The sequence below is a fragment of the Elephas maximus genome, chromosome 3, assembly GCF_024166365.1.
Source record: "Elephas maximus indicus isolate mEleMax1 chromosome 3, mEleMax1 primary haplotype, whole genome shotgun sequence".
Lineage (NCBI taxonomy): Eukaryota > Metazoa > Chordata > Mammalia > Proboscidea > Elephantidae > Elephas > Elephas maximus.
The window spans coordinates 70,615,769-70,687,857 of NC_064821.1; the positions used below are offsets into that span (position 1 = coordinate 70,615,769).

At 44.8% G+C, this 72,089-nt stretch overlaps 2 pseudogenes; both read right to left on the bottom strand.

Annotated features, from left to right (window-relative positions):
* Positions 1-47,756: 47,756 nt before the first annotated feature.
* On the bottom strand, positions 47,757-49,193 carry LOC126071291 (60S acidic ribosomal protein P0-like; annotated as a pseudogene).
* A 2,588-nt stretch (positions 49,194-51,781) lies between these two features.
* LOC126071292 (N-alpha-acetyltransferase 20-like) lies at positions 51,782-52,406 on the bottom strand (annotated as a pseudogene).
* Between the last annotated feature and the right edge of the window lie 19,683 nt (positions 52,407-72,089).

The window sequence follows — 72,089 nt, forward strand, 5'->3', positions numbered from 1 at the left end:
TTATTCCCGTCTTACAGATGAGGAAACTGGGCTCTTCAGGCTGAATAACGTAAGTCTCACATGGAGTAAGCGGCGGAGCAGGATGCAAAGCCAAGCAGAGTGTCTTCCTGGGCCTGCACCACTGCAAAGTACTGTCTGGGTCTCAGCACCCATGGCGACAGGAAGGTGAGCGATGTTTGGTGGCGGTTCAGCCCCAACAGAGGTTAATGGTGTGTTACTGCAGGGGCTGCTGTGGGCCTCTATTTGCATCTGAGGGAGGCACCAATACATTCAATTATTAGAAACATTTGTGTGTGTGTGTGTGTGTGTGTGTGTTTACCTCCTGCATTGAGTCTCTCCTTGAAGGTGATTATTAAAGCCAGAGCATAACAACCTCGGGGCCACCCAGGAGGGAGAGAGGGTAGAGTATGGTGTAGACCTAGGAGGAGGGGCCTCTGGGGCTGGGGATGCCATAAATAGGAGCTTCTCTGTGACCCTAAGAGGCTGCCCCTTGTAGGGAATAGGGGCCCCCAGTCCGTTCTTCCCTCTGAGGGATTTTGTTGTAGGGCAGGGGGTGGGGGGAGCAAGGGAGGGAGCACTAGAGGAGGAGTCAGACACACAGGACTTCCCGTCCTGATTCTACCACTTCTCTGTTGTGTGACGTTGGGCAAATTGCTTCCCTTTTCTGGGCTTCAGTTTTCTTGTCTGTAAGTGGGGGATAGTGATTCGATCTGCCCCAAACTCACAGGATCGTTTTAGAGATGAACTCTAAAAGCTGTACAAACGGACACCCAGGAGTGGAGGGCAGTGAGAGGCAGTGGTTGGGGTATGGCGTCTGGAGTCAGTCACAGGTCCTAGATTCAGACCCAAGCTCTGACCTTGGACAAGTTCCTGAACTTAGACCTAGCAGTCTTGTCACTGAGGTCTTCATCTGTGGCTTTTTAATCTCCATAAATAATTTTTAATAATGTACCACCTTGTGATTACTGCAAAGCCTCAAGGGGACTAGGACGCCCTTCAGACATAATGTATTCATTACTGTTAGGTAAATAAGTCATAATTAGGAGCAGGGCTGGATTGCACAGAGAGTTTCTGTTCAGGACCAGCCTTGGGCACTGGGAATCGATCTCTGACATTTATGCAGAGGGTGCTCCGGGCTCATTCCCTGTCAACAATGGCCAGGAAGGGTTTATAAAGGGGATGGTAGTGTGGGGTGGTACCTGGAGGTTACTGAGAACTGCATTTCTACAGAAAGGGGCAGTGGGAGGGAGGGGATGTGTGTCATCTGGCTCCTCCCACAGGGGCCCCCTCAGGGTCCTTAGGGTTATGTGGGTAATTTGGGGTGCTTATTTAACTTCTCAGAACCTCAATTTCCCCACCTGGAAAGACGAGATGAAGAACCCTCCCTTACAGGGCGATGTGAGGGTCACAGGGAAGGATCTAAACTTTCAGCTTGGTGCCTGGTACACAGTAGGTGCTCAACTACGTGGCACTGGCTTGAGTTATGTGTACACAGGTGGTTTTGTTTAGCTGGGGGTGGGGTGGTGATCAATTCTTGTGTTTCCTACTAATGATCATCTGAGGATGCTCCAGGTACCATGTGACAGCAGGAAGCTGGGCAGACAATGAGGTGGACCAGATATGGAGCAGTGAGGGTCTGGACAACACATTCTTTCTTCTAAGCAGGCAGAAAGGTGATAAGATATGGGAGAAGGAATCTGGCATTCAGAGAGAATGGAGACAGGTGAGAGATGGCTGGATATGGCAGGTCAGGTGGAGCTTAATTACCTATGTCTTGAGTGTGGGCTGCACTTAGTGATTTGCTTGTGAAGAGTAGAATGTAGGAAGGGCAGGGGTGGGGTGTGGAGGTAACATTACTGTGTAGGAACTTGGCAAACACCATCTTAAAGAAGTAATGGAGGTTAACATCACCAGTGATAAGTCGGGTGGGTAACGCATGCCCCCTGATGTGACGTGATGAGAAGGCCACTTTACCTCTGTGTCATTCTTCCCCAAAATCCATGAACCCAATCTAACCATGGAAACCCTGGTGGCATAGTGGTTAAGTGCTACAGCTGCTAACCAAAAGGTCGGCAGTTCAAATTTACTGGATGCTCCTTGGAAACCCTATGGGACAGTTCTACTCAGTCCTATAAGGTTGCTATGAGTCAGAATTGACTCGACGGCAATGGGTTTTTTTTTTTAATCTAACCATAAAAAAAAGAAAGAAAAAAGTCAGACAAACTCAAATTGAGGAATATTCTACAAAATACCTGACCAGAAGAATGAACAAATCAGTCTTAGAAGAATTACAACCAGAATGCTCCTTAGAAACAAGAATAGTAAGACTTCTTCATCAGGAAAGACCAATCACTAGCAAAAGACATCATGTTGGGTAAAGTAGAGGGTCAACAAAAATGAGGAAATCCTCCATGAGATGGATTCATACAATACTCTCAACAATGGGCTCAAACACATCAAAGATCATAGAGACCATGTAAGACCGGTCAATGTTATACAAAAGGTCTCCGTGAGTCCACCATGGCAACTAACAGCAACTCTTCAAGACTATCAAGGTCATGAAAAACAAGGAAAAACTGAAACACGGTCATAGACCACGGGGAGGTAAAGAAACATCACCAGTGGTAAGAAACATGACGACTAAATGTAACATGGTGTCCTGGATGGGATTCTGGAAAAGAAAAGGGACATTAGGAAACAAAACAAAACTACTGAAAACTGAATTAGGGTTTTGGCTAATAGTAATGTTATCAACATGAATTCCTTACCTTTAGCAAATGAACCATAATTACGTAAGATGTTACAATAAGGGAAACTGGGGGAGGAATATAAGGGAACTGTCTATGTTCTTTTGCAATTTTTCTGTAAATCTAAACTACTCTAAAATAAGATTTAAAAAAAAAAGCTTATATATATAAAAAAAATCCTCTGGTCCAACCCTGTCACTTTCACAGATGAAGGAAGAGTGACCCAAAGAAGTTACATACCGGGCCAACGGTCTCAAGGCCCATTACTGGAATATCCAGGAATGCATTCCACTAAGTAACAGAAACCTGACCAAGAGAGGTATGAACAAATTAGGTTTATTTTTATCATCAATTGAGGTGTCTGGAGATAGCAACCTGTGAGGGTCCAGCAGCTCCAAGATGCAATTTGTGACCACCCTTCTGTTTGTTTCCGCTTGGTGTCCATGTCCTGTGCGCATGGCTCTGAACTCACAGAGGGGCTACTCCACTGCAGGGCCTGTGTCCAGTCTCAGGAAGCTGGATGGTCAGTCTGAGGCTAGTCCAGCAGGGGACCCGGACCCTCCAGGGAGCTTTCCCAGATGGCCCCCACCTCCTGAGCAGGGACCTTCGCTCCCAGCTCATTGGCTGGAGGTGGGTCACATGACTGCCTGCAGCCCAGTGAGAAGATGCCATTTTTTTAAGCAGGAGAAATTCTCCCTGACAAAATAGGTGTTCTGTGGTGCATTGGTTAAAAGCTCATGCTGCTGACCAAAAGATCAACAGTTCAAATCCACCAGCTGCTTCTTGGAAACTATATGGGGCAGTTCTACTCTGCCTTTTAGGATCACAAGAGTCGAAATCAACTGAGCAGCAATAGGTTTGGTTTGGATTTTTGGTCCATAAGAGGAGGAAAATAAATATTCGTGGGCAACCTGCAGTCTCTGTCCCAACATTTATCATCTCATGTACGTATTAGTTACCTCACAGATCTTCACATGATGTATTTGTGGTTGTGAACAGGCAGTGAGAGGCTGAGCCATTTGCCAGGACCACAGAGTGAGTTGTTTGTGGAGCCCGGCTAGAACCCTGAGTCCTACTCCTGGGTCTCCTCACCAGATTACCCAAAAAAAAAAAAAAAAAGGCTCCTCCAAATCTGTACCCCTGCCCCCCACCTTATCTGCCTTTCTGCTCTCTGTCCTAATTCTCTTCCTCTCCAGCTCGCCGGACCAGTGGTTTATCAAGGGTGTTTCTGATACCACTTTAAAGCTGAACCTTACTTTAAACAAACCTGCTCTTGTATGTGTCACATGCCCACACTGCTGGTAGGGATGTGCTTTGAAGTAGTCTCTGTGGAGGACGTGGAACAGCATCGATCACCATTCAAAATACACCTATCTTTGGGGCCAACAATTTTACTTCTAGGAGTTGATCATCCTGAAAATCTCAAGGGTATATATTTACACAAGGAAGTTCTCTACAGCATTATTTGTAATAGCAAAAAAACTTTGGAGACAAACTAAATGTCCATCAATAGGAGATTGGTAAAATAAATAATGATATATCCATGCTATTGAATACTCAGCAGCCATTAAAAAGATTGAGTTTGGTCTCAGTGCACTAACATGGGAGGGTCTCCATGACATATTTTTGAATAAAGAAGAGAAGCTGCTGAAAAATATGAACAGTGTGATGTAAAACAAACGAGCAAACAAACAAAAAACCTCTCTATCTTGGTTTGTGCACAGATAAACGTCTAGAAGGGTGATACCAGTGCTGGAAGACCCTTGGGAAGATCCATCATGGGTCTGAAACTCACTGACATGTCTTCATTCACGGTCACTTGTGTAGGAGATCTCATCCTTTCTTGCCTGCTTAGGAATATCACCCCCGCAACTCCCCCTTCCCTCTCCTACATTACCAAAATTCCCCTCTCCACTGGATCACTCCCATCAGAGTGCAAGTATGCCAGTATTTATTTCTCCAATCACAGAGAATAAAACATACAATAAAAAGAAAAACCCTCTCCTGTCTCAAACACATTTCTTTGCTTACCCTTATAGTCACACCCCCTGAAAACATTGTCAGTACTCACCATCTGGTATTTCTTTCTTCTGATTTTCTCTTAACCCATTCAGATCAGGACTTCACCCCCAGTCCTTCACCTAAAACTGCCTCTGCACTGTCACATTCAGTGATCGGTTTTCAACTGTCATCTTACTCAACCCATCACTCCTTGAGACACTCTCTCCTTCCCTGACTCCCAGAACCGCACTCTCTCCTGGTTTCCTCCTACCTCTTTGGCTGCTCTTCCCCAGCCTCCTTTGCTTGTTCCTTTCTTACTTGGTCTTTGTCTCCTCATCCTCACTCACCCGCTTGGGGACATAAGCAGATTCCTGGCCTTTACATGACATTCGTATTGATAGCCAGCGTAGCCAGGAGCTGCTTAGCCATTATGAAACAAAAAAGTTAAGTTGATAGCGATGGGGGTAGCTCAATTGGGAGCCACTCACACCAGGTGGAACCTGCCAACTCCTGTCCATTGTCCTCAAAGCACTGCACGTAGCTCAAGCCTGTCAAACATAGTTTACCAGCCTACATGCCAAAGAAAAAAAAAATGAAATTTGTCTTACTGTGCCTGTGTGCCATGATAACGTATGTAGTCCATAATGTTTGTATGTACTTCCTTGTGAGAGACGGTATAAAAGATTCTGTCTCCCTTTGTTCCGGGAGCTTGATTTGAGGTATATACCTCCTTGCTCTTTGCCTGTGTGCTTGCAATAAATGCTCTTCCTCCCTCCTTACCTCAGTGTATATCTTAGTCATCTAGTGCTGCTGTAACAGAAATACCACAAGTGGATGGCTTTAACAAAGGGAAATCTATTTTCTCACAGTCTAGTAGGCTGGAAGTCCAAATTTGGGGTGCCAGCTCCAGGGGAAAGCTCTCTCTGTCTCTCAGCTCTGGAGAAAGATCCTTGTCATCAATCTTTCCCTGGACTAGGAGATTCTCTGAGCAGGAACCCTGGGTCCGAAGGACACGCTCTGCTCCTGGCGCTGCTTTCTTGGTGGTATGAGGACCTATCTCTGCTAGCTTCCCTTTCCTTTTATCTGTTGAGAGATAAAAGGTGGTACAGGCCACACCCCAGGGAAACTCCCTTTGCATTAGATCAGGGATGTGACCTGGTAACGGTGTTACAATCCCACTCTAATCCTCTTTCACATAAAATTACAATCACAAAATGGAGAAAAACTACAGAATACTGGGAATCATGGCCTAGTCAAGTTAATACACACATTTTGGGGGGGACACAATTCAGTCCATGACAGTGTGTCTTTATTGACGAGAAGCCACACCAAGCAGGACCTGCTTTCATAAAAATATGCTAAAGATCCCAACTTTACAGCTCAGCCGAGCCTTCTCTCTCAACTCTATATTTGTGTACCCAATCTCCTATTCAATGTATCCACCTAAATGTCCAACAGGTGTCTCAAACTTAACACATGCCAAACTGAAATTCTGCTCTCCATTCCCCTCACTTCCCAGCCTGCTGCTCCTTCAGTCTCTCTCGCTTCCGTTTAGACAATTCCATCCTGCTGGTTGTCCAGGCCAGAAACCTGGAGACATGCTTGACACCTCTCCTCCTTTCTTATTCCACCCCATGTCAGACCTATCAGCAAACTTACTGGCTCTTCTCTGAAACATTTTCAGAACTTGACAGCATCTCATCACCTTCACCAGCTACCTCCTCTTTCTTCTGGATTATTGCCGGAGCCTCCTAACTGCTCTCCCTGCTTCCTGGCTTTCCACTGACTGTACACTCTTCAGAGCAGCTTAAGTGATCTCATTCGATATCCTTATATTGGTCAGATCATGTCTGTCATCTGTTCAGAATCTTTTAATGCTCCCATCTCAGTCAGAGACGTGGTAGAGAAAAACTTGAATGCTATTTCAAATTAAAACAGAGGGGTTTATTAAGGGCTTAAAACAATTGAAATTGGGGAGCTAGGTAGCCCATTGAAAATGGAGCCAAGTAGTCCTTGGGCAGTTCCATTATACAAGTATTCTTATGGGGTAAAAAAAAAGGAGCTAAACCATAAAGAGGGCAATTACAGGAAAATTAATGACTACTGTAATAATCACACTCTTATTGGTTACTGATTGTTAATAGTATAGTTAGTGATCACAGATAGTTCCACAGGATGCTTACATCATGGTTACTAGATGCTTACATGTATTTCCTTTGTTTATCTTGCAAGAATATCTTGTTGGGAATAGCACACAGACAGCCCTCTTCCGGAGTATGGGTATTTTGAGAGGTGTAGACAGTCACTTGGTTAAGATCCCTCGGGACATATGATTTCACATCCTGGTTTTGACGACTGAGGAAAAACACGTTTTTCTCAAAAAACATAGCTGTTAGTCTAGAAGCCAAATTAAAATTGGATATCATGGTCAGCATATTATGCCTCTTTCTCACTGACTGCACTGAAAGTTGTCTTTTCCTGAGATAGAGAAAAAGCCAGAATCCTTACAATGACCAGGCAGCCCTCCACGAACCCAGTCCCCACATCAACCACCTCACTGACCTTGTTTCCTCCTACTCTTCCCCTTACCCCTCTGCTCCAGGCATACTGGCTTCTTGCTTTTCCTTGAACATGCTGGATTGGCTCCTGCTCAAGGGCTTTTGAGTTTGCTGCATCCTCTGCTGGGGATCCTTTTTCCCCAGACATCCTCATGAATCACTACCTAGGGTGGAAAAAGATACACCATGCAAACATTAATTAAAAAAAAGGCAGGAGTGGCTATATTAATTTAAAGTAGACATAAGGGCAAATAAAATCATTAGCAACAAAGAGGAGCGTTCCCTAATGAGAACAAGATCAATCCACCAAATGCACCAAACAGCAGAGGCTCAAAATACATGGAGTAAAAACCGACAGAGCTAAAAGAACAAATAAACAAATCCATAATTATAGACGGAGATCTCAACACTCAATTCTCAGTGACTGATACAACTGCTGTTATTGTTGTTGGGTGCCATCCAGTCAATTCTGACTCAGAGAGAACCCATGTGACAGAGTAGGACTGCTCCATAGGGTTTTCTAGGCTGTAATCTTTACAGGAGGAGATTGCCAGGTCTTTCTCCTGCAGAGACACTGGGCGGGTTTGAACAGCCAGCCTTTCTGTTAATAGACACCAGGGTGCTTATTGATACAACTACTAAACAGAAAAGCAGAAAAGATATAGAAGAAATCAACACCATCAGCAAACAGGATCTAACTGACACATATAGAACACTTCACACAACAACAGCAGAATACATGCTTTTTTTTTTTTTCAAATAGTGATGGAACATTCACCAATACAGACCACATCCTGGGCCATAAGCTAAACCTCAACATATTTTAAAATCACAGAAATCATAGAGTTTGTTCTCTGAATTTAATGGAATTAGAACTAGAAATCAGTAACAGAAAGACAACAGGAACATCTCAAAACACTTGGAACTTGAACAGCACACATCTAAATAATTCATGAATTGAGGAGTATGTCCCAAAGAAAATTAAAAAATATGTAACTGGAGGGAGGCGGAGCCAAGATGGCGGACTAGGCAGACGCTACCTCGGATCCCTCTTACAACAAAGACACGGAAAAACAAGTGAATCGATCACATACATAACAATCTACGAACCCTGAACAACAAACACAGATTTAGAGACGGAGAACGAACTAATACGGGGAAGCAGCGATTGTTTCCAGAGCCTGGAGCCAGCATACCAGTCAGGTACGGCACAAGCACAGAGACCTGCTCCACCCCCCTGAACTAACCCCGGGAGGGGGACTAGCCGGTTCCACGGGCGGCGTGGGACGCAGCCGTTAGGAGAAGTCCCCGGGAGGCAGTGACTGATCTTGGAGCAGAAAGAGCAGCACCCGAGCCGGGGAACCGTCCCACAGGGATTTGGACTGCACGCAGGTACGCCATAAACACGGAGAGTTGCTCCACCCCCTGAACTAACCCCCGGAAGGTGACCATCCGGGTCGCGCGGGCGGCGTGGGACGCAGCCGGTAGGAGAAGTCCCCGGGAGGCAGCGACTGGTATTGGAGCGGGGAGAACAGCGTTCCAGCCGGGACACTCGGTCGCGGCACAAGCACGGGGAGCTACTCCACCCATCTGAACTAACCCCGGGAGGGGGCCCACCTGGTTCACGGGGACGGCACGGCCACGCGGCTGGAGGGACGAGAAGTCCCCGGGAGGCAGCGACTGATTTTGGAGTCGAGAGTGCACCGTCCCAGTAGGGGAGCCTTGACGCTGGGCGTGGGGCTGGAAGCGGAGGATCTGACCGTGACTCCAGCGGGCCAGACCCCCCGGGGGCAATCTCCACACAGACAGCACACATAGGCGACGCGCCCGCGGGAATCTCAGATATAATAGTCTTTCCAAGCAAGACAAGCAACTCTGGCTATATTCTGAAGTGCTACTCTCCTATCTCTCTGTTCCCTCCCCCACCCTCCCCAGGCGGCTTCATTAACATCTGAATAGCCTGAGCCAGAGGGAGAACTCTGATAGGGATCTGACTGCAGTTTTTTTTTTAGCGGATTTTCTGGAAAAACTAGTTTCCCAGTGATGGCTCGGAGACAACAATCCATATCAAACCACTTAAAGAAGCAGACCGTGACAGCTTCTCCAACTCCCCAAACAAAAGAATCAAAATCTTTCCCAAATGAAGATACAATTTTGGAATTATCAGATACAGAATATAAAAAACTAATTTACAGAATGCTTAATGATATCACAAATGAAATTAGGATATCTGCAGAAAAAGCCAAGGAACACACTGATAAAACTGTTGAAGAACTCAAAAAGATTATTCAAGAACATACTGGAAAAATTAATAAGTTGCAAGAATCCATAGAGAGACAACATGTAGAAATCCAAAAGATTAACAATAAAATAACAGAATTAGACAACACACTAGGAAGTCAGAGGAGCAGACTCGAGCAATTAGAATGCAGACTGGGACATCTGGAGGACCAGGGAATCAACACCAACATAGCTGAAAAAAAATCAGATAAAAGAATTAAAAAAAATGAAGAAACCCTAAGAATTATGTGGGACTCTATCAAGAAGGATAACCTGCGGGTGATTGGAGTCCCAGAACAGGGAGGGGGGACAGAAAACACAGAGAAAATAGTTGAAGAACTTCTGACAGAAAACTTCCCTGACATCATGAAAGACGAAAGGATATCTATCCAAGATGCTCATCGAACCCCATTTAAGATTGATCCAAAAAGAAAAACACCAAGACATATTATCATCAAACTCACCAAAACCAAAGATAAACAGAAAATTTTAAAAGCAGCCAGGGAGAAAAGAAAGGTTTCCTTCAAGGGAGAATCAATAAGAATATGTTCTGACTACTCAGCAGAAACCATGCAGGCAAGAAGGGAATGGGACGACATATACAGAACACTGAAGGAGAAGAACTGCCAACCAAGGATCATATATCCAGCAAAACTCTCTCTGAAATATGAAGGCGAAATTAAGATATTTACAGACAAACACAAGTTTAGAGAATTTGCAAAAACCAAACCAAAGCTACAAGAAATACTAAAGGATATTGTTTGGTCAGGGAACCAATAATATCAGATATCAGCACAACACAAGGTCACAAAACAGAACGTCCTGATATCAACTCAAATAGGGAAATCACAAAAACAAACAAATTAAGATTAATTAAAAAAAAATACACATAACAGGGAATCATGGAAGTCAATAGGTAAAAGATCACAATAATCAAAAAGAGGGACTAAATACAGGAGGCATTGAACTGCCATATGGAGAGTGATACAAGGCGATATAGAACAATACAAGTTAGGTTTTTACTTAGAAAAATAGGGGTATATAATGAGGTAACCACAAAAAGGTATAACAACTCTATAACTCAAGACAAAAACCAAGAAAAACGTAACGACTCAACTAACATAAAGTCAAACACTATGAAAGTGAGGATCTCACAATTTACTAAGAAAAACGCCTCAGCACAAAAAAGTATGTGGAAAAATGAAATTGTCAACAACACACATAAAAAGGCATCAAAATGACAGCACTAAAAACTTATTTATCTATAATTACCCTGAATGTAAATGGACTAAATGCACCAATAAAGAGACAGAGAGTCACAGACTGGATAAAGAAACACGATCCATCTATATGCTGCCTACAAGAGACACATCTTAGACTTAGAGACACAAACAAACTAAAACTCAAAGGATGGAAAAAAGTATATCAAGCAAACAATAAGCAAAAAAGAAGAGGAGTAGCAATATTAATTTCTGACAAAATAGACTTTAGACTTAAATCCACCACAAAGGATAAAGAAGGACACTATATAATGATAAAAGGGACAATTGATCAGGAAGACATAACCATATTAAATATTTACGCACCCAATGACAGGGCTGCAAGATATATAAATCAAATTTTAACAGAACTGAAAAGCGAGATAGATACCTCCACAATTATAGTAGGAGACTTCAACACACCCCTTTCGGAGAAGGACAGGACATCCAGTAAGAAGCTCAACAGAGACACGGAAGATCTAATTACAACAATCAACCAACTTGACCTCATTGACTTATACAGAACTCTCCACCCAACTGCTGCAAAATATACTTTTTTTTCTAGCGCACATGGAACATTCTCTAGAATAGACCACATATTAGGTCATAAAACAAACCTTTGCAGAGTCCAAAACATCGAAATATTACAAAGCATCTTCTCAGACCACAAGGCAATAAAACTAGAGATCAATAACAGAAGAACGAGGGAAAAGAAATCAAATACTTGGAAAATGAACAATACCCTCCTGAAAAAAGACTGGGTTATAGAAGACATCAAGGAGGGAATAAGGAAATTCATAGACAGCAACGAGAATGAAAATACTTCCTATCAAAACCTCTGGGACACAGCAAAAGCAGTGCTCAGAGGTCAATTTATATCAATAAATGCACACATACAAAAAGAAGAAAGAGCCAAAATCAGAGAACTGTCCCTACAACTTGAACAAATAGAAAGTGAGCAACAAAAGAATCCATCAGGCACCAGAAGAAAACAAATAATAAAAATTAGAGCTGAACTAAATGAATTAGAGAACAGAAAAACAATTGAAAGAATTAACAAAGCCAAAAGCTGGTTCTTTGAAAAAATTAACAAAATTGATAAACCATTGGCTAGACTGACTAAAGAAATACAGGAAAGGAAACAAATAACCCGAATAAGAAATGAGAAGGACCACATCACAACAGAACCAAATGAAATTAAAAGAATCATTTCAGATTATTATGAAAAATTGTACTCTAACAAATTTGAAAACCTAGAAGAAATGGATGAATTCCTTGAAAAACACTACCTACCTAAACTAACACATTCAGAAGCAGAACAACTAAATAGACCCATAACAAAAAAAGAGATTGACACGGTAATCAAAAAACTCCCAACAAAAAAAAGTCCTGGCCCGGACGGCTTCACTGCAGAGTTCTACCAAATTTTCAGAGAAGAGTTAACACCACTACTACTAAAGGTATTCCAAAGCATAGAAAATGACGGAATACTACCCAACTCATTCTATGAAGCCACCATCTCCCTGATACCAAAACCAGGTAAAGACATTACAAAAAAAGAAAATTATAGACCTATATCCCTCATGAACATTGATGCAAAAATCCTCAACAAAATTCTAGCCAATAGAATCCAACAACAGATCAAAAAAATAATTCACCCTGATCAAGTGGGATTTATACCAGATATGCAAGGCTGGTTTAATATCAGAAAAACCATTAATGTAATCCATCACATAAATAAAACAAAAGACAAAAACCACATGATCTTATCAATTGATGCAGAAAAGGCATTTGACAAAGTCCAACACCCATTTATGATAAAAACTCTTACCAAAATAGGAATTGAAGGAAAATTCCTCAACATAATAAAGGGCATCTATGCAAAGCCAACAGCCAATATCACTCTAAATGGAGAGAACCTGAAAGCATTTCCCTTGAGAACGGGAACCAGACAAGGATGCCCTTTATCACCGCTCTTATTCAACATCGTGTTGGAAGTCTTAGCCAGGGCAATCAGGCTACACAAAGAAATAAAAGGTATCCGGATTGGCAAGGAAGAAGTAAAGTTATCACTATTTGCAGATGACATGATTATATACACAGAAAACCCTAAGGAATCCTCCAGAAAACTACTGAAACTAATAGAAGAGTTTGGCAGAGTCTCAGGTTATAAAATAAACATACAAAAATCACTTGGATTCCTCTACATCAACAAAAAGAACACCGAAGAGGAAATAACCAAATCAATACCATTCACGGTAGCCCCCAAGAAGATAAGATACTTAGGAATAAATCTTACCAAGGATGTAAAAGACCTATACAAAGAAAACTACAAAGCTCTACTACAAGAAATTCAAAAGGACATACTTAAGTGGAAAAACATACCTTGCTCATGGATAGGAAGACTTAACATAGTAAAAATGTCTATACTACCAAAAGCCATCTATACATTTAACGCACTTCCGATCCAAATTCCAATGTCATATTTTAAGGGGATAGAGAAACAAATCACCAATTTCATATGGAAGGGAAAAAAGCCCCGGATAAGCAAAGCACTACTGAAAAAGAAGAAGAAAGTGGGAGGCCTCACCTTACCTGACTTCAGAACCTATTATACAGCCACAGTAGTCAAAACAGCCTGGTATTGGTACAACAACAGACACATAGACCAATGGAACAGAATTGAGAACCCAGACATAGATCCATCCACGTATGAGCAGCTGATATTTGACAAAGGACCAGTGTCAATTAACTGGGGAAAAGACAGCCTTTTTAACAAATGGTGCTGGCATAACTGGATATCCATTTGCAAAAAAATGAAACAGGACCCATACCTCACACCATGCACAAAAACTAACTCCAAGTGGATCAAAGACCTAAACATAAAGACTAAAACGATAAAGATCATGGAAGAAAAAATTGGGACAACCCTAGGAGCCCTAATACAAGGTATAAACAGAATACAAAACATTACCAAAAATGATGAAGAGAAACCCGATAACTGGGAGCTCCTAAAAATCAAACACCTATGCTCATCTAAAGACTTCACCAAAAGAGTAAAAAGACCACCTACAGATTGGGAAAGAATTTTCAGCTATGACATCTCCGACCAGCGCCTGATCTCTAAAATCTACATGATTCTGTCAAAACTCAACCACAAAAAGACAAACAACCCAATCAAGAAGTGGGCAAAGGATATGAACACACATTTCTCTAAAGAAGATATTCAGGCAGCCAACAGATACATGAGAAAATGCTCTCGATCATTAGCCATTAGAGAAATGCAAATTAAAACTACGATGAGATTCCATCTCACACCAGCAAGGCTGGCATTAATCCAAAAAACACAAAATAATAAATGTTGGAGAGGCTGCGGAGAGATTGGAACTCTCATACACTGCTGGTGGGAATGTAAAATGGTACAACCACTTTGGAAATCTATCTGGCGTTATCTTAAACAGTTAGAAATAGAACTACCATACAACCCAGAAATCCCACTCCTCGGAATATACCCTAGAGATACAAGAGCCTTCATACAAACAGATATATGCACACCCATGTTTATTGCAGCTCTGTTTACAATAGCAAAAAGTTGGAAGCAACCAAGGTGTCCATCAACGGATGAATGGGTAAATAAATTGTGGTATATTCACACAATGGAATACTACGCATCGATAAAGAACAGTGACGAATCTCTGAAACATTTCATAACATGGAGGAACCTGGAAGGCATTATGCTGAGCGAAATGAGTCAGAGGCAAAAGGACAAATACTGTATAAGACCACTATTATAAGATCTTGAGAAATAGTAAACTTGAGAAGAACACATACTTTTGTGGTTACGAGGGGGGGAGGGAGGGAGGGTGGGAGAGGGTTTTTTATTGATTAATCAGTAGATAAGAACTGCTTTAGGTGAAGGGAAAGACAACACTCAATACATGGAAGGTCAGCTCAATTGGACTGGACCAAAAGCAAAGAAGTTTCCGGGATAAAATGAATGCTTCAAAGCTCAGCGGAGCAAGCGCGGGGGTCTGGGGAACATGGTTTGCGGGGACTTCTAAGTCAATTGGCAAAATAATTCTATTATGAAATCATTCTGCATCCCACTTTGAAATGTGGCGTCTGGGGTCTTAAATGCTAACAAGCAGCCATCTAAGATGCAGCAATTGGTCTCAACCCACCTGGAGCAAAGGAAAATGAAGAACACCAAGTCCACATGACAACTAAGAGCCCAAGAGACAGAAAGGGCCACATGAACCAGAGACCTACATCATCCTGAGACCAGAAGAACTAGTTGGTGCCCGGCCACAATCGATGACTGCCCTGACAGGGAGCTCAGCAGAGGACCCCTGAGGGAGCAGGAGAGCAGTGGGATGCAGACCCCAAATTCTCATAAGAAGACCAAACTTAATGGTCTGACTGAGACTGGAGGAATCCCGGCGGTCATGCTCTCCAGACCTCCTGTTGACACAGGACAGGAACCATCCCTGAAGACAACTCATCAGACATGAAAGGGACTGGTCAGCGGGTGGGAGAGAGACGCTGATGAAGAATGAGCTAATTATATCAGGTGTACACTTGAGATTGTGTTGGCAACTCTTGTCTGGAGGGGGGATGGGAGGATAGAGAGAGAGGGAAGCCGGCAAAATTGTCAAGAAAGGAGAGACTGAAAGGGCTGACTCAAGACGGGGAGAGTAAGTGGGAGTAGGGAGTGAGATGTATGTAAACTTATATGTGACAGACTGATTGGATTTGTAAACGTTCACTTGAAGCTTAATAAAAGTTATTATAAAAAAAAAAAAAAATATGTAACTGAATGAAAATCAAAACGTAATGCATCAAATTATGTTGGATGCAGCTGAAGCAGTGCTGAGAGGGTAATTTATAACATGAAATGCTTACATTAGAAAAGATAAAGTTCTCAAATAAATAATCTAAGTTCTTATCTCAAGAAACTAGAAAAATAAAAGCAAAATAAATCCAAATCAAGCAGAAAAAAGATTAAAATAAAGAACAGCTATCAATGAACTTGAGATCAGAAAAAGAAACAAAAATTAATGAAAGATAAAGCTGTTACTCTGACAAAAAATAATAAAACTGACACATCTTTCGAAAGACTGAAAAAGATAAACAGAGAGTGGACACAAATAACCAATATCAGGAATAAAACAAGAAGTATCACAAATATCCTGAAGCAATTGAAAAGATGTTGTTCTTGTTGTTAGGTGCTGCTGCATTGATTCCAACTCATAGCCACTCTATAAACAACAGAATGAAATGCCACTCAGTCTTGCGCCATCCTCACAATGATTGCTATGTTTCAGCCCATTGTTGCAGCCACTGTGTCAATCCGTCTCGTCTAGGGTCTTCTTTTTTGCTGACCCTCTACTTTACCAAGCATGATGTCCTTCCTGATAACATGTCCTTCCTGGACCTTCCTGAAAACATGTCCAAAGTATGAGACGAGCTCTCACCATCCTCGCTTCTAAGGTGCTTCCTGGCTGTAGTACTTCTTCCAAGACAGATTTGTTCATTCTTCTGGCAGTCCATGGTATATTCAATATTCTTTGCCAACACTGTAATCAAAGGCATCAATTCTTCTTCAGCCTTCCTCTTTGATTGTCCAGCTTTCACATGCATGTGAGGTGATTGAAAACATGATGGCTTGGGCCAGGTACACCTTAGTTCTCAAAGTGACATCTTTGCTTTTTAACACTTTGAAGAGGCCTTTTGCAGCAGATTTCTCCAATGCAATGCATTGTTTAATTTCTCGACTGGTGCTTCCGTGGGTGTTGATTGTGGATACAAGGACAATGAAATCCTTGACAACTATGATGTTTTCTCTGTTTATCATCATGTTGCTTATCAGTCCAGTTGTGAGGACTTTTGTTTTCTTTGTGTTAATGCGTGATCCATATTGCAGGCTGTGGTCTTTGATCTTCATCAATAAGTGCTTCAAACCCTCTTCACTTTCAGTAAGCAAGGTTGTGTGGTCTGCACATCGCAAGTTGTTAATGAGTCTTCCTCCAATCCTGATGCCATGCTCTTCTTCATATAGTACAGTTTTTTGGATTATTTGTTCAGCATACAGGTTGAATACGTATGATGAAAGGATACAACCTTGATGCACACCATTCCTGATTTTAAACCATGCGATATTCCCTTGTTCTCTTCAAACACTTCTTCTTGGTCTATGTGCAATTTAAACAATAGCACAATTAAATGTTCTATGATTACCATTCTTCACAATGTTATTCATAATTTGTTATGATCCTCACAGTCAAATGCTTTTGTGTAGTCAATAAAACACAGGTAAATATCTTTCTAGTATTTTCTGCTTTTCTCAAACTTGAAAGAACTGAAGAAAAAAATCGAACAAATGGGCAAAATATTGAGCAATATAGGAAGTATCAAAAGAAGATGGAAGGAATACACAGAGTCACTGTACCAAAAAGAACTGGTCAATATTCAACCATTTCAGAAGGTAGCATATGATCAAGATCTGATGGCGCTGAGAAGTCCAAGCTGGACTGAAGGCATTGGTGAAGACATTGGAATTGACAGAATATCAATTGAGATGTTTCAATAAATGTATACAATGCTGGAAGCACTCACTTGTTTGTGCCAAAAAATTTGGAAGAAAGCTACCTGGCCGATGGACTGCAAGAAATCCATATTTGTGTCCATTCTAAAGAAAGGTGATCCAACGGAATGCAGAAATTATTGAACAATGTCATCAATATTGGATGCAAGCAAAATTTTAATGAAGTTAATTCAAAAATGGCTGTAGCAGTACACCAAATGTGCTGATGAAAGAAATCAAAGAAAAACAGAATGAATGAAAGACATATACTATTTAGATTGGAAGCCGCAATGCAGTGAAGATGCCGATTATCCCCAAAATGATCTGTAAATTTAATATACTTCCCATCAAAATCCTAGCAAGGTTTTTTGTAGACATAGACAAGCTCACTCTAAAATTTGTATGGAAAGGCACAGGGCATAGAATAGCTAAAACAATTTTGAAAAAAAAAAAAAGAAAGAATAACAAGGGAGGCATCATTTTACCTGATGTTAAAGCCTACTATGTAGCTACAGTAGTCAAGATAGTGTGGTATTGTTGTAAGGATAGACACAGATCAATGGAACAGAATAGAGAATTCAGAAATAGGCCTACACAAATATGCCCCATTGATGTTTTACAAAAGTGCAAAAGTAATTCAATGGAAGAAATGTAGCCATTTCTACAAATAGTGCTGGAGCAGATGGATATTCAGAGGTAAAAACGAGCAAAAACAACAAAATTCTTGATCTAAACTTAGTATCTCATACAAAAATTAACTCAAAATGTATCATAAACTAAAAAGTAAAACATAAAAAACTATAAAAGTTTTAGAAAGAAACATAGAAGAAAATCTTTGGGCCTAGGGGGTGAAGCATTCTTAGTTTTCACACCAAAAGCATAAATCATAAAAGTAAAAATGGAGAAATTGGGCCTCATCAAAATGAAAAACTTTTGCTATGTGAAAGACTCCCATGAAAAGGATGAAAAGACAAACTACAGATTGAGAAAAATATTGCACAGCACGTATCTGACAAATACTTGCAAAGCACATGTCTTTGGGTCAATTGAAAAACGGGCAAAAGACATAAAGGGACATTTCGTTGAAGAGGATATGCTGATGTCATATAAGCACATGAAAAGGGGTTCAACATTGTTAGTCATTCGGGAACTGTAAATTAAAACCACAAGGAGAATGGCTAAAAGAAAAAACGGTAACAGCAAATGGTGAGGATATGAAGAAATGGATTACTCATAACATTGCTAGTAGAAACATAAAATGATACAACCACTCTGGAAAAAAATGAAAACTTGTATTTACCCAAAATTCTGTTGTAATAGGTTGAATTGTATTTCCCCAAAATTCATGTCCACCCAGAACCTCGGAATGTGAGCTTATTTGGAAGTAGGGTCTTTTGTAATTAAATTAATTAAATTAAATTAAGATGAGGTCATGCTGGATTAGAGTGGGCTTTAAATTAAATCCAATGTTGTTGTGTTTAGGTGTCATCAAGTCGATTTTGACTCATAGCTATCTCACGTGACAGAGTAGAACTGCCCCACAGGGTTTTCCAGGCTGTAATCTTTGCAGGAGCAGATCGCCAGGTCTTTCTCCAGCTAAGCTGCTGGGTGGGTTTGAACCACCAACCTTTCTAGCAGCCAAGGGCTCCTTAAATACAATGATGAGTGTCCTTATAAGAAAAGAAGAAAAAACACAGTAACATGGAGAAGAAGGCTGTGTGAAGACAGAGGTAGATACTTGAGTGATGCAGCTAAAAGCCAAGGAATGCCAAAGATTGCCAGCAGCCACCAGAAGCTCACAGAGAGCAAGGAAGATTTTCTTTCCTAGAGATTTCAGAGGAAGCATGATCCTGCTGACACGTGGATTTCAGACTTCTAGTCTCTTGAACTGTGAGAAAATATATCCCTGTTGTTTTAAAATCATTATTATACTTTGTTAGAGCTGCTGTAGGAAACAAATACACCTGTACATGAATGTTCATAACAGCTTTATTGTAATAGCCCAAATCTGGAAACAATCCAAATGTCCTTAAACCAGTGAATAGTGGTTCATCCATACCTTGGAATATTACTCAGCAAGAAAAGAGAAATGACTATTGACACTAGCAGCAACTTGGATGGATCTCTAGAGAGTTATGCAGAGTGAAAAAAAAAAATCTAATCTCGAAATGTTACACATTGTGTGGTTCAATTTATATAACATTCTGAATAGGACAAAACTATAGGTATAAAGAACAGATTAGTGGTTGCCAGGGACTGGAGAAGGGTGGGGAAGGAGGAAGCTTGCTATGACTCTAAAAGGGTAATACAGGAGACCCTTGTGATGGAACTGTTCTGTGTTTGACTGTGGTGGTGGCCGAACAGAACTACACATCTAATAACATTGCATAACACTAAATACACACACATGAGTACATGTAAAACTGGTGAAATCTGATTAAGATTGGTGGATTGTGATACTGTGCTGTAATTATGCAAGATGTTACCATTGGGGGAAACTGGGTGAGGGATATAAGGGATCTCTCTCTATATTATTTCTTACAACTGCATGTGACTCTATAATTATCTTAAAGACCAAAGAAACAATCTATCTAAAGAAGAATTTCATCTGATCCATTTTAATGTTTCTAATAATGATAGGAAAACAAAACAACTTTCCTGGCCTCAGTGTTTTGAAAGATTTAAAACTATTGTGGTTTCACATTAAGGCTGAAAAAAAAAAAACCAAACCCAGTGCCATCGAGTCAATTCTGACCCATAGCGACCCTATAGGACAGAGTAGAACTGCCCCATAGAGTTTCCAAGGAGCGCCTGGTGGGTTTGAACTGCTGACCCTTTGGTTAGCGGCTGTAGCACTTAGCCACTATGCCACCAGGGTTTCCACATTAAGGTTGGGCTACATTTTTTGCCCCGAAAACAATGTTATTGTTGTTAGGAGCTCCTGAGTCAGTTCCGACTCATAGTGACCCTATGTACAACAGAATGAAACGCTGCCCGATCCTGAGCCATCCTCACAATCATTGTGAAGTTGGAAAACAATGTCGGAAGTGGTCAGATTCAATTCCTCTCTCCCATCTTTGGAGGTGACCCACCTTGCTGGCAGAAACTTGGGTGAAGGTAGCTGCTCTCCCCAGTCACCAACCTGAGAAGCAGTTCCCAGGACCTGATTCTGGGGTCTTAGACCAGACAGATCATTGACAATGCCTCCCTTCAGACAGTGCCAGGGCCATGGGGTAAGATCTAGCTATTTGGGGGCACTGCCATTTCCCAGAGACATCTCTTGAGCCAGAACCCTTCTTTTGGTTTCCTGAATTTTCTGTCTCTTTTTGATAAAAGAAGGAAAGCCTTATCTTACCTAGAGAGGGAAGCCATCCCTAATCTAAGAAATTTCTAGAACCCTCCAAATGTTAATAATGGGATCCTGGAGGGGTGTGATGAGAGAGTTGACCAGGAAGAGGACTCTTATCTTAACCTGTACTCTTCTATGCTGTTCATTTTTTTTTTTTACGATAAGCAGATATTACCTTTGTATTTATATGTGTGTATGTATTTGTACACATAATACATACATATACATACACTCGTGTGTGTGTGTGTGCATGTGTGTGTGTATGTGCATGTGTGTGTGTGTATGTGCATATATGTGTGTGTATAGAGCTCCAGCTTCATGAATGAGGGCTAGCTACAGAAGAAAGAGACTCCACACTTCATAAAAGATTTACCATAGGCTTCCTCGAAGGGCTGTGCTCTTGTGCTCTCCAGGGACCCATAGAAAAGGATTTTGATTTACAGTTTCCTTCCTTCCCTGATGCAACCTGAAAGCTTGATCAATTTCTGTTTCAGGTTCTGTCAAATTCAACCACTTTCAGTGTTTTTCCCAGTTTCTGCATGAGCCGGCACTGTGGGGAAAAGCAGTAGGATAAGACCTATGCTCAAAGGGAAACAAACACTCCTCAAAAGAGGCTTCTAAAAAAGAGCTGCTTGCGAAGCTGTTGTCAAGGGCAATCTAGCAAGACCCCTCACTGTTCCTCAACCCAACCAGAAATTCAGACTGAAGAGGCACCCCTGGTCTCACAGACTTGTGTGTATGTGGAGGGTGGTGTCCAGACAGTTTCAGTTGTAGGTAGAGGGGTAGATAGGGGAAGTGGAGAGGGAAACAGCTCCTCAACACCACCGCCTCTCACTTCCCCCACCACCAACACCGTGTATATCCCACAAACCAGATGCCGTGGGGTTGATTCTAACTCATGGTGGCCTCATCTGTTTTAGAGTAGAACTGTGTTCCATAGGGTTTTCAATGGCTGTGATTTTTCAGAAGCAGGTGGCCAGGCCTTTCTTCTGAGGTGTCTCTGGGTGAATTTGAACTGCCAACTTTCTGGTTAGTTGCCAAGTGCTTAACTGTTTGTAGCACCCAGGGACTCCATATTCCACAAAAAGGACTTCTTATGAATAATTTTTTTAGGTTATATGTTGACAGGATGGTCTTTGAAACTATGATAAAAAGGAGTTTGAGAAAGTCTGTGAAAGCAAGCCCTAGGTATACTGGAAAAGGCAGATGTGAGTGAGTGGGGGCCTTCCAGATCTCCTGGTCCCCCACAGGCCAGGCAGAGACCCTGCATTTCACTCCACTTCGAGGGTCACCCACCCCATTTTTGAACCTGCTAGAAAGGGAAGTGTGTTCCTGGCAGAGGGAATAACACAGGCAAAGCCCTGAGATAGGAGGCATGAAGTACAGCCAAATGCTCCTTAGAATTGAGGATGGCAAGGCTTTGTCTCATGTATTTTGGACATGTTATCAGGAAGGACCAGTCCCTGGAGAAGGACATCATGCTTGATAGAGGGTCAGCAAAAAAGAGGAAGACCCTCAATGAGATGGACTGCCATAGTGTTGCAACAATGGGCTCAAGCATAAAAACAATTGTGAGGATGGTGCAGGACTGGGCAGTGTTTTCCTCTGTTGTACTTGGAGTTGCTATGAGTTGGAAGTGACTCGATGGCACCTAACAACAACAACATGGCCAATTCAAGAATCTCAAGGAAGGCCTGTGGGGCCACAGTGGAAAGATATGGAGGGGTGTAGTGGTGGCAGTTGAGCTCTGGAGAGAGGTGGGGTCAGGCTGGGCTGGAGTGTGTCTTCATCCCAAGAGATACGGGATGTCACTGAAGCTGCTTGCCCTGACCCCCCTGTTTCTCAGAAGGAAATGAGAACTGGCAGAACAGAGAAGGAAGAGGCAGAGAACACTGCCATTAGTTACTGTCTTCTCATTTAGCCATCCGCATGGAGCACACCTATGTCATCATGGTTTTTTCCAATTATCTAAAGTTTGGGGCCATCACTCAGGACTGTCACCTGACATCTTTCCATTTTTTTCTTCTTGAAAACAGCTTTGTTCTGAAATAGTACAAGAGCCAGGGATCAGGAAGGCCCCTACATTGGTACATTTTACCCCCTGGCCCTCCCCTTCCCCACGTTCTCCTCCTTTACCCACCAGCAGGATAGGGTAGGCCTGGAAGCCTAGACTTGGACCAGCAGGGGACCAGGCTGGAGGTAGGGTGAGGAGGAGAAGCTCAGTGCTAGGCTAAGGCCCAGACCCCAGCCTATTGCAGCCCAGTACACGGGGGTCCCTGGAAGCTCCGGAGGGAACTCTGGGGCTGTCCTGTCAGAGTCCAGGAAGGTGGGGTTCAGAGGAGGTGACACACTATCCAGGTGGACGGCCCATATCACGGGAGATTTGGGGACCCAGCACGACCCAGACATGGGCTGGAGCTCAGGGTTGGAGCTCAGGAATGAGCAGAGCCCTGGGAGCTCTGGGCAGGGATGAGGGAAGGACCACAGAGAAGGGTAGACATTGAGACCACGTCAGCGCCGGCCAGCATGAGGCAAGCAGTCGTTCCAGCCAAAGTCAGCCACTTACCTTCATCAAATGCTCATTGGGTACCAGGCACTGAGCTTGTAGCTGAGTCTGGGGCTGTATCTGGGGTGGTGGTAAGGCTGCTCAGATTCTCCTGGCAAAGTCAAGAGCCTGAGGCAGGGCTGAGCCCGTGGGGAGGAGGGAACAGAGAGAGAGAACTGGTTTGTAGAACATTTGGGTTTCCTCTACAGAGCCATGGAGGGCCTGCCTGAGAGGGGCTCGGGCTGGAGTGGAATACTGGTCACGCTAACAATACCACCACCAGCTGCTCTCCAGTGGATTCTGACTCATGTCGACCCCATGTGTGTCAGAGTAGAACTGTGCTCCATAGGGTTTTCAATGGTGATTTTTTGCAAGTAAATTGCCAGGCCTTCCTTCTGAGGTACCTCTGGGGAGACTTGAACCTCCAACCTTTCAGTTAGCAACCCAGCACATTAACTGATTGTACCACCAGAGACTCCACACTAACAACAGTGAATAACTATTGAGTGCTTATTGTATACCTGGCACTGTCCTAGGCACTTACATAGTTTATTTCATTTAACCCTTGCGGTAGTACCTGTAATATCCTTGAGCATTGATTTCCTGTGGCTGTTAGAACAAATTACCAAAAATGTGGTGGCCTAAAACAACAGAAATATTATTCTCTCCCATTTCTGGAGGCAAAGGTCCAAGATCAGTTTCACTGAGCTGAAATCAAGGTGTCAGCAGGGCTGTGATCCCTCTGGAGGCTCTAGGGGAGAATAAGTTCCTTGCCTCTTCCAGCTTCTGGTGGCTGCTGGCGTTCTTTGTCTTGCAGCTGCATCACTCCAAATCTGCTTTGTGGTCACATTGCCTCCTCTGTGTGTCTGTCATCTCCCTCTGCCTCTCTCTTACAAGGACACTGATTATTGAATTTAGGGCCTAACAGATGAATCAGGATAATTTTCCCATATAATCACATTTCCAAAGACCCGTTTTCCTTATATGGTAACGTTTACAGGTTTCAGATTAGGACCTGATATCTTCGGATGGCCATTATTCAGCCTTCTGTACCTTGTTTAACAGATGAGAAAACTGTGGCTCAGAGAGGCAAGTGACTAGCCTGAGGTCACATAGCATGTAACAGGCAGAGCTAGGATTAGAACTCAGGTCTTTTTCGTCCAGAGTTTAATATCTTAATCACTATCTTGTGTTTACTAGCTTATTCCAAACCCAAAACCAAGCCCGTTGCTGTCGAGTCAATTCCAGCTCATAGTAACCCTATAGGACAGAGCAGAACTGCCCCATAAGGTTTCCAAGGAGAGCCTGGTGGATTTGAACTGCCAACCTTTTGGTTAGCAGTCATAGTTCTTAACCACTATGCCACGAGGGTTTCCACTAGCTTGTACTGTGCTGCGTAAATGTTCCTGGATGCCTGGATGAATGAGTGAGTGAGTAGCTGAAGGCTTTGGACCATGAAGAATTCAATGGGCCACTCCAGCCACCTCCCATCCTCCTGAGGTGTTGCCATCAAGGTTTTACCCTGCAGTGACTCACAGGGATTTTAGGGACTGGAAATGGTCTAAAAAGGCTGTTGGGCCCATCCCTCTGACTCTAAGCAGAAAGACAGTGCCATTCTGATTTTCTAAACAGCTTTATTGAGATATAATTTGCATACCATAAAACTCTTTTAAAGTGTACATTTCAGTGGTTTTACTGTATTAACCAAGTTGTGCAACCACTAAACCTCAGAAACCAAACCCATTGCCACTGAGTCGATTCCAACTCATAGGAACACTACAGGACAGAGTAGAACTGCTCCACAGGGTTTCCAAGGCTGTAATCTTTACGGAAGCGGACTGTCACGTTTTTCCCCTATGGAGTGACTGGTGGGTTCAAATTGAGGACCTTTTGGTTACCAGCCAAGCCCTTAACCATTGCGCCACCAGGGCTCTTTTTGTGAAACCACTAACACCATCTAATTTGATAACATTCTTGTCACCTCAAAAAGAAATCCCATGACCATTAGCAGTCAACCCCTAATCCCCCCTTCTCCACAGTCCTTGGCAACCACTAATCTACTTTCTATCTGCAGTCTTGCCTATTCTGGAATTTCATATAAATGGAAGCATATGATTTATGGTCTTTTGTGACTGGCATTTTTCATTTAGCACAGTGTTTTCAAGATTCATCCATGTTGTAGCATGTATCAGTACTTCATTCCTTTTAATCACTGAATAATATTCCATTGTATGATTATACCATATTTTGTTTATTCATTCATTAGTTGGTGGACATTTTTTTTCCCACTTTCGGGCTATTATGGATAATGCTGCTATGAACATTGATTTCAAGTTTTTGTGTGGATATATGTTTTCGTTTCTTTTGGGGCATGTGTTAATTCTATTTTTAACTTTTTAAGGAACTACGAAACTGTTTACCACAGTGTCTACACCATTCTACATTCGCATTAGCAAGGTATGAGTGTTCCAGTATCTCCACATTCTTGCCAACACTTGTGATCATCCACCTTTTTTATTAACATAAAAAAAAATTTTTTTAACGCACTTTTACGTAAATAATGCTCACCTTCTACATTTGTTTGCCAACTGCGCCCTCCCCCCATGAGGTATTTTCATAAGTGCAGCTATGCCAATTTTTTTACATGGTGCTGGAAACCCTGGTGGCTTAGTGGTTAAGTGCTACAGCTGCTAACCAAAAGGTTGGCAGTTCAAATCCACCAGGCGCTCCTTGGAAACTCTATGGGGCAGGTCTACTCTGTCCTATAGGGTCACTATGAGTCAGAATAGGCTCCACAGCAAAGGGTTTGTGTTTAAAAAATTAGCATATTGTGCTTACAAAAATACATCTGGGGGGAGGGCATGAGTTGGCAAACAAACATAGAAGGCGTGCATTTATTGCTCAAAAATACTGTATAACTATCCTAGTGGGTGGAAACTAGTGGTTAAGAGCTATGGCTGCTCAACAAAAGGTCGGCAGTTCAAATCCAACAGGTGCTCCTTGGAAACCCTGTAGGGCAATTCTACTCTGTCCTATAGGATCACTATGAGTCAGAATCGACTCTGTGGCAATGGGTTTGGTTTGGTCTTGGTTAACCTAGTGGGCAGAGCCCTGGTGACATAGCGGCTAAGAGTTCGACTGCTAACTAAAAAGTCATCAGCCGCTCCCTAGAAGTCAGGACCAACTCTACGGCACCTAAGAACAATGAAGTGGTATCTCATTTGTAGTTTTGACTTGCGTTATCTAATGACTAATGATGCTGAGCTTCTTTTCATGGGTGTATTGGAAATCGGTGATATCTATTTTAAAGAAATATCTATTCAAAAATTTTCTCCATTTTCAAATTGTGTTATTTGTCTTTTTATTGTTGAGCTGTAAGAGTTCTTTATGTATTCTCATTACAAGTTCCTTATCAAATACATGATTTGATAATATTTTATCCCATTCTGTGGCTGTCTTTTCACTTTTTTGATGGTATCCTTTGAAACAATTTTTTAAAAAAAATTTTATGAAATGCAATTTTTTTTCTTTTGTCCTGTGTGCTTTTGATGTCATAACGAGGTAACCATTACCTAGTCCAAGGTGATGGAGATTTACTCCTATATTTTTCTCTAAGGATTTTATAGTTTTAACTCTTACATTTAAGTCTATGATCCATTTCCAGTTAATTTTTGTGTATAATGTGAGGTAGGGATCCAGCTTCATTCCTTTGCATGTGGAAATCCAATTGTTCCAGAGCCATTTGTTCCAGAGCTATTTGTTAGAAATACTATTCTCTCCATGTTAAATTATCTTGGCACCCATGTTGGAAATTAATGTATTTTATTTCTGGATTTTTTAAAATCAAACTTTAAATGGAATTGTTCTCTTCATTCTATTTTTGGATCGTTCCTTGTTAGTCAGTGTATAGAAATAGGATTGATTTTTGTATATTCATCTTGTATCCTTCAGTCTTAGGGAACTCATTTATTAGATCTGTGGATTCCTTAGGATTTTCTATATTTATGATCATATCATCTGTGAATAGAGATAGTTTAACTTCTCTTTTTCAAATATTGATTTCTTTTATTTCTTTTTCTTGCTTAATTGCTCTGGCTAAAATCTTCAGTACAATGCTGATTAGACGTGGCCCGAGAGAATACCCTCGTCTTGTCCTTGGGGAGAAGCATTAGGTCTTTGCCATTAAGTGTGATGTTAGCTGTGGGTTTTTACCTTTATTACACTTTTTATTAGGCTGAGGAAGTGCCCTGTCATCCTCTAACTTTAGAGATGACGCCAAGGTCAGAGAGGTTAAGCCACTTACCTAAGATTTACAACAAATGCCCCTGCCAAGATCCTTGCTTCTAAGAACCACAGCCATAAGAATATCCACTACAGTAACTGGAGCAGCCTGGAAGCTGTAGGCATTGCGAGCACGGCTTGCGCAGACCTTGGGCTGAGGGCATTGTGAGCATCATCTCATTTAACCCTCACTGCATCCTGCTGAGAGGCATGCTTGTGTACTAATTTTATTTATTTATATTTCCATTGGTTAAGAGCTCGGCTGCTAACCAAAGGGTCAGCAGTTTGAATCCATCAGCTGTTGCTTGGAAACCCTATGAAGCAGGTCGACTCTGTCCTATAGGGTCGCTATAAGTCGGAATCGATTCAAAGGCAAAGAGTTTGCTTTGGGTTTGTATTTCCATTAAGGATCCCTGGTGACACAATGGTTAAGCGTTCAACTGGTAACCAAAAGGTTGGTGGTTTGAACCCACCCAGTGGCTCAGAGACATAAAGACCTGGTGATCTGTTTCCATAAAGATTACAGCCAAGAAAACCCTATGGGGCAGTTCTAACTCTGTCATGTGGGGTCACTATAAGTTGGAATTGACACAACGGCACCCAACAAAAACAACATATTTCCATTCCATTCTCATCATAAAGGAAAATAAATGCTTGTTTTAAAGGATTCAAACATTAGAGAAATGTAAGTACCGGAAATTAAGAGTCCCCATCACCCCACTTCCCTTATTCCACATGATCAAGCCTTATTCCCTGTGAGTCTGCCACTGGCTCTCTTCACTTGTCTGATGTGACACCAGCAGCTCAGTTGCTGGCAGAGAAACCAAGGCCCTGGGTGGGGGGAGGTCTTAGGTAGTTGGAAACAATTGGTTCACTTGAATGGACTGTTTTTCTTCTGGGTCATTGCCAAGGAATCAATATTCAATTGTGCCACCCGGGGTGGTGCCCGCCTCCCTGCTCAGGGATGGCAGAGAAGAGCAATTATCCTGACACCTAACACCATCTGCATAGAGGTGTCCTGAGTAACCTGGATGGAGGCGGTTTGCAGGCGGCTCTCAGGGGGCTGTAAATCTGAAGCTGATGAATTACCTGGGCAGGTGCCTGTGCCGCCTGCATCTTCGGTCAGGACAAGAGCAGTGTAATTACTTCCCAGGTTATCTAGCATGAGCCAGTCCATTTTTCTAGTTTATTGCTATTGCATTTCAGAAAAGTGTCTGCTGAAGGCCCCCTTATCTAAATGTTGGATTGATTTGATGGCTCCACTGGGTTGGGCTGCGAGGGCCAGAGCGTGCCCTGCAGTAGGAGTACTCGCCCCTGAGCCCGTCTGCCCGGAGGCTTCCCTCAGTGGACGTGATTGGTGGCTTTCTGGGGCATGGAGCGCCAGCCGTTCATAACCATCATCCCCATCAGTGGCACCATAAATTCTCCTTCCTTCTCCCTCCTCCTACTCTGTGGACTGGATGTGCCCAAACCTGAGGCAGCTGTGAAGGGGCTGAGGTGAGGAATTGGACATGCTGACAGGGAAGGACACCTCTAAAGGAGACCCCAGGCTCCCTGAGGGGTGAATATTTCCTGTCTGCCCATTAGGACAAGCCGGGGCTCTGTGTTCTTGTTAACACTGAGGATAACTAACATGCCAGGCTCTCCATGACCCAGGCCCAGTGCCCCGTGCTTCATGCAAGTCATCTTCCTCATCCTCATAAGAACTGCCGTTTCACAGGTGAGGAACTGAGACACAGAGAGGTTGAGCACCTTGCCCAAAGGCACACAGACCAGAAGTGGCCTCACTGGAGTTCCAGCTCAGGCAGAGGACACCACATGCCTCTGTTAAATGCCTGTCAGCAAGTCAATGGTCTTCAGTTCCCCCACAACAAGGGCCAGCTGAGTGGGCGACCCTTGTCATCTGACCCTTCATGGATTCACTGCAGCTCTGACTGGTTAACTACCCGTCAGTGCTCCTGGCCATGTCCCCATCTGATGTGTGCTTCTTGAAGCTGGGTCACACTGTCTTCTCCCTCCTGTGCCCCAGCACCTAGCAGAGGGTCTGCACGTAGTAGGTGTTCAATAAGTGATTGTGGAAGAGTGGAAGAACAAATGCATGAAATGAAATTCTTGTGCATTGATCTACATTGTCTGTGTCCAAGCAGGGGAGGTATGACCAAGAGGCAGCACCAGTTTCAGTCGTTCACTCATTCTTTTATAAGCCGGTACTGAGTGCCTGTTACAAGTCCAGCCCTGAGCAAGTCACTGGGGAAACCAAGGGTAAGAAATCAAGAATTCTGCCTTCATGGAGGCAGGAAGGAGGCAAGACTGGAGAAGCAATAATGGCAAAATGTAAAGTGTGTCATGAGAGGGATATACAGAGACATTAGTTTAGATCTCCCTACGTGGACCCCATATAGCAGGGCTATTAGGATGGATCACAGAAGGTCACTCGGAGAAAGGGATGTTTAAGCTGAGATCTGGAGAATGGGTCACAATTAGCCAGGCTAAGATGTTCTGGCAGCCCAGATTGGACAGAGACAGGTTCTCACCTCCCAAATTCTAGACATCATACTTTTATTAATTTAGCCTAAGGGTTTGTTATTAGTACATCATACTGTTGACTCGTGCTGGTTTTGCTTATTCTGTGAGGCCTCTGAACACAGAGCTGACACCCTCAGTGACCTCTGGAGAAGGGAGAGCTGTTTGGCTCAGAGTGGTGTCAGGCACCCCACCCTAGCATTGTCACAGCCACGTTCTGGGAACAGGATGGAGGTGCCGTGGCCCAGTCTCAGAAGGGGCTGCTGGCTGAGCCTGGTGACACTTTTCAGCTGTGTGACCTTGGGCAAGTCTTTCAATCTTTCAGATAATAACACATCTGTGTGTGTTTGCCCTGAGGGAAAAATGAATGCCCTCTCTAAAGGCCGACCAGAAGATAGCCTGGCACAAAATAGGCCCTCCAGAATTGTGGACCTCCTGCTGCCTACAGGGTTTCTTAATTCACCACTGACCTGGCCGCCTTCCTCTTTGGGTCCCAGGGACCTCAGGCAGGACTTGGCTCTTAACAGGGACACAGAAATTGTGGGAGTGGAACATCTGGCTGTCTCCCAGGTCCTTGGGACGATAAATCCACGTGTGCCTCTTCTCCTTCACAGACACGTGGTCTGCCTCATGGCCTTTTATCTTCTCCACAGGATGGAGGTTGGATGGGATCGTGGCTACTGGGGACAGATGAGGAAATGAGGTCTCAGAGTTCTTTTTTTAAAATAATTTTTATTGTGCTTTAAGTGAAAGTTTACAAATCAAGTCAGTTTCTCACATAAAAACCCATACACAACTTGCTACATACTCCCAATTACTTCCCCTCCCCATGAGACAGCCCTCTCCCTCCTTTCACTGTCTCTTTTCGTGACCATTTTGCCAGCTTCTAAGTGCCTCTACCCTCACATCTCCCCTCCAGGCAGGAGATGCCAACATTGTCTCAAGTGTCCACCAGAACCAAGTAGCTCACACCTCACCAGCATCCCTCTCCACCCCATTGTCCAGTCCAATCCATGTCTGACGAGCTGGCTTCGGGGATGGTTCCTATAGTGGGCCAACAGAAGGTCTGAGAGCCATGCTCACTGGGGTTCTTCCAGTCTCAGTCAGACCATTAAGTCTGGTCTTTTTATGAGAATTTGGTGTCTGCACTTCACTGTTCTCCTACTCCCTCAGGGGTTCTCTGTTGTGTTCCCTGTTAGGGCAGTCTTCGGTTGTGGCTGGGCACCATCTAGTTATTTGGGTCTCAGGATGACATAGTCTCTCATTCGTGTAGCCCTTTCTGTCTCTTGGGCTCGTTATTATCCTGTGTTCTTGGTGTTCTTCACTCTCCTTTGATCCAGGTGGGTTGAGACTCATTGATGCATCTTAGATGGCCGCTTGTTAGCATTTAAGACCCCAGACGCCACTCTTCAAAGTGGGATGCAGAATGTTTTCTTAACAGATTTTATTATGCCAGTTGACTTAGATGTCCCTTGAAACCACGGTCCCCAAACTCCCACCCCTGCTTTGCTGACCTTCGAGGCATTCAGTTTATTCAGGAAACTGCTTTGCTTTGGTTTAGTCCAGTTGTGCTGACTTCCGCTGTGTTGAGTGTTGTCCTTCCCTTCACCCAAAGTAGTTCTTGTCTACTATCTATTTAGTAAATACCCCTCTCCCACCCTCCCTCCCTCCCTCCCCTCTCTCGTAACCACAAAAGAGTGTGTTCTTCTCAGTTTAAACTGTTTCTCAAGATTTTATAATAGTGGTCTTATATGATATTTGTCCTTTTGCAACTGACTAATTTCACTCAGCGTAATGCCTTCCAGGTTTCTCCATGTTATGAAATGTTTCATAGATTCCTCACTGTTCTTTATCGATGTGTAGTATTCCATTGTGTGAATATACCATAATTTATTTATCCATTCATCCGTTGATGGGCACCTTGGTTGCTTCCATGTTTTTGCTATTGTAAACAGTGCTGCAATAAACATGGGTGTGCATATATCTGTTCGTGTAAAGGCTCTTATTTCTCTAGGATATATTCTGAGGAGTGGGATTGCTGGTTCGTATTGTAGTTCTATTTCTAGCTTTTTAAGAAAGTGCCAAATCGATTTCCAAAGTGGTTGTACCATTTGACATTCCCACCAGCAGTGTTTAAGTGTTCCAATCTCCCCACAGCCTCTCCAACATTAATTATTTTGTGTTTCAGAGCTCTCAAGTGACTTCCCCAAGGTCACTCAGCAAGTTGGTGGACAGTAGGGCTCCTGACTCCTGGTTCCTTGCAGGTTCCTCATTATCAGTGTGAGACCCTCTTCTCTGGCTGCAGTCCAAGTGGCTGAGATTTACAGTGATCACCACAATTACTGTTGCCACCTTTCCTCTTGGAAGCTCAGTGCTCTCTCATCTCAATTGTCTCAAGTAGCATCATGGCTGTTTTTATTAGGAGATGTCCTTTTGGAATAGAAAAAACAGGTCTTGAAAGAGTACAGTTTCCATTCTCTCCTTGTATTACCCAGCATAATGTATTTCTCTTTCAAAGAAGTTTTTCTTTGTTTCTTGTTTTTGAATCAAATTTCAAACGTGATAGACCAGCTGGAAATGCTGTTTTTTGAGCTCACTCTCTTCCTCAGCACCTTCCTGCTCCTACTCCCCCTCCCCTCAGTGGGGATCTTCTCATGATGGCTGCCCCCACTGAGCAAAGGGTCAGCAAATGCTAAGCCCTAGCTGAGCACCACCTAGGAGGTACCTCATTCAAGCCTCGTGGCAGCCCTATAAGGTGGGTATTTGTCCCCCATTTACAGATGAAGAAACTGAGGCTCAGAGAGGGAATGTGACCTGACCCAGTCCACACAGCTGAATTTGAACCCATTCCTGCATGGGCTCTTAACCACTGCTCCACCCACCTCCAGGACCACGGAGGTTGTAGGTGATGATGGTGGTTAAAGGCCTTGGTGTCGCTGGTGACGTGGGGATGATGATGATGACAAGGGTGGTGATAGATGTGAGGGGCTGTGCAGAGAGGTTGCTGGAAAGTGGCTGCTCAGGCAGAAGATATGTTTCTCAGCCCCCTTGCGTCTAGGTATGGCCATGCGGCTAATTCTTACCAGTGGGTTGTGAAAACTTCTGGGCGAAGGTGACTGAGAAGCAGGTGTGCCTTCTCCACTCTTTCTCCTCTATGGAAGGTGCATGCGAGATGTGAGGTTCTTCTGTGGAGTCAGAAGCTTTGCAGGAGCCATGAAATGGATGGAGCCTGGGTCCCTGAATCACCACATGGAGAAGAACTGCCTGCTGGCCAGAGGGTTAGAGGTGGTGGGAGTCATTGACAGGCTTGATCTGAGACAAAGCTTGATGGAAAAAGGTAGACAAATCCTGTAGTCCAGGCAAGCCTTGAGTCAGGGACATTAAGACTAGAGAGGGCCATTATTGGCCAATGTCCTTTGTGGGCCTTTGAGGATCAGGGAGGGCCTCTTGAAATTCCCTGGGATCACAAATCCCAAAGACAAAATGACGAAGGATGATGGTGGGTCTGCACCACTGCCTTCTCTGGAGCCACAGCCTGCTCTTCTCCCCTAAGTCACCTTAGTCACCTGGTTTTCATCTCTGGTCAGGTCCATTATCCCATCAACTGATGCTTTATGAAGGGAAGCTTCATCCTTCTAGCTTGGGGCCAGCTGGCTTCCTTGCAGATGTCCAAATCAGAGCCCAGAGGAGGAGGGCTATGCCCCAGACACACGTCACACCCTCAGGAAATCCCAGGCCCCACACACACCTTGCTCTGTTTCCTGTGGAGGGAGGACTGCAGACAGCTCAGGTGCTCTAAGTTCATTGGTGTGCAGCCTGCTTGGAATCCCTCACTGGAGCTGGGCTGTTCCCAGGGGCAGACCACGTGCAGAATGTGCAGGCCAGGTCCTTGCTGCCTCCTTCTGTCAGAAGTTAGGAGAATGAGCTGGAAAACAGTGCAAACCCAGAGGCACCTTCAGAGTTAGGTGGTCGGTCATCACCCAGCCCCTCCCTGCACCCACGACTTGCTCCACCAGCAGAACGCGTGTGGCCACGGAAATTTCAGAGAGCATCCCAATGTCCCTTCCCACTCCCACTGTCCTGCCTGGACACTGCCCAGTCCTCCTGTCCCCCAGGCTTGCCCTTGCCCTTCTTCGAAGTATGTTTCTCAAGCACAGCTCTGACTGTCACACTTCTGATTAGGAACATTTGAGGGCTCCTCATTTCCTACTAATGGGAGGCACTCAGCTCAGCAGGCCAGGCCACCCAACATCAGGCCTGTGAAGGTGGCCTAGAAGGATGGTGCAGTGCAGTGGTTAAGACCCAAGCTCTGGAATCAGGTAGCTGAAGTTCAAATCTGGTCTCTGCTACCTGCTAGCTGCATGACCCTGGGCAAGTTACCGAACCCCTCTGAGCTTCAATTCCTTCTACAAACCGGAAATAATAATACCTTTTTTTTTTTTTTTTACCCCATAGGTTTGTTGTGAGGATAAATGATACACAGTAAACCCTTGGTAAATGCTCATTCTTGTGATCTGTTAGATTTTGGAGGGGAGGGTGGGGTTTGTCTGAGCAGTACATGTTCCTTCCGGGATTAGCCCCTCCTCCCAGTCCTGCCTGCCCCACCCTTGGACTGCCCCCTTAAAAGAGCCAGTGCATTTCCTTTTAAACTTAGCCAGGATGAGCTGGGTTTTCTATGACCTGCAACCAGAGAGCCTGGCTCACGCAGGCCACGTCTGCCTCTCCAGCCATAGTCATCCTTTCCTCCTCCCAATTCTAATCCCTCCTCCCCAACCTCACCGACTGGCCCTCCAGTGGTGCCCAGCGTGTTCCTACCTCGGTGCCTTTGCCTTTACTGGTTCTTTTGCCTGGAATGCCCTGTCCCCTAAATTCATTGTTTTTCCAAATGCCACACATCCTTCAATGCACCAGCACCCTAGACCTTGAAGGCAGAGCAGAAAGGAAAGAAAAGAACTTGGAATCACAGAGATTGAGTTCCATCTTTGACTCACCCCTTACTTGCAGTGTGATCTTGGACACGGTTCTGAATGGCCCCAAGCCTCGGTTTACTCATCTGGCATGTGCAGATGGTAACACCAGCCTCACAGGTTCCTAAATGGATTAAAAAAAAAAAAATTAGATATTATAATTCATGAAAATGGACCTGGCACACTGTGGGGGCCTAACACTCGTGGAGTACAATCAGTGCTGGGTTCACATAAGTCAGCTCTGCCCCAGGACTTCCCCTTCAGCAGGGCAGGCCCGTTCCCCAGGGAAGTCTGATCCACCAGCCTTGTTCTGGAAAAGAGAAATAGAAAGAATTCCAATTCTGAAGAGTAAATGTCAGAGGCTTGGGAAGGATTCTGAGGTTCTGAAAATAAACACCCAGCACGGAAGGGAAGGAAGGAAGGTGGGAGAGAAAAGAAGGGGTGGAGGTGGAGGGCCAGGGAGAGAGGCAGGAATGAGATACCAAGACTCTGAGAGGGACAGGGGCAGTGAGAGTGTGTGTGTGTGTGTGTGTGTGGTGTTCTGCCAGGTGCCTCCTCAATGTACATCGTGGGCGTATGGGATTCAGGTGACCCCTGGGCTGGCTGTTGTGGGGGGGTTGATCACAGAAGACCTGCTCCTGCTGAAGGGACTCAGGTGCCACTGAGCAGGGTGTGGGGATGAGAAGTGACTGGAAAGCGCAGGTCTGCAATCCGAGTCCTCCTTCAGTTCTGACCAGCCCCAGGACTCACCGGTGAACCCTTGGCATTCTTTTCTGTGCCCCCTGCTCCCCATCTTCTGTTTTTCAGTCTCTGACTAAATACCCTAAGTTCAACCAACCAGGCCCTAAGTGACTGGGCTCACTCCTCACGTCATCTGGGTTTCTGTTCAAATGCCATTTGGCCAGGGAGGTTTTCCTTACATGACCATCTCCAACCCACATCTGATGTCACAGCCCCCTCACTCTCTGTCTCCCTTACCCTGGTGTTTCATTTTTGTTCATGGCACTTATCACCGCCTGACATAGTTCATACTTGTTTATTTGGATGTTGCTTCTCATCCATACATGCACCCCAGAAAGTCCATGCCCTGGCAGTAGCAGGGGCTCAGTTAGCCTCATTTCCTCTGTCTTCCCAGGAATGGGGGTGTCTTAGTTTCCTAGTGCTACCGTAACAGAAATACCACAAGTGCGTGGCTTTAAAGAGCAGAAATTTATTTTCTTACAGTTTTGGAGGCTGAAAGTGTCAACTATGTTGACTCCTTCCTTGTCTGTAGGAATTGCACACTACTCTCAGAACACTGCACACAGCACACCGCACACTGCACATGGCACACTGCGTACAGCACACAGCACGCTGCATGTAGCACACCGCATGCAGCACTCTGCATGCTGCACACAGCACACTGCGCACTGCACACGGCACACGGCACACCCCAGGTATTCCTTGATTCCTTGGCTTGTGAAGGATCCTCACATGGCGTCTATTTTCCTCAGTGTTTGTGTCTTTGTTTCTATTCTGCTCTTTTTACCACCCTAGGTTGGAAAACTTGGTGGTCTAGTAGCTAAGTGCTACAGCTGCTAACCAAAGGGTCAGCAGTTCGAATCCACCAGGCATTCCTTGGGAACCCTATGGGGGCAGTTCTACTCTGTCCTATAGGTTGCTGTAAGTCAGAATCTACTTGATGGCAAAAGGGTAGGCTGGTATGGCCTTACTAACATAAGAAAAGAAAGCTCTATTTCCAAACAGGATCACATCCACGAGCAAAAGGCCCAGGAATTCAACACATGTTTTGGGGGGACGTGATTCAATCCACTTGACCTGGGGACAGGTGATGGATTTGGGGCGATCCAGTCTCCAGGCGAATTATTAGAAGGGCAGATTTGGCCATAACATGCCCTACCGCAAACCTTCCTGTTGCTCCTGATTTTTCTTGGAATCTGCGACAAGACTGGCTGTGGCCTGCAGGCCCTGACTGTCTCCCTCCACCATGCTTCTCCTTTTTCTTGTGATCCAGCTCCTCTGGCTGTTTTCCAGCTCTCTGCCCTTGCCCTACTTCTGCTTGCCCCAGGGCCTTTGAACATGCTTCCTTTATGTTCTGGGTGCTCCTCTATTCCTCACCCAGGATATAGCTAGGACGTGTCCTGCTCATCCTGCTCGTCTTTGCCCCATCATCTCATCCAGAGAGAGGGCCTCCCAGACTGCTCATCTATCTCAAATCGCATGTCTATGGAGGGGCCTCTGCTGGTTCCAGGAAGCTCTCCTCAGTATTATAAATCATAGTTGGAATTGTTAGTGCAGCTCTTTAAGACTAATTTTTCCCACTCAGCTGTAAGCAACACAAGGGCAGAGCTGAGTCTTTCCTCATTTCTTCATCCCTGTGTCCAGCATGGTGCCTGGCACACAACATACATATTGAATGAATAAATAAGTGAATGAATGATTCATTGCCTTGGGTGGGATAGGGAGAAGGACGATGTAATTATGTCTGTACAATGCTATGATTCAGTATAGCGGAGCCCAGCCCAGGACCCAAGGGAGGAGGAGAAGACAGAGGTGAGATGAGGGTGGACCAGCAGAGGATGGGGACAGGACGTGATGGAGTAGCTCCTTCCTCCTTCAGCTCAGCTGGACAGACCCTATCTTTTGGGTCAGAAAAAAGCACCAGTGTATTACCACCCCCTGCCTATTGAGAGAAAGAGCCCTGGAGGAGGGGGGAGGGGATCTGGCCTACCTTCCTAACCTCCACCTCCACCCAGAAGCCTTCCCTGATCATCCCAGCCTTCCTGGAGTTCATCCTGTCCTCCTGGGCATCATGTCTACACCTTACACTCACTTCCATGTTTGCCCATTTCATACTAAATGTCAAAGTATAATTTATGTTAAGAACCCCTTCTCTCTCTATGAAGGAGAAAACTTCTGAGACCTTCTGGGTGGGGGATATGTCTGACTCATTTCTGTGTCCCCAGTCCTTGATGACGGTTTGGCCCTTAAAAATAGTGCTTCTTGAATGAAAATAAACTGGACAGTTCACTGTGGGCAAGCCATTGCCCTGCTCTGTGCCTCAGTTTCCCCTTCTGTGAAAGGGGGTGGCAATAACATATGCTTCACTGGATACTGTGAGGATGCAGTGTGTAGAGGAGTGTGGGCTTGGCTCTGCACCTGTGTGCAGGAGGGACAGCTGCCACAATGGGAGTGGGCGGTGAGGGCATCCAAGCCGCCACTGGTCTGGTCCTCACTTAACCCACGTCCACTCACCTCGATATTGATATTTGTTGCTGTTTCCTAGGAAATGGTGCTGAGCCATCTCTGCCCTAAGCTTTCCAGCAGCACTTGACCATCTCATCTTCACTACCTACAGAGTGGCTGAGATAAAAGTCCTGAGTGATGTGTTTGAAATGCAAAACCATCCTGCCTTCCAGCTGTTTAAAGGTGTCCATGGCTCCCCACTGCTCTTGAAGCAAAGACCCAGACCCTTAAGTGGCTTTCAGTGCCCTGAGAGGCTCAGCTTCTAACCCCACCCCCTACCACACTCTGGCCCCATCTACATTGATCCAAGTGTTGGCACTGAGGCTCAGAGAGGTAACAAGACTCACCAAGGCCCCTCTGTCCGGAGATGGCAGAGCGGGATTGAAACCCAGTCCCGTCGGGGTCACACCCTGGGGCTCACCGCCCTGCAGACTGTCCAGAAATGCTCCCCTCCCCGCAATATGCCCATCCAATGGAATTTTTAATGGCTGCCAAAGATGCTTTCTCCCCGGGTTCACGTTTGATGGTAACACCCTGCCCAACCAAGGGTGTTTATCGGCCCACATGTGCACAGTGGCCTCTTATGTGGGAGCCTTGTGGTCTACCCACCATGCCCTCGGCTCTCTGCATGCTCCAGCTCCACCAGATTTGTATTCCCTTTCCACGACTACACATCTGCTGATTTAAAAAGGAACCTGTGAAGGCAGGAGAGGATCTAACCTAACCTGCTGAGGCAGTTTGCTGAGATCCCTGTGAAGGGATGAGTGATTTATGCTCCCTATTTTATACTAATCAAAGGGTCGGCAGTTCAAATCCACCAGGCGCTCCTTGGAAACATGGGGCAGTTCTACTCTGTCCTATAGTGTCGCTATGAGTCAGAATCGACTCGACGGCACTGGGGTTTGGTTTTTGGTTTTGGTATGGTATGCTCCCAAGCCTGTGGCCACATGGCTGTTCCCCACCCACCCCCTCCCATCTCCTCACCCTCTCCCACCCCCACCCCCCACCCACTCCCGCTCCCCCACCTACCGCTTCTCATTAGAGAGCTAACGGGGTTGGTTTGGGAGGAGCTGAGGAGGACAGCCAGCTAACATGCCTGATCTGTCCCCTCCCCTTTTATAAACAATGCTTTATGGTGTTTTTGGTGAAATTTACACAGCAAGTTATATTCTCCTTTGACAAGTTCCACACAAATTGATTAATGACATTAGTTACATTTTTCACATTGTGTCAACATTCCCATTAGTTGTGTTCTGGTTGTTACATTTCCAGTACTATAGGTTCCCTGCTCACTTATCTTTTCATCTTTGCTTTAGGTTAAATGTTGGCCTTTTGATCTCATACAGATTTTTTTTTTTTTTGTAGTAGATCACTAATCTTGTGGGTAATATCCTTTATTTTGTGTGTCACTCTGTTTTTCTGTTAAAAGGTGATCTCGGGGTAATTTTGGTTCAAGGTTTCAGGAGCGTCTCAGGGTGATAGTCTCAAGGAGTCCTCTGGTCTCAGTGGTCCCAGTTAATCTGGTCATTTTTACGAATTTGAGTTTCATTCTGCATTTTTCTCCCGTTGTAACCAGGAACATGTATTGTGGCTCAGTCCCGTTGGTCAGTGGTGGTAGCTGGGTACCATCCAGTTCTTCTGGTCTTGTAAGGGGGAGGAGGGGAGCTTGCACTCGGGAAGAAGAGACAGGGGGTGGTGACATTCCTCAATAAGATGGTCCCTACATAGTTAAACTTTAAGCCAAAGAAATGATCCCTATAGGGGTCCCTAACTTGATAAAGTCCCTAACTTGATAAGGTCCCTAACTTGGTAATTAAACCTTAAGCCAAGGAAATAGTCTCTGTAGGAGTCCCTGTCTTGGCTGTTAAATGTTGACAGGGAGAAATAAGGGACAAGAAGGGTATACAACTCTAAGAAAACGACTATTGGGGCTCTCAGGCTCTCTCTATAACTGAGTAGCCTGCTTGATGCGCCCTAGCCAAGTGTACTTTTGCTACCAACCCTTTGCTAGCTAATAAACCTCTGCTCGCTTGGCACTGTTTGTCTGAGTGTTTGAATTCTTTCCTGCCCCAAAGACAAGAGCTGAGGCATTCTCTCCGTTAACAGTCCCAGGGTAGATGAGACTGTGGGTCATGTGGGCTGTCAGCCTTGTAGACTTCTTTCTTCTCTGTGATTTTGGTTACCTCTTACTCTTTTTCTTTGGAGGGGTACATTCCAATAGTTGTATCTTAGATGGCCACTTGCAAACTTTTAAGACCCCAGACACTACTCATTTCACTAGGATGCAGAACATGAACTTTGTGAACTATTTTGTGCCAATTGACTGAGTTGTCGCATGAGACTAAGATCCTAAGCCTTCAAACCTAGGTAACTAATTTCACAAGGTGTTTGGTTAAGTCTGAGAAGTATCTGTAATTGTGTCTTCTATGAATATACATGCCTGCACACATGTATCTGTCTTACGCACACACAGATACTTCGATCTTTGCATACTTATGTATATACCTGCACCCGCCCATGTACCTGTACACCTATACACATACATATATGACCAAATGCTGGTTTTTTGGTCATTGTTAGTGTTGTTGCCAAATTATATATGTCAATTTCTTTAGTACAAGCATCCTTTTCTCTTGAGCACTTCTTGGTGCCATCATTTACTTTGGTCAAGCTGTGCTCACGACACCCACATTTCATACCATTTTCTCTATCAGCAAAAATAACAAGTATTTACTATCTAAATCATGCTTCCCCCTCCTTCCCTTCTCCCCCTGGTTGAACACTGGTCTCTTTATATATGTCTATTCTTGTCTTCTTATAAAAGAGGAATCATACAACATTTGTCCTTACGTGCTCAACTTATTCCACTTAGCATTATCTTGCTCTGCCCTTTGCTGAGTCTTTAGAGTGTTTAGACATGGCACATGGGTGTGCTAAGAATGCAGTCTAGGCAGCCTTAGAGATGTAGATGCGCACAGAGCCCAGCTCACCCAGTGGCTGCCTCAGTCCATCCGCCAGAGCCATGGGCACCTGGGTACACCCTGCTTTCCCCAGAGCCTCTTCCAGCTCTGCCTGCAGCAGCATCTCTGAGCACCACTGGGCTCCATCAGTCAGGCACTGATGAGCTGGGACTCTTGGCCATAGCCCCCTTCTTTTCTCCTGTGGTCATCATGGGACTGGGGGAGCCCTTAGGCCCTGAGCTAGGACATGGGGATACAAACCAGAAGTCTACCCTCATGGCTTCGCAGTCTGATGGGGGAGACAAGAGCATAAATGCACTATTACGATGCAGTCTGACAAGTTTATGGCAGGGGTTAGAGTGGGTTTGCATTCTAGCAACAATGAATTCAGGTGGGTAAGAGTTGAAAGGATGTGAGCTTGAGACCCGGCTCTGCCACCAACCAGCTGTGGGACTTGGGGCCAGTTACCTGACTGCTGAGCCTCAGTTTTCTTATCTCTACAATGGGGATCATGCTAGTATCTACACCACAGCAATGTTGGAAGGAACCAAGTCATTACTAAGGTTAAGCTCTTGGTACAGGATGAGTCACACAATTGGGGAACACTTTAGAGCCCCAGGGGACCAAAGTGACAATGGTAGTGATGTTAGTGCAGGAGGTAGCAACATCTGACAGAAAGTTGGAGAACAGCAACTGTTGGCTGAATATGAAAGAGCAAGCTGTTTCTCAAGATAATAGCTCCCTGTTGCTAACTGTTCACACTAGCAGGCTAAATGGCTACCTGTCAGGCCTTCTAAAGAGTACCTGCTTTGGCTGGGGATTCGGAGCAGTGGGGAGCATGGATCCTAACGACGCTATTATGAATTTTTTTCCACTCCTGCACCACAGCCCCCACCACCACAAACCCACTCTCCTCCCATTTTGCATTCCATTTTGTATCTCACACTAGCTCAGTCTCCACCCAGTTACTCAGAGGTCCCTTCTCTGTCAAACAGCCTGGGGCTCTGGGACTCCCCCTGCTGCGTGAGGGAGAAACCCAGTCCTGGGGGCAGTTGTGGCTCTTCCTTTCCTACAGGACCCGGCAGCTGCCTGGTGAAGACACTGAGTGAAGTTGCTCTGACCAACCACAAAGAGAGTTGCACAGGCCCAGCCAAAAAGTGGGCGTTCCTTGATAACCAGTGACCTACACCAGAGGCAGAAGAAAACAAAAAAAAACAAACCCGGTGCAGTCGAGTCGATTCCGACCCTGTAGGACAGAGTAGAACTGCCCCATAGAGTTTCCAAGGAGCGCATGGCGGATTCGAACAGCTGACCCTTTGGTTAGCAGCCGTAGCACTTAACTACTATGCCACCAGGGTTTCCCAGGGTGTGTTATTCACATAGGCAGTGAGCTGTTTGAGCAAGGGCTCAGGGACTCAGGTCCTTGCAACCCATAACACTAGGGCTGGTCTGCATATGAGCCTTTAGTGCAGCACAGAGGCCCTAGCACATGTGGCGCAGGGTTTCAAGGGCCCATTGTGGGGATGGGGTTGTGGCCCCTTCCCGTAGTGGCCAGAGAAAATCCCTGGAGAAGAAAGAAGGTGGAAAGAGAGAAGGAGACAAAAGAGGAGGAGAAGGGGAGTAGAGAAAGACTGAGAAGTCACAGAGAAGAGAGACTAGGAAGAAGATCAGAGGAGAAGGCAGAGGAGAGAGAAGGAGAGGAGATAAAAAGGGAGAGCAAAGGAGAAAGGGAAGACCTAAGAACAAAAAGCAAGAGTGAGAGGAGAAGAGACAGGCAGGTGAGAAGAAGGAGGAAAGAAGGATACAGTAAAGGAGAAGAGCAGAGTGGGAAGAGAGAGAAAAAATAGGGGCTGGAGGAGGGAAGGGGATGGTGAAGATGGAAAGGAAGAAGGGATTTATGGAACTGAGGAGTAAGGGGAGAAGAAGAGAAAAAGAGAGAAGGAGGAGAAAGGGGCAGAGATGGTTGGGAAAAAAGAAGGAGAGAGAAGGTAGAGGAGGAGGGAGAGAAAGAGGGAAAGGGAAAAACAAAGAAGAATCTAGTATAAGTATAATTGGATGGAGTAGATTGGGGAGGGAGTGTATGGAGAGGGATAGGAAAAGGAAGAAATGAAGGAGGAAGGAGCTGCCCCTGGAGCCAACTCCCAAAGTTTCTGCCCAGCCAGATGCCCTCAGAGCAGGGGTGTTTTGGCCTCTCATTCAATCTGTATGCTGAACAAGTCATCAGAGAAGCTGAACTATGTGAACTCCACATCAGGATTGGCCAAAGACTCATTCACAACCTGAAATATCCAGATGACACAACCTTGCTTACCAAAAGTGAAGAAGACTTGAAGCACTTATTGATAAAGGTCATATACTATAGTCGTCAGTATGGATTATGCCTACACATGAAGAAAAAAAAAAAATCCACAAACTGAACCAACAAACACCATCATGATAAATGGAGAAAAAATTGAAGTGGCCAATGATCTCAATTCTTCTTGGATCAATAATCAATGTCTGTGGAAGAAGCAGCCAAGAAATCAAATGACATATTGCATTGGACAAATCTGCAGCAAAAACCCTCTTGAAAGTTTTAAAAAGCAAAGATGTCACTTTGATGTCTAAGATGTACCTGACCCAAGCCACGGTCTTCTCAGTCACCTCACATGCACGTGAAAGTTGGACAGTGACAAAGGAGGACATGCCTTTAAATTAAAAAAAAAAAATTTTTTTTTTTAAATTACGATGTTGGCAAGGAATATTGAGTATACCACAGATTGCCAGAAGAAAAAACAATCGGTTTTAGAAGAAGTACAACCAGAATGCTCCTTAGAAGTGAGAATAGTGAGACTTCAGCTCTTTCACTTTGGACAGGTCATCAGGAAAGACTAATCGTTAGAAAAAGACATCATGTTTGGTAATGTAGATTGTCAGTGAAAACAAGAGAAACTTTCAGTTAGATGAATTGACACCATAGCCATACAACGAGCTCAAACATACCAAAGATCATGAAGACGGTGCAAGACTGGGCAACATTTCCTTTTGTTACACATAAGGTCACCATGACCAAAGGGACAACAACTAACAACAACAAAGATAAAATTCCATGGAAGTTTTCCATTCTTTTTTATCGACAGGCTTGGCAGCCAAGAAGCCATGGGGACCCTCTGGCCCAATTAGTGCTTGGTCAAGGGTCCCCAGAAAAAAAAAGGTCAAGAAGTTTTCTCTCCCTCAATACCGCTATCACATAGGAAACAGCTCAACCTGACTCAGGGCTTGGCAGGGTCAAAGCCAGTTCAGCTTCCTTCTCCCCAGCTAGCCAGGAGGGTCTATAGGGGCTGGGTCACTGTCCACACTTAAAGATGCCTGTGATGGAAAGATTCAGGCAGTTGAGTTCTAGGCCTAAGTCTGCCAAGAACTTGCTGTGTGACCTTGGCCAAGCCGCTTAACCTCCCTGGGCCTCAATTTCCTCCTCCGTAAAGACAGAGGGTGGTTTGTGCTACTTTAGAAGTCCGTGGCTTATTAATAACTCAAGAATATATTGATTATTGAGCATATGCCAGGCATCATGCTAAGTGCTTACACACTTTATGTCATTTATTCTTTGTAACAACCTGATTTCTGTTGTTCCCAGTATTCGCAGATAGTGAAACAGAGGTGGAATAACTTGTCCAGTGTCACACAGTTAATCAAGGGCAAAGCAGGCTCTCTCATTTTCTGCTGGACCATCCACCCCCAACTACACTTTGTCAAATACTAAGCCTGTCTTCAAATAGCTCCATTTCTCCAGTGAGTCGCTACCAGCAAATTGATTTTGACTCATAGCAAGCCTATAGGACAGAGTAAAACTGTCCCATAGGGTTTCCGAGGAGCAGCTGGTGGATTTGAACTCCCGAAGTTTTGGTTAGCAGCCATAACTCTTAACCACTGTGCCACCAGGGGAACCACTGTACCATAGAAGGTCCCTCTTTAAAGAGAAGGAACAAGGGGACCTATTAAACTCATTCAGCTTCAACATCACTTTGGAAATCTACGCGCTATGATTGCGAATCCAGCGTTTGCCGGCAGCCGCCCAATTTTAGCTGAATCCTAGCAGGCTTCTCACCAGGCTCACCCGCCCTTGTGGACTGGCGGACAGGTTTGAGAAGCATCACTGATCTTTCGACTAAAGTGTCCTAATGAAATACAAATATGCTGTCACTTAGAGAGCCATCTGTTATGGCAGCAGGGAAGAAATGCTACCAGGAGAACAATGGCCATAATTTCATTGTAAAACCTGTCTCTCTTGCCTTGCTTTATGCCTCACCACCACCACCACCCCTTCCCCCTCTTGATCTTGGTCTCACAGCTCAGTCTTGGCAAATCGGTATCTTTCACTGTTTCAGCGTTGTCACAGAATAATGGGGGGAAAGCCATCAAGAAGATGTTAAAGATTTTTCCAATTACAAGCTACCTGTTACAAGGGCCCTGGGCCACAAGCAGGAGTTAACTCCAGTTTGCACGATCTGGAATCAGGGGAAGGTGATTCTTTGCCCAGCGCAAGGGGCTAAGGAGGTGGTACGGGTAGGGGCTCCCAAGGGGTCCCTGGGTCACAAGAATTAAAACACTGTCCTTCAATACCAGCAGTCGTTACTGGGCACAGTGGACAGAACAAAGCACGTCATTATCTTGCAAACTGTCACAGGGCTGTTGGGCTTCCCAGGCAAAGAGGAAGGAGAAAAGCCCAGGCTGATTGGTGGGGCAGGTGCTTTCTGGCTCAGCCAGTCATCAGATCTGAGTGGGGGGCTCTGAAGTTCCAGCCCCTCATCATAGATGGGACATCTGACCCCCACAGAGGGGAAGGTGACTTGTTCGTCACACTGCAAGATGGCGGCAAGAAGAGGAACACTGATGTTCTCCATTAGAGGGTCAGCTCCTTAAGGGCAGGCCTAGGGATTTCATCTTGGCAAGTCCAGTGTCCAGCAAGGATTAGTGAACGAGTAAATGAGTGAATGAATGAGGTGGTGAAGTGTACGGTGTCCAGGCCAGGCTTTGGGATCACACAGTCTGGGGTTTAAATAGAATCGAAACTCCACTTAATGTGTGACCACAGGCAAGTAATGGGGCTTCTCTGAGACTCAGTTTCCTCAGCTGTGAAATAGGTTTATGGTAGTACCCATCTCATGGGATTATTTGGAAAAATTAAATGAGATAAAGTATGTTCAGCACTTAACACCATACCAGAAACACAGACATCAACTAAGATAATAGTATTAATACTAGTATTGTTTTGCACCATTAACCTATATGCTTTATTCTAAAAAGCCATCCTTCAGAAAACTGACAAGCTAATAACAGCTTTGACAAGGAATGAGAGGTCACATTAAATGTCTAGATCAATTGAACCACGCATCTTGTTTTAGGAAGGTTAAAATGCATCTCAGAATTGAAATACAGTGTTAATATTGAAAGGCTGTTTCTAAATTTCAGATTCTTGGAAACCTCCCACTAACTACTGAGGAGAAACAATGGAAATAGTGTTGTCCATATGAACAGACCAGAGTTCTACTCTGCTCCCAACCTGCCCGGTGACCCTGGGGCTGCCCCTCCCTTTCTGGCCTCAGTTTCCAGCCTGGACAATGATTAGGCAGGATTAGATGATCCCTGGGATCTTCTGGCCCTGGAGCTGAGACCAAAAGGAGGAGATGGGATTCCTCTGTCTGACTCAGCTGCCGAGGTGAGGACTCATGTGGGGAGGGGTGTTTCCTATCTCCATTCAGGTGAGGGAGCATGGCCTGGTCCAGCTCCTCCCAGAAGCCAGAACCTTCCCTCAGGCCCCTGGACTCAGAGGGTTGAAGCAGAGGCTACAGGCCGGGCCTGAAAGTCTGGCCTCCTGACCAAGCTGCAGGCCCGAATTCTCAGCCCTTGGGCTCCCAACCTCTGGAGGCTTCTGCCTAGCTCTGAGGGCGTGTCCTCCCCAGGCCATACATACCTCCCAGCCACCCCAGACAAGGCCCCAGGATATCTACAAGGCATGCGCTGGCCTACTTCATCATTCCACTTTTAAGAGTCCCCAGGCAAGCCTTCGAGAAGGTGGGAGCAAAAGCAGGAGGGCAGGAGCCAGGAGGGAGAAGAGAGAGGAGTGCAGCCTGCAAGCGGGTCTGTTTACCTCCATTAGCTCCAGGTTACCTTTAAATGGGATCAAACTATCCTCTAATCCCCTTTATCTACATCCAGTGCTCTAAAAACAGAGCAGCTTGACATTTTAGTAAATAAAAAATAAGGAAAAGGTGAGGGGCCAGTGGAAACCAAGGATGGAGAAACTTTAGTGAACATCCATTAAAAAAAATCAAACAAGCAGACAAATAAAAAAAACCGAACCCATTGCCCTGAAGTAGACTCCATAGATTTTTGTTTATTTATTTATTTAAAAAGAAGTAAGCTTTTATTTCCTTGTTTTACAAATGAAGCTGATTGAGTTGGTTGTTTTTGATGACTAGTCAAACAGACCAAATCTCATATCCTTATCCAGCACTTCCAACACGGCTGGGGATAAGCAGTAGCAAGAACAGCAGTGGGGGCAGTGGCCAGAGGAGCAGCCACCACCAATGTAGATGGATCAGCCAAGAAAATCTTGACCTTTAAAGCAAAGGGCAAAGGTGTAATTGGTCTTCACAGACACAGCCAGGATCCACTTGTACCGATTGATGATAGACTGGGATACTGCGTCAACAGCTGGCTGACCAATGTGCAGAGATACACTGGCAACTTTGGGGACACCCTCCAGGAAGCGCGAATGCAGTTTCCTCTTCGATGTCAAGCACTTCCGCGTTGTAGATGCTGCTGTCATCAGTCATCCAAACTTTGGGATGATCAGCCCACAGAAGAAGGAGGAAAGGTTCAGCAGTTTGGTAGGGTGGCTTCGCTGGCTCCCACTCTGTCTCAAGTCATAATCAGGATTTCAATAGTTCCTCTGGAGATCTTAGTGGTGATACCCAAAGCCTGGAAGAAGGTGGTGTTCTTAGGACCCAGACTAGTGTTCTGGGCTGGCCAGTAACTTCACGTGGGACAACGACACCAGCACAGGCAGCAGCTGGCACTTTGTTGGCCAGCAGCATGTCCCTGATCTCAGTAAGGTCCTCCTTGGTGAACATTAAGCCCAGGTTCCTCCAGATATGAGCCAACAGTTTCTCCAGAGCTGGGCTGTTTTCTAGATGCCCTCGGATGGCCTCGCGCATCATGGTGGTGTTGCCCGTTAGCACCACAGTCTTCCCACGGAGGGACGTATGGATCTGCTGCATCTGCTTGGAGCCCACATTGTCGGCTCCCACGATGAAACATTTTGGATAATCGTACAAATGTTGGATGATAGTAAGGAAGTGGCTGGACTTCCCAGTTGCCCATCTTCCCCGGGCATCGTGGTGGCGCCTCAGGATTGCCACACAGAGTTTAAAGACAATGCCACTCTCACAAGAACACCTGGTCAGAATGATTCCATAGGGTTGTCAAGGCTGTGACCTTTTAGAAGCAGATCCGCAGGCCTTTCTTCTGAGGCACCTCTGGTGGGTTTGAACCTCCAAACTTTCACTTAATAGTCTAGCACATAATGGTTTGTGACACCCAGGGAATGCAAATTCACATTAAAGCCTTGTTAATGTCTTGAAAAATAACACTATGACAGGTTTTAGTGGCAAGAGAGGAGGAGAGAATTCCAGGAGGGAAGCCCAGCTCCAAGGTACAAAGAAGACTGAGCAGGGAAGGGGATGTGGCATGTAGTCTGAGACCTGCAGATGTGGGCTGGGGGCTGGTACAAGAATGCCGGGTCCTGGGTCCCACCAAGCTGCACTCGTTCTTCCTTCACCTTCTCTCTGACTTTGCAGATTGGCTTCTGACCCACCTCCAGGTTGAAACTCTCTCCATGGTAACTCTTCATCATCAAATCCTCACCTTGGCCCTCAGCTCTGGACCCCTCCCCATACCCACTTCCCTTCCTGGTCTTCCGGGACCCTGCCCTGCCTTGGTTCTCCCTGCTCCTTCTGTCACTCTATTCCTGTTCCCTTATTCTCTTCAGTGCTTCTCCCCTGAAGATGCCCCCAAGGTTTGCTTGTATTCCTTTCTCTTTGACCTACTAACAGTCTGGGCTAGGAGACGTAGAAACTTGTAAGTCAGGCTTAAAGAGCCCTGGTGGTACAATGGTTAAGCACTTGACTGCTAACTGAAAAGTGGACAGTGCAAATCCTCCAGCAGCTCCATGGGTGAAAAGACCTGGTGATCTGTTCCTGTAAAGATTACAGCCTAGGAAACCCTATGGGGCAGTTCTACTCTGTCATATAGAGTCGCCATGAGTCAGAATGGACTGGATGGTACCTAACAACAACGACAGGTCAGGATTACAGGTAACAAGCACAGGGCACTAGAAGCGATCAGGACCGTGGTATTGCCAAAAGATAAAGGCTCTTTTTGCTGTTTTTTTTTTTTTTAAATAATGCAAGGCCTTTGAGAGAGACTTTAGGCAACTTCCCAGGGACACAGCCCCCCATTTTAAGAACTAGTACATGTTATAGCTCCATGCCCGCTCACTGCTCCAGCACCATCACTCTTACTTTGGCTATAACAGATGGTCTAGTCAAACCCCTCAGGCCAACATAAAGCAAAGGCTGGCAGCCTCCATTCCTCTTGTTTTCAGCACAGAATGGTCTTCAAAATATTCCTTTTACTGGAGTCTTATTTTCTCTGTTCCTCCCAGGCACTTGTCCCTTCTCACTGCTGGGGCCGCCCATTGTCTTGTGGTCCCGAATTCTTAGCACATCCTGGACACCAGCCTGTCGTTTGATAGGTGCTCCATTGTTCATCTTGCACGTAGCCTTTTTCTTGGAGTGTGATTTTGCTTGCTGAATGTGCCTGCTGTTCTTCTTAGAAGCCCCATTTTCCTGGGCGTGAAACCAACCCCAGCCAAAGTCTTTACAAACCTGTGGTCATCCCACAGATACACAGCCATGCCTCCTACTCCCAGTAAAACCCAGGCCCGTCATGAGTAACCCTTCTGACAAGATGCGTAGGATTTAGAGCCGCTCGTACTGTCCTTACAGGGATGATGGGTGTCATTAAGCTGACGTGAGAGGAGGCAGCATGTTCAAGGGGAATAAGGATGAACTTGGCACCAGACACCAAACCAAAACCCAAACCCACTACCGTCGAGTTGATTCGGACTCATAGTGACTCTACCTGGGTTTATATTCTGGTTCTATCATGTGTTGATCCTATGATCTTGGGGCAAGTCACTCTCAACCCTCTGATCACACATTTCTCCACAACAATGGCCTTACAGCATCGAGCACAGGGCCTGATATATCATGTCATAATAAGCCATGGTCCACCCTGATCCATACCCAGTGCTAAGTTCTTTTCTACTTCTTCTCCCATTGTGTTTTACTCATCTGCTTATCTTATTTGCCTGTAGCCCCCATGGGGTCAAGAGCTCACAGGGTAGGAACAGCATCTTAGTAGTACTTGTAGCTTCTAGCCCAGTGCCTGCCACGTAGGAAATACCCAGTATGTGTGCCCTGCTTTGGAGCCCTGGTGGTGCAGTGGTTAAGTGTTCAGCTGCTAACCAAAATGTCAGCAGCTCAAATGCACCATCCGCTCCTTGGAAACCCTATGGGGCAGGTCTACTCTGTCCTATAGGGTTGCTTTGAGTCGGAATTGACTCCAAGACAATTTTTTTTTTTTTTTTTTTAGTGGAACATAGTGGAGTCCTTCAAATACTACTTTGCTCTGATAATTGTATTTGCTTCTTTAGTAACACTATGTATGTATCAAATCTCCTTGGTCTGTCTGGTACTTCTATGGCCCTCTCTATATTCATTTTTTTCTTAGAATCCACAATGTGTTTTTTATTACACATCTTAGGATTTATACATTTTGTGTTTTAAAGCTTCAAATAACAGTTACATACATATATATGTATATATATATATATATATGTATGTATATACAGTTGTTGTTTCCCCAAGACCTGTTGCTGTTGAGTCTATTTTGACTCACGGTGACCCCGTGTATGTCAGAGTGGAACTAGAACTGTGCTTCATAGGGTTTTCAATGGCTGATTTTTTGGAAGTAGAATGACAGGTCTCTCTTCTGAGGCACCTCTGGGTGGACTTGAAACTCCAGCCTTTTGGTTAGCCATTTGCTGTACATTAACCATCCGCACTACTCAGGGACTTCATTTTTCCCTAGCATGTAGCTAATACTATGTTAATGCTAGCTGTACTATTAACCATGAAAGTAGAATGTCTCCTTTTGACCTAACTGCCTCTTTTACTGCATTTTATTACAGTGAACTGCATTAGTAGATACAATATTGCTAATTGGAAACAATGAAAATAAATTTATAACTTGTATTTTCTAGAAGTCTAAAACCTAAGGGATTATTTTTCTCCTAATAGAGCTCTGAGATCATCCAAAGAAAATAATATTGTCCATAAAATATCTGGAGCAGCACCTAAGAACCACGGCCCATGGTCATTCAATATCTTCAGGCCTCACAGGATGAGGTAATGGTATCATGGACTTTTTCTCTGTGCCCCTGGAGAACACATATGGTAAGCATCTTCATTCGGCTCACTCTTGCAGGTTAAGTGGTAATCTATGATGGTCTTGTACACGCTGTTAGCCCAACTCCTTGCACATATCGACTACAACTTGACTGGATACTCTTACAGAGAGATCAATAATAACAAAGAAAAATCCTCTTTTTCTTTTTGAAATCTCCTCCAAAAACTCTGTAAGTTTAACAGCCAAACCAAGGCATGGAAATTCCAAGAAAATGGATAAAGTATGATAGGTCCTTGCCAGCCTTCCCTAACTACTGAACTGAACCTTCAAGGTTTATCAGTAATGTAACACATCAACCAAGTAACTTTGAATTACTCAGGCCAGTGGGAAGGCACTGTAAATAGGAGGCTTCCTTAAGTGGATCCCAGTTAATGTTGAAGTGGAACAGGTCATTGTGGGTGAAGGCCCTGAGCCTGGTCACTGTTGCCACTACCACTGCCCATTTCAATGTGGCCTTGCATACAACCTGCTGGAAGTCATGCTGTACCAGGCCACTGCAAGGCAGGGCTAGGCGAGGAGATTCTGTGTTCATTTTTACAACTTCTTTCTTTTCCATTTTGATTTGAATGATTTCCTGAAATGGATTTCCTGTGTCCCTGGTGGAATTTCCACTTACGCTTATTCATGTTGATTGATTTTTATAGCATTCATCTCTATAATGCTGCCATTAATTTCTTCCATTTCTCTTCTAAGATACACCAGCTCATGTTTCATCTCTTTTCATAATCACCATCAATAACTCTTCTTTGAATTCTTGGCTCTTTGAATTTTTTGCTTTGTTTTGTGTTTAGTCACTCTGCTATCTTATCTGAACTTTTCTTCTGTTGCTTAGGTAATGCCTCTTATGAGCTATCTGCATGGTTAACTCCCTTACCTTTTAGTCTTTCCTGAAATGTCATCTTCTCAATGAGGGATGCATTGGCTACATTATTTAACACTGCGTCTTGCCCCCACTCTCTGTACTTCCAACCACTTTGACCTTGCTTTACTTTTCTTTTTCCCTAGAGTTTATCACCTTCTATGGTATTATAAAATTTACCTCTTTGTTATGTTCATTATCTGTTCCTCCCTCTTAGAACCTAAACTCCGTAAGGACAGGGAAATCATTTTGTCTATGGTGATTTCATTAGCGCCAAGACCTGAGCCTGACATTCAGTTGTTATCGTTAGCTCCTGCAGAGTTGTCACTGACTCATAGTGACCCCATGCACAACAGAATGAAACACTGCCCAATCCTGTGCCATCCCCATGACCAGTTGCAGATCAGACCATTCTGATCCGTAGGGTTTTCTTTGGTTGATTTTTGGAAGCAGATCACTAGGCCTTTCTTCCTAGTCTGCCTTAGTCTAGAAGCTCCCCTGAAATCTGTTCAGCATCTGTCTTAGTCATCTAGTGCTGCTGTAACAGAAATACCCCAAGTGGAGGGTTTTAACAAAGAGAAATTTATTCTCTCACAGCCTAGTAGGCTAAAAGTCCAAATTCAGGGCATCAGTTCCAGGAGAAGGCTTTCTCTCTCTGTCAGCTCTGGAAGAAGATCCTTGTCATCAATCTTCCCCTGGAAGAGGAGATTCCTCACTCAGGAACCCCAAGTCCAAAAGATGCCCTCTGCTCCCGGTGCTGCTTTCTTGGTAGTATGAGGTCCTCCATCTCTCTGCTCACTTCTCTCTTTTATATCTCAAAAGAGATTGGCTCAAGACACAATCCAGTCTTGTAGATTTCATCAACATAATTGCTGCTAATCCATCTCATTAACATTATAGTGATAGGATTTACAACACATAGAGAAATTGCATCAGATGACAAAATGGTAGACAATCATACAATACTGGGAATCATGGCCTAGCCAAATTGATACACATGTTTTTCAGGGACACAATTCAATTCATGACAGCATCATAGCAACATACCAGTCCCCACCGACAGGTAGGTGGTGGCTGCTTTTGAGGTGCATTGGCTGGGAATCAAACCCGGGTCTCCCACATGGAGGTGAGAATTTTACCACTGACCACTACTGCCCTTCTGATACAATAGGCCCTTGATAAATATTCTTTGAATGAAAGAATAAATGAATGAATGCAGAGATGTCCAAGTCCTACTAAAGGTCAGAGCCTGTTCTCAGAGCCCATCCTCAATTCCCTGTAAAAGTATCTGAGGCTTTTAGCAAAGTGAGGTGGTTGGCACTGTAGACATTTCCTTGCCTAGTGGGACATGGAGACTATTTTCTCCCAGATTTTCATCCTTTTTTGCTGTCTTCATTATTCAGAGTTAATTTAACATTACCGACTCTTAGATTCTAGTAAAATCCATAGGTTGGAAGGCACTGCACAATGGCCACAACAATGAACTCAAACATGACAACAATCACGAAGATGGTGCAGGACCAGGCAACGTTTGTGCTGTTATAGACAAGGTTGTCGTGAGTCTGAGTTGACTCAATGACAACCAACACCAACAACAAAATGTGGCTTTAGCTTCAGGGCTTGGTGCTCCCCTGGGTCCTTTCCAAGGATTATGTGCAGTTCACGGTTGTTCATTTTACCTGAATCCACAATCAACATCCATGGAAGCAGCAGTCAAGAAATCAAATAACACATTGCACTGGGCAAATCTGCTGCAAAATACCTCTTTAGATGTTAAAAAGCAAAGATGCACCTGACCCAAGCCTTGGTATTTTCAATCATCTCATATGCAGGGGAAAGGTGGGCAATGAATAAAGATGGCTGAAGAAGAACTGATACCTTTGAATTACAGTGTTGGCAAAGAATACTGAATATACCATGGACCGCCAAAAGAATGAACAAATCTGTCATGGAGGAAGTACAGCCAGAACACTTCATAGAGTGAGGATGGTTTACCAGGATGCTAATATGTCTTTCCACCACCTGTCTGTCAATTTTGTTGTACTGTGGTGGCTTTCATGTTGCTGAGATGCTGGAAGCTATGCCACTGGTATCTCAAATACCAGCAAGGTCACTCATGATGGACAAGTTCCAGCAGAGCTTCCAGACTAAGATTAGAATCTACTGGTGATCTTCTTCAAAAAATTAGCCATTGAAAATCTTATGGATCATAATGGAATATCGTCTAATATTGTGCTGGAAGATAAGCCCCCTAGGTTGGAAGGTACTACACAATGGCCACAACGATGGACTCAAACATGCCAACAATCATGAAGGTGGCTTGGAACCAGGTGATGTTTTGTTCTGTTATATGTAAGGTCTCCATGAGTCCGAGCCAACTCAATGGCAACCAACAACAGCAACAACAAAATGTGGCTTCAGCTTCAGGGCTTGTTGCTACCCTGGGCCCCTTCCAAGGATTACTCAAGGTTCATGGTTGCTTAAGGATCTTTGAAAAACCTTGAAATCTTCCAGCTCCTATATGAAAAAATCTTGATAGAGATTTTCCCAAATTTGATAACAATTCTGAAAATTTACAGGACATTATCAATCATGAATTTTGATGATGAAAATAAAATGTTTCTGAACTATCAATAATAAAAAAATAATTTCCATCGAACTATACGGTTTTTATACTGGAAGAAAGACTACCTTTTTTAGTCTCTCTAGTGAAAATTATATTACAAGATCATTGCCATAGAAGAGGTATGCAGCCCCAAAATGTAAGGAGAAAAATACTCCAGAGGCAGCAGGATGCTAATTTAAAAATACAGTGTTTTTACCAAATTTGTGATTTTTTTTGTGATTTTAAGCTTTTTAGAATATGTATTTTACTGTGATTTTTTTTTTTCATTCTAAATAAATGTTAATTTTGATTCCTAATTCTGAGTTCTGGGTTCTGGGTTCAGAATTCGACTGGGCAGCAATGGGTTTGGATTTTTTTTTAAAGAGATTATCCAAAATTATACAAATTTTGGGTCCCCCAATGTGTTTGTGAGGATGTTGCATGACTGAGCAGTGTTTTGTTCTATTGTACATAGGGTCGCTATGAGTCGGAACTGACTAGAAGACACCTAACAACAACAATAACATTTTATACTCACAGACATTTCAATTCAGACTGATCATATTTCAGGTGCTATAGCCACATGTGGCTAGTGGCTACCATGTTGGAGAACACAGCTCTAGATAAGTTACAGCACGTCTTTAAAATATTGTACAGTTATGAAAAAGTCTGTTTATAAAAGAATACTAATCATGTAAGAAAAAGCTCATAAAATAAGATTAAGTGAAAAAGGCAGCATAAAAGATTAAATGAAAAAGTATGATCCCATTTTTGTTATATGTAAATATACGCTTATATTTATTTGACTGTATAGATTGATGTGCACACAACAAAATCCTAACAGGGCATCTGAGGAAATGAAATTATGCTGATTTTACTTTCCCCCTCATATTATACAATACTGACAATATATATACGTGCTTATAGGATTTAGCGTCGGTGAAAGAATAATATTTTTAAAGTGTACAGAGTAAGTTTAGACATTACATGACCTGATCTGACTACAGTGAACATTTGTGAGAAGCTGGATTAAATTACTGGCCCTAATTCTTCACCCTTCCCTGTACGAGCGTGAGCACCCATGTGACTGCGCAGTTCCTCTCACAGAAGGGCTTGTGACTTCCTTTGGCCAATGGAACCTGGCAGAAGTGACAGTTGCCAGTCTGCGTCTAGGCCTTAAGATGCATCGCATGTTCCTGTGTGTCCTTCTGCGCCTCTGCCATCGCCATGAGAAGGTGACCTGATACATGGGACAGACCTGCATCCAACCTGTGGCCTAGAGCTTCCCAGCCCACCTGCAGATGTATGAGAACTACATACTCATGATTGTATGTCACTCTGGCTTTGTGGTTGTTTGTTACAAAGCGATAGCTGACTAATACAGTGCTGTTGAGATGTTTCACATGTAGTCATATCCAGTCAAGAGGATTCTTGGTTATCTCAGGAAGGAAAAATAAGACTGCAATTACGAATCAGAAAGCTGAAATAAAAAATATAAAAAAAAACACTTTTAAAATGGCAAAAATACAATCCCCAAGGATGTCCAAGGCAAAAAACCCTGACCTTTTTACCTCCAGTAGTCTTGGCTCCATTTCAGACACTCTGGGTTACTAAGAAAAAAAAAAAAAGGCCTAGAGTGTCAGAAATTCAGAATTTCTTTGTTCTTAGGTATTATCCAATCCTGGGGATGCTAAAATAATAATCCCAGAGCCTCTCATTTTACCAAAACTTTTTTTTCTTAGAAAAATTCTCACAATCATTGTAGAAAATATAGACAGACCAAAGAAGGAAAAAAAGAAATGAAGAGAAAAACTATTTATAATGCTACCACCGAGAAATAGCCTCTCTCAACCACTGATGTATTTACATATGTGTATGTGTTTTTATGTATTTATATTTTGTTGTTGTTGTCGGGTGCCATCAAATCAGTTCCAACTCACAGTGATTCTGTGTACAACAGAAAGAAACATGGCCCTGTCCTGCACCATCCTCACAATCCTTGTTATGTTTGAGTCCATTGTTGCAGCCACTGTGCCAGTCCATCTCATTGTGGGTCTTCCTCTTTTTTGCTGACCCTCTACTTTACCAAGCATGATGTCCTTCTCCAGGGATGGTCCTCCTGATAACATGTCCAAAGTACATAATAAGAAGTCTCACCATCCTTGCTTCTCGGGAGCACTCTGGCTGTACTTCTTCCAAGACAGATTTGTTCATTCTTCTGGCAGTCCATGGTATATTCAATATTATTTGCCAAACCCATAATTCAAAGGCATAAATTCTTCTTTAGTCTTCCTTATTTATCATCCAGCTTTCACATGCATATGAGGTGATTGAAAACACCACGGCTTGAGGACTAAGGCACACCTTAGTCCTGGAAGTGACATTTATACTTACACACAAAAAATAATCTTATATCTACATTTGCTATGTTATAAACGTCTTCCCATGCCATTTAATATCTTCTATCCAATCACTTCCAACCGCGAAATTATTGCCTGGTTTTCTGTTGAATGAATATACTGTAAATAACTTTACCTAACTCTGATGGTAACATGTATAGGTTATTTACAACTTTTGGCAATTACAAGTAACATTCTCTATATTAGATGGAGTATCTGGATGGTGCAAACTAACCAAAAGTTTGGTGGTTCAAACCTACCCAGAGGTGCCTCAGAATAAAGGCTTGGTGATTTGTTTCTGAAAAACCCTATGAAGCACAGTTCTACTCTGACGCACACAGGGTCACCATGAGTGGGGACCAACTCAACTGCAATGGTTTTGGTTTTTTATATTAGATCTCTATGTCCATCTCTGTTTCTAAGGGCTAAATTCCTAGAGGTAGGATTCCTGGGCTGGAGATACATGTATTTATGAAGTGTTTCATCTCTGAGACTTAGTGCCCTCACCTGTCTGACAGGAAGGATTCCAAGTCAGTCATCTGTGTGATCATCTTCCCGTCTCAAGGCTTCCTGTTGAGTCCAAATTCCCCTGGGGAGGGGTACCTCTTGCACCAACATCATCCAAAGGGCCTTAGCTTAACTAAATCAGATCTTCCCAGCAGAGGAGCAGAACCCCGAAAATAATAGGTCTTAGAAAAGATATGCTGTGAAGATTTCAATTAGTAGAAAGAGCTAGAGAAAAGGATTCTGCCTTAGGGCTCAGAAAGACAAACCAACATGGGGGCATGTGGGTGGGGAGTATAAAGGAAAGAATCCTGAGTCCCTGGATAAAAGAACCTTAAGAGGGGTCTGTTATCAACTCTGCGTCTGGACCAGTTTAATAGCCAAAAGCCCTGGTGATGTGGTCCTCTATCCCAACCCATGATTCCTCCAGGCAACAGAGACGCTTTGGTACCTATAGCCCTCCCTTCCGCTTGCTCAGGTGTATCTATGCCAGAGGTCCCACTGGTCAGTCTTGTGACTCTGTTTAACTTCAGGGCATGAAGGGTAGAGGAAAGAGCTGGGGCCCTGGGTGCACAATGGGGAGCCGGACTCCAGGTGGAGTCCACTGTGAACTTGCTGGGTCTCTTGGCATCATTTCACCTCTTGGGAGGTAGCAGAGACTGTTCAGGTGTTCACCAAATATGCTTCTTCTTCTTCCTGGGCACACAGAAAGACTACACCTCCACCTTCTCTGCAGGTAGGTCTAACTGTGTGACCAAGTTTTAGCCAATAGAATATGAGCAGAAGTGACAGGCTCTATGTCCATGTCAGGCCTTTGAAAACCTCCCACGAGCTCCTTCCCTTTATGCTGATCTGACACGAGAGAGAAGGAAGAGCTTGGCCTGAAAGTTAGGTGTTGAAGATGGCAGACCCATAAGATAGAAGGGTCTGAGTTCAAGATTTCCTGCAGGAAGTCACCCACCAATCAAAAAGACCTATTCTCAACTTCACATGGAAGAGAAATCTATTTTTATCATATTAGGTCATTATACATGTTAGAGTTTGTTTTTTAGAGCTGCTAGCATTGACTTTGGTAATACTCAGGGATTTATTTTCCTCATCTATAAATGGGGGAAGGAAAGAAGGTGATCAACCCCACAACAGGATCATAGCCTTGGAATTATTATCCCCATTCTCCAGATCAGTAGCAGAGCTGGGATTCAAACTGAATTCTTCTGGATCCTAATTCCAAGATGGGCACAGCTCTAAGGTTCTGTATTTTCAGCAGATTAGCAGAATTGTGAAGAATGTGCAGGTTGGAGTCTGACAGGCCAGGGTTAGAGGTGTTTGCCAATGGAAGTCTCAGGCAAGGGCTTGTCTGACGTACACCTCAGTCTCCTCATCTGTCAAATAGAACTGCAGTGAGAGGATCCACCTCATGAAGTCATTTGAAGATGTTTTTCTTGATTATCTTTAAGAAAAGGCTTTTCTCCAACCCCATGGAGATCTCCAAAGCTCCACGTGACTGGGGGATTTGGGATACCTTCAGCACTATTCAACTGTTACCGAGGAAGCCAAACTGCCTTTGGTTTTTCACTGGCCTAACTTTTTTATTCAAAGAGCCTCTAACACCTGCCTTGAGAGTTGCTGATTCCTACCACTTTGATGAGACAAAGGAGAGAAAAGGGCATCTGCCACCTCCCAAAGGGGAAACCTGCTGTAAGCTCTCTAAAAGAGAAGGGGAGAAAGTTTGAATTGTTTGGGGCTTTTAGTTTGTTTTTTTATTTTGGAGAAGGGCTGGCCTTGGGTAGTTGCTCCTGAGGGAGCTATGTGAGAATTTCCAGCAGAAGCAGTGGGAAGTCCAGGTACTGCTGGCATATTTGGTGGGTGACGAGAGCTGAGTTGGGAGATGGTCCTCAGGAGGATTAATCCCGCTGTTTGGCTGGTTCTTTCCATGTGTGAGGGAGCCATGGTTACTATCCATTTCAAGACTCAATTATGTTCTCCTTTGAATTTTTTGCTGATACCATGTGTTTTCACTAATGGAAAGCATGCTGATTAAAGGGCCAATTCAGAATTTTTGTTATGATTTATGGAATTTGATCCCTATTATCTGGGATCCTGTATGTCCTAGGAGACATATGAGCCAATGAGAAAATCTATTATTTTTCATTTCTTGAAAATTTGCAAAACATGAGGTAAAACATAGAAGTACTTGGCAATGATTGCACATACACTTTATTATAGTCTCCTTCTTCTTAGCCTTTTTTATTATTTTTCATGAAACTTTTCAAAACATGACACAATGTATTATTCTTTCTTACTGTAACACCAGTACTTACAGCCCAAAGAAATAAAGCCAGGGGATTTTTTTTTTTTTTTTTATCTCAGGAAAATTACCTCCATAGTGCATTCTTCATTACTGCAAAAGCAGTACTGACAGGCGAAATAAATAAAACTAAAGGAATTTGTATCTCAGGAAATTACCACTACTGCGTATTCTTCAGAAAAACAAAAGCAGTACTAAAAGCTAAGAACCAGAACAGCTCCCCAGGAATACTGCAGAACTGCTCACAGTGGTACAGGCCACCTGCTACATGTGGAAGCAATGACTGGGCCCTAAGATTGAATGCAGGGCAAGAATGACTTATAGGAGTTTGAGTCTCCTATAAAGTACCACTGCAATACATTATTCTTTATTGCAACGGCATTAGTTACTCGTCAAAGGCTAGGAAAGCAAAAAAAAAAGCAAGGAGCCAATAAAACCTAGAAACAATGAAAGGCATTAGTAAGACAGAGCTAGAGCCATTTTCTTAAAATCATTGTCTCCTCAGGACAGCCCCTCACCCAGCCCATTTCCTGAAGCTGTGTTTTCTCCTCAGCACTTCCTTGAAATCGACTCCACGGCACTGGGACTTCCTTGAAAAGTAACAGCCACTGGCTAGCTGGAACCGGCTGAAACGGGTCTTGCCCTCCCTCTCGGCACTCCAGATACCTGTTAGCTCATTAATTGCCTCATGCATGGTAAAGTCTCTGCCCCTGGGTGGAGAGATGACATGCTAATGAACAAAAATGGCTAACTTCCTCCTGCACAGGGAATCAAACCCAGGTCCTAGAAAACGCTTACCTATTCTGGAACGCTCTGTACCTGCGCACGTGCCATCTTGTATTTTGCAACTGATCTTGCCTATATAAACCAGCCTCAACAAGCTGCCCGTGAGCAGTCTTGGAAGGCACTTAGCCCCGACTGTTTCTTTGCTTGACCAATCAATAAAGTTGCTTTTGTTCTCCCCAGCTCGGCCTCTGTCTTTCTGGCCTCAGACGAAGCCATGCCGAGCAGGAATCCGAGTTCCTGGTAACCTTAGGGAGAAAATGGCCACTATGACTGAATGAAGATTGTGGATAGCTTATTTTTGCAGTAAGTACATTCTTACAAGAATGTAGTAACTGGGAAACAAAATGAGGAGGCTTATCGAACAGAAATAAAGGCAAGCCTGTCAAAAGTTTAGAAAATTCACACATCTAGGAGGCATCACTGAAGACAATGCTCAATCTACACAAAAATGAGGTTCCAGCTCAGGGTTCTTGAGTTTTATGCATTTCAAAAGGCTCCCACCTTGAGGTTAAAAACGTTTAAATTAGGCTACCTCCTTCTCAAAGAATTTCAGAGGCATAAAAAGTGGTTGGGATAGAGTTCATTCCACAAGTCATGAAAAGGCTAAGGCTCTGGTCTGCCGCACCAGCCCTGGTTTCTGTGGCCTGCCACCAACTTTCTCCCAGGACTTCATGTCACCATGAATCAATCTGAGTAACCTCAGTTCAAACAAGTCTGTTAATTTTCACCCAGTTAAAGTCAATAGCCATTGTTGGCTTTGCTGGCTCAGAGCATTTTAGAACTGAAAGGTACTTTAAAAATTCTAGGGTCTAGCACCTTCAAAGACTGTGATTTGCTCACTGCTTAAACATTTCTGATGGCCCCCCTTGCATTTGGATAGAGCCTGATTCCATAGCAGGACATTTGAGGTCTGTCCCACTTCCAGCCTTGCCTCTGGCCTCTCTCCTGCATGGGCTTTCACCCTTGGCCACAATAAAATTTGTCCCAAGACATTACGCACCTTCCTAGGTGTGGGCATTTGCACCTGTGTCTTCCCTGTCTGGAATACTCTTCCTCTTTCCCAACTGGTGGAATTCTCAGCACACACGGAAGACTAGTTCAAATGTTACCTCCTTCTTGAAGCTTTGTGTGGTCCCAGCAAGAAAGAACTGTTCTTTTTTGTTCCTGAGCACCGCTGTAATTTCTTTTCTCTTCCTTCCCACAGAGATAACGAGCATCTTTAAGTTAGGAGCTGTCTAGTTTTTATTTTTGTGTTACTAGGATAAGTCTCTGTCCTAGGACAAGGAGAAGGGCCTAGCATATGGAAGCATTGATTAACAGACTCATTAGACAGCTGAGCAGAATGAGAAACAAGAGAAAGAAGACTTCTGAAGACAGCAATGTATTTCAGATCTTTCCAGTTTCTAGAAATAGAAAACACAACACAAACTTCCAAAAACAATAAACAGAGTTTACTGGCTCAAAAAATTCTTGAAGTGAGCTTCAGGAGTGGTTTGATCAGGGTGTCAGGTTCATTACAACTTTCTTTTCTGTGTTCACCCTCTTATATTAATTTTGGCATCAGGCTGGCTTCTTTCATGGTGACAAAGTGGCTGCACCAGGTCTTAGTTTCATGTTCTCACATTAATCATTCAAAAACAGAAAGAATATTCATGTCCCAGAATTCTCATCAAAAATACTAAGGTTTGCACTAATTGAACTACCCCTGAGCAATATCTCTGCCAAGGTGAGTGTAATTCCCTGAGTGACTTAGAGCAATCACAATCCACCTCAGTTTCTTAGGATGGGTCAGTCCTATCCAATCTGCAAAGTTGTAATATGATCCCATTATGCATTTATATTTATGTATACCTACCCACCCACTGTCATCCAGTCAATTCCAACTCATAGCAACCTTATAGCACAGAGTTGAACTGCCCCATAGGGTTTCCAAGGAGCAGCTTGTAGATTCAAACTGCCGACCTTTTTTGGTTAGCAGCCAAGCTCTTAACCACTGTGCCACCAGGGCCCATTTTATGTATATGTATTTATATTTAAAAGGAGACCTGGTGGTGCAATGGTTAAGCACTCAGTCACTAACTGAAAGGCTGGTGATTCTAACCTACCCAGCAGTTTTGTGAGAGAAAGACCTGGTGATCTGCTCCCGTAAGGATTACAGCCAAGAAAACCTTATGAGGCAGTTCTACTCTGCCACATGGAATCACTATTAGTTGGAATAGAGTTGATGGCACCGAACAACGACAACAACATTTATATTTAAAAACATGAATTTCAGTTTTTCATGCATTATTTAATCCCACAAACAAATAATAAACAGCTATTATAAGTCAGGCTCTGTGCTAGGTATTGAAGACACATACAAAATTAGGACAAGATTGTAACCTCATGCTGCTGACAAGGGATTCTGAAAGTTATCCTGAAGGCAAGGAGGAGCCATAAAGGCATTTTACGCAGGCGAATAACTGTATTAGTTATCTATTGCTGTATAACAAATGACCTCAACACTTAGAGGCTTAAAACAACAATTTAGTGGAGGGAGGGAGCGGGCTGTCTCATTAGGAGGAAAGTCATTGGGAGCATGTAGCAAGGTGTAGTGGGTTTTTTTTAGCAAGGTATATATAAGCTTTTGTGTGAGAGACTGACTTGATTGGTAAACTTTCACTTAAAGCACAATAAAAATTATAAACAACAATTTATCATCTCACAGTTTCTTTGGGTTAGGCATCTGGGCATGGCTTAACCGGATGCCTCCGGCTCAAGGTCTCTAGCATGGCTGCAAAGCGTTGGCCAGGGCTGCAGTATCTCAAGGCTCCGCTGAAGGAGAATCTGCTTCAAGTTCACTCTGGCGGTTGGCAGGCCTCAGCAGATTGGCTTTCAGGTCACTCACACGGACCTCTCCACAGGGCTTCTTTGCAGCATGGCAGCTGGTTTCCTCCATGACGAGCAAGCCAAGAGAAAGTGAGAAAGAACACCCAAGATGGAAATCACAGTCTTTTTATAACCAAATCTTAGAAGAAATGAATCCCAGTTTTTTCTGGCATGTTCTATTTGGCAGAAGTAAGGAATAAGTCTATCCCACACTCAAGGGGAGGAAACTGCACAAAAGCATGACTACCAGGAGGTGAGGCTCATTGGGGGCCATCTTAAAGACTGCCTAAGCCATGGCATATCACAGCTCAACAACTTAGATCGATGCCAACCCATCAGCTTGCAACCTCATAGTAACAGCAGCAATTAGCAAAGGAGGATTTAGGAGTTGGCAGGAGAAAATTGTGCTAGAGTGCATGAATTCGCTTAATTCAGTCTACAAACATTTACTGAGTGCCCAGTGTGGGCCAGGACTGCTGGGTGCTGGGGATGCGTCAGTGACTTAGACAGACCTGGGTGTCCCCCTCATAAATATTCGTGTCTAGCAGGAAGCAAGACTCCCTGGGTGGTGCAAATGGGTAATGTGCCCAGCTGCTAACCAAAAGATTGAAGGTTTGAATTCACCCAGTGGGACGTCAGAGGAAAGGCCTGGTGATCTACTTCTGAAAAATCAGCCATTAAAAACTCTATGGAGCCTAGTTCTAGTCTGACACACATGAGGTCTCTACGAGTTGAAAAGGTAGCAGGAAGAAAAGTTGAAGGAGTCATGATACTTGGCTTGAATATCACAGAAAGGGGCAGGGGTCAAGGCTGTGAATAATGCATGTCCTTCCACTCTGTCAAACATGGAAGGCGTCCTGGAGGAAGAGATGTTTCAACTGAGCCCTGAGGATGAGGAGGAGAGTCCAGAGCATTCCTCAGTGTGGGCCTCAGGAGAGGCTCCCCTCTTTCTCCCCCACCCTCTCCCCACCTCAAGCCCTGTTCCTGCCACCCTGGCTCACTCTCTCCCACAGCTGTGCCTCAGCCTGACAGGTAATTCCCTCTGATATTCAAGTGTCTGTTCTCTCTCATCCTTCATGTGTCAGCTCAAAGACCCCTTCTCAGAGCGACCTGCCCTGTCCCCACAGCCTAAGGTTGTCGTGGTCCAATGCTGCTCGAGTCAGTTCCAATAGCATCACCCTGTATTACCCTCTCGCCAGCACTTTTCACTGTCTGAATCACCTGTTCATGCTTTTGTTTACCTGTTTATTCCTGTCTCCCCATTCCAGAACAACAGCTCCCTGGGGTAGGGACCATATGTGTTCACTGCTGTACCCCAGGGTCCCACACATAGTAGACGCTCACATACCAGCGCCCCACACACAGTAGGGGCTCACATACCAGGATCTGCACACAGTAGGGGCTCAATAAGTATTCTGGAATGAATGAAACTGAAATTGGCCCTTTCTCTAGCACCTCAGTTTCTCGCCCTTTAGGACTAGGACAGGAGAGAAACTCGGGTGGTATCCTGAACAGTTTGCTGCTCCTGAGCAGAACAAGCCCCCTGACGCCCACCCCATCAGTGGCCAGGGCCCTGGCGTTCCTGACCCTCTTCTCTGCAGCATAGACCCTTGGGGAGGGGCGGGAGTTAGCCAGTTCTCTCCCGACTCCTCCCTCAGCGGCCCCTGTAATATTTTATTGCTCCTCTCTGGGCTCCTAGTAACAGCCACATTTTGAGAGCTTGGAGAAGGAGCATTAAGGTCAGTCAAGTGGATAAATCACATATTAAAAAAAATGGGAAAACATGGATTTACACAACAGCCTGTGATAAACGGATCTCCAGGGGACAATCTGGCAGGAAACATCCATTTTTCCAAAGGGCACCATGGCCCCGGGAGAAATAATGAGGCTTTTGGGGATTCTAATTATTCCCCGGAGCTGACGGGCTGAATGGCCGAGAACTGTCACGTGCTCAGCACTCATGCTGGCATTAGGGTCTATTCTTGGGTCTCCTGGTAAGCATCCTGCTCCTAGGAGGGCCTGGCATTTGCAGTCCATGTCTCTGAGTTTCCCTGCCTCCCTGCTGACCTGGGCACCTCTCACTGAGATCTCTGTGACGACTCGTGTTGATCCCTCCTCCTCCTCTCTCCTGAGTCCCCAGCACCCGGCCAGTGTCCAGCACAGAGGAGTGAGCACAGGCCTTGGAGTCAGAGGACCCTGAGCATCACGGCCCCGCACATTAAGAGGTGATGGGGGACCAGCTGCCTTGCTGCCCCTCCCTGTGTCTCCCACACTGGTGGAAGAGGGGAGGTGAAGCAATTGGAAGGATGGAAAGGGTGAGAATTATGGCTGCTAGTTTAGTGCCTTAAAGGCAGCAGGTGGGCTAGGGAACCATGTGGCTTCCTGACACCCCTGTTCAAGGCAGCTCTTCCCCAAGCCGAGAGTGGCTCCTGTCTCTCACATGCACGCACCCACCCCACCCCTCCTTCCTCAACCCGGGAGGACTCACTGCCCAGTGCAGCCTGGCCTCCACAGCTGGCCTCCTGTCATCCGACTCTGGCTTAGCCAGGTTCTTGCCCCTCACCCTCCAATCTCGTCTGTCTGGACTTCAGGACCCTGGAAAAGAAACTCAAGAGCCACAGATTCAATTGCTCTGGCTGCTGGTTCTGCCTGACCTGAGCCCTGTCTCTACTGCCTTCACCTTGGACCAAACCCATCCAACCCTACTGGACCCTGAAATAGTCCCCAACATATTCCCCATCCATTCTTGCCCCCCTTCTCAGATACAGGGGGATCTTTCAAAAAGTCGAATCAAAATTAAGTTCTCTGCTTAAGATTCCTAGTGTATTATAAGAAAAACCAAACTTGTCATCACAGGGTATCAAAGTGCTGACAAGGGGTAGAAGGCCAGGCAAGGGGTCATTGAAGAGCTTTTAATGGAGAGACAGTTTATCAAGGTGTGTGCAGGGTTAAGAGGTAGCAACAGGGGTGGGGAAGCACCTGGGAGTTAGCAACAGTGGGGAGCTGTTACCACCCCAGTCTTGAAGGTGGATAAGGGAGGGGGCTGTTCCCAGAACCCTAAGAGAGCTGCCACCATGGGGAGGCACGCTGCAGGAGCGGGAACCATAGACAGAAACACAGCCACTGCCTCCATGGCTCAACAGGAGGGAGCCAGGGAATAAACACCTGACCTCCCCCTCTTCCTGCTCCCTGATCTCTTCTTCCTCCTTCCCAACTCTTTTCCCTCCTGTCTCCTCAACTACTAAATGCCTTCTCAGCTCAAATATCACCTCCTTAGGGAAGCCTTCCCTGATGTCACCCAGGACCAGGTCAAGCCCTTGTACCCATTTCATGGTGCCCTATCCTTCTCCTGAGCAGCGCTCCCTAATAGGGTAATTAATTTTACGGCAATTAACTAGAAAACATTTTACTCTCCTGCCGGGATCCGTTTGTCTTGTTCACTGTTGTATTCTGTGAGTCTGGCTCATTTTTACCTTCCATAAGTGCCAGGACCACCTTTTCCTCTGAATTCCACCTTGTCCTCACTCAACTCCAGCCAGATGCGTGGGTGTGGCTGCCCTGTGGATCAGGCCAATCTGTGGTAGGTGGGGTGTGGCTATGATGGGGAAGAGGGATATTGGGACACCTTTGCCTGGGAGTTCAGAGCCTTTCTCACAGCTGATGACCTGGCCTGGGCCTGGCTCTGCCTGGTCATTGGCCTGGAAGCCAACCCGTGGTTACCCTGACCCTTTTATCCCAGGATCATTCACTTATTTTTTCTGCCTTCCCTCCTCCTCCCTCCTTTCCCCCATCCCCCAAAGCATTTACCGAGCTAATCCTCTGTGCCAGGCCCTGTGCTGGGCACTGAGGTTTGAGGGTGCTAGAGGCTGTCCCCCTGGAGCTGTCCCTCTGGAGGATATTGTGGAGGAGGGACAAATACTGTAGGATGATAGAGGCTGTGCGAATGATGAGAAGGGACACAGAGAGGCCCTGACCCAGTCTACTGGGTGCCTGGGGCAAGTGGTCAGGGAGGGCTTCCCAGAGGAGGTATTCACTGAGCTGAGTTTTAAAGGATACAAAGAGCTGCCCAAGTGAAGTCGCAGGAGGAGCATTTCCGGCAGGGGATCAGCGTGTGTGGCGTGTGCCCAAACGGGAAGAAGAAGGCGGAGTGCATGCTGAGAACTGCAGCCAGGGAGGAGGGAGGTTGGGGAGAGGTGAAGCTGGAGACATGGGGTGGTAGGCTGCACACATGGCCACAAATTCCCCTACCCCAAGTGCATGCCCATTGCTTTGGTGGTGTTGCTGCTTCTCTGATTAGGGGAAGAACCTGTTTCCCCCATACCTTGAATCTGGGCTGAGCCTGGTGACTTGCTTTTGCAAAAAGGGTCATTAGCTGATGTGACATGAGCAGAAGCTTGATAAGCGCTTGTGCCCAGGGGCCAGACTTTTCCTGTTGCAGAGAATCCTGTAGCCCTCCTTCATGCACAAAAGCCCGAGCTGGGCTCTTGGAGGCTGAGAGGCCAGATGGAGAGACACCAGCCATCCAAAGCATTATAGCTGTCCCAGCTGAGGCCCACACAGGTTAATGAGGCCACGAGAGGCCATCTAGCCCCAGAGAGAAGGCCCAGACAGGAAGAGCTGCCCAGCCAACCCACAGAATCATAAGAAATAACAGTAAATACTTGTCGTTTTAGGTCACTGAGTTTGGGATGGCTCATTGTTATGGGTTGAATTGTGTCCCACAAAAATATGTGTCAACTTGGCTAGGCCATGAATCCCAGTATTGTGTGATTGTCTACCATTTAGTCACATGATGTGATTTTCCTAAGTGTTGTAAATCCTAACTCTATGATGTTACTGAGGCAGGATCAGAGGCAGTTATGTTAATGAGACAGGGCTCAACCTATAAGATTAGGTTGCATCTTGAGTCAATTCCTTTTGAGATAAAAAAGAGAGAAGCAAGCAGAGAGACAAAGGGACCTCATACCACCAAGAAAGCAGCACCCCGAACAAAGCATGTCTTTTGGACCTGGGGTCCCTGTGCCAAGAAGCTCCTAGACCAGGGGAAGATTGATGACAAGGACCTTCCTCCAGAGCCAACAGAGAGAGAAGCCTTCCCCTGGAGCCAGCGCCCTGAATTCAGACTTGTAGCCTCCCAGACTGTGAGAGAATAAATTTCTGTTTGTTAAAGCCATCCACTTGTGGTATTTCTGTTATAGCAGCACTAGATAACTAAGACACTTGTTAATCGGCAAAAGCTAACTGATACATGAGAGGATGGCCCAGATTAGGGAAGGCCTTCTGTCCCCAGCTGAAGAGTCTAGAGTTTATCACTGCAATCATGAGAGCAGACTCTGGGATCAGATGGCAAGTGTTCAAATCCCAGCTCTGCCACTAATCAGCTGTGTGGCCTTGGGCAATGTACTTCACCTCTCTGTACTTCAATTTCCTTATCTGCTACAGGGGGACAATCATTCCTGAAAGGAGAGTAAGAGTATGAAATACATACATAAATACAAAATGCTGGTAATAGCACTTGCACGTGGTAAGTAACAAAGAAATGCTGGCTACTGGCTGTCAGACGTATATTGTGGTTTCCTGCCCACCATCTCTGCAGATCCCTAGAGTTCTGGACCACATCAACTGACCTGGGCCCCCCGTCTTGACCAAGGTAACCCCTGACCTGGGCTTTTGTCCCTGCCTGTAGAATGATTAGCCATTCTGATTTGCCCAGAACTTTTTCAAATTTAGCACTGAAAATCCCGTCCCAGGAAAGCACTCAGGGCCAGATAAGCTGGGATGGTTGGTCACCCTACATGCTAACCAAACCCGTAGGTCTAAAGAAATCCCTGCTGCTGTAGTCCCAGGCTGCCCACTGTCCTGACATGGCACAATCGTCTCTCCCCATGCAGCTGAGCCCTCCTTGGTTTTAAATCGAACATCTGTAACATGCAAGGGGCTCCAGAGTAGACTGTAACTCCATGGGCACAGGAGGCAATAGCTACATTGTGAAGCTGTTTCTCTAAACACCTGGAGGCCTTTGGGAAATGACTGCACGTAATACAGAGCATCAGGGAAGTGAGAGACAGCACCAGCGTTTCTACAGCAGGCTGTTTGGCTTTATGCGACGTTATGTTAGCAAAGCAGCAAGCTGACTCCTGTAAGGTTTTCAGTCTGTTCTGAGACAGGGCCATTGGGACCCCTTTGTTTCTGTCCCTTCATCAGCCACAGAGCATGGGGCTCTCAGGGAGGGTGAGCCTGAGGGCGACTTCCCTTGGGGACTTATGAAGGGGGGCCTGGGGAGAGCCAATGTCCCCAGAAGGGCCGAGGATGAGTGACGTGGGTATCAGGGGGACATGATTATTGCATTTCATTAAGTCCCTGTAACTGAAGCCTCCTTCCCTCATTTATTTGTATTTATTCAACAGGGGTCACAGCCAGACCTCCTGTGATAACAAAAGGGAAGCCTCACTTCTTGAAGCCCAGGGAAGCTGCAGGCAAAGGAGCACAGAGCAGGCAGCAGGGCCCACTGCCAGTGTGGGTAAAAGAGCCCGGAGGCTCTGAATGGACTTGGCCTGCTTCTCCAGAGCAGGAACCCAGCAGGCTGACCCTTGTGTCTTCCTGATGATGAGTATTTTCCTGGAATTGCCTGTGGCTGTGATAACCATAATAATAACAATACCAGCGGTATGACCAGTGATGACTGCTTTTGTTAAATGCCCGCTGTGCAAGGACACTGAGCACAGAGATAAGCTGTATTTCCCGGTATTTCTCCATCATCACGGCCCATGTGGAAAAGGCAGCATCACCCAGCACCCTAGGGCCAGGGACTGCGCTGATCCCGGTTCAAGCACTACCAGCCAGGGCATCTGGTGGCCACAAGCCTACCTGCCTGCCCCAGGGCTGAGAGGAGCATTATCTCTGTCTGCGTGTGGCCCATTTAGGGCCCCAGGGTTGTGAAACACTAGGTAGGGCAGAGAGGGCAGGCTGTGGGGCAGCTTGACTGGGCGTGACTCCTGGCCCCACCATTCACCAGCCTTGAAGTCTCCACCTCTTGTCCTTCAGTTTCCTCCTCCTTGAAATGGGGATAATAATGGTCCCTGTGTTGTGGAATGGAGCCCTGGTGGCTCAAATGTTAAGAGCTATGGCTGCTAATCAAAAGGTCAGCAGTTTGAATCCATCAGCCGCTTCTTGGAAACCCTATGAGGCAGTTCTACCCTGCCCTATAGGGTTACTCTGAGTCGAAATCGACTTGACAGAAACAGGTTTGGGTTTTTTTTTGGTACATTGTGGGATGCTATGCGGATAAAGTGGGTTAACACAAGTAAAGAGCTATGGACAGGGTGTGACCCAGCCATCCTTTCAGACAGAAATAAGGAAAGAAAATGATCCAGTACATGCAAGGCAGGGTTGTGGCAATAACCTATTAGTGGCAAGAGCTGCAGAGTGTGGTGACCATTTTCGCTACCTACCACTATCCTTCCTCTGGCCACAGTTATTTACGTTACTCCCATGTGCGAAATATTCTCCTCCTATCTCAATTAAAAAAAAAAATCAAACCCACTGTCTTAGTCACCTAGTGCTGCTGTAACAGAAATACCACAAGCAGGTGGTTTTAACAAAGAGAAGTTTATTCTCTCACAGTCTAGTAGGCTAGAAGCCCAAATTCAGGGCATCAGCTCCAGGCTCTGTCAGCTCTGGAGGAAGGACTTTCTGGTCAGTCTTCCCCAGGACTAGGAGCCTCTCAGGCACAGGGACCATGGGTTCAAAGGATGTGCTCAGTTCCCAGTGCTACTTCCTTGGTTGTATGAGGTCCCCATCTCTCTGCTTGCTTCCTTTTCTTTTCATCTCTTGAGAGATAAAAGGTAGTGAAGGCCACACCCCAGGGAAACTCCCTTTACCTTGGA